General features: G+C 33.4%; 6 protein-coding genes across 6 annotated transcripts; 4 read left to right on the forward strand and 2 right to left on the reverse strand.

The window, feature by feature from the left end:
- Positions 1-2291: 2291 nt before the first annotated feature.
- LOC130943822 (double-strand break repair protein MRE11) lies at positions 2292-9650 on the forward strand. The gene is made up of 20 exons (XM_057871851.1): positions 2292-2668; positions 3213-3303; positions 4009-4128; positions 4237-4305; positions 4397-4488; positions 4963-5065; positions 5154-5261; positions 5362-5424; positions 5533-5604; positions 5916-5993; positions 6321-6383; positions 6479-6539; positions 6778-6860; positions 7325-7438; positions 7604-7681; positions 7953-8024; positions 8138-8358; positions 8506-8590; positions 8800-8991; positions 9279-9650. The coding sequence occupies exons 1-20, from the start codon at positions 2361-2363 to the stop codon at positions 9309-9311; spliced, it is 2106 nt and encodes a 701-aa protein (XP_057727834.1). The 5' UTR covers positions 2292-2360; the 3' UTR covers positions 9312-9650.
- A 1677-nt stretch (positions 9651-11327) lies between these two features.
- Positions 11328-13364, reverse strand: LOC130943602 (DNA-directed RNA polymerase V subunit 7-like). The gene is made up of 2 exons (XM_057871544.1): positions 13127-13364; positions 11328-12093 (listed from the first exon to the last, which is right to left on the reverse strand). The coding sequence occupies exon 2, from the start codon at positions 12087-12089 to the stop codon at positions 11547-11549; it is 543 nt and encodes a 180-aa protein (XP_057727527.1). The 5' UTR covers positions 12090-12093; positions 13127-13364; the 3' UTR covers positions 11328-11546.
- A 10116-nt stretch (positions 13365-23480) lies between these two features.
- LOC130944508 (chlorophyll a-b binding protein 13, chloroplastic) lies at positions 23481-24555 on the forward strand. The gene has a single exon (XM_057872850.1). The coding sequence runs from the start codon at positions 23567-23569 to the stop codon at positions 24356-24358; it is 792 nt and encodes a 263-aa protein (XP_057728833.1). The 5' UTR covers positions 23481-23566; the 3' UTR covers positions 24359-24555.
- Positions 24556-24754: 199 nt separating this feature from the next.
- On the reverse strand, positions 24755-32615 carry LOC130944505 (myosin-2). Its single transcript, XM_057872849.1, is given in 24 exon segments — positions 24755-25427; positions 25636-25851; positions 26146-26258; positions 26332-26680; positions 26788-26923; positions 26999-27204; positions 27328-27522; positions 27669-27827; positions 27960-28037; positions 28416-28547; positions 28635-28787; positions 29050-29168; positions 29334-29472; positions 29584-29687; positions 30270-30354; positions 30444-30457; positions 30587-30752; positions 30755-30953; positions 31053-31080; positions 31178-31328; positions 31408-31551; positions 31639-31740; positions 31874-31920; positions 32065-32615. Coding segments are annotated over 24 exon segments (3897 nt in total). The 5' UTR covers positions 32447-32615; the 3' UTR covers positions 24755-24947.
- A 13090-nt stretch (positions 32616-45705) lies between these two features.
- Positions 45706-47261, forward strand: LOC130946249 (uncharacterized). Its single transcript, XM_057874919.1, has 3 exons — positions 45706-45940; positions 46019-46094; positions 46840-47261. The coding sequence occupies exons 1-3, from the start codon at positions 45856-45858 to the stop codon at positions 47000-47002; spliced, it is 324 nt and encodes a 107-aa protein (XP_057730902.1). The 5' UTR covers positions 45706-45855; the 3' UTR covers positions 47003-47261.
- Positions 47262-68521: 21260 nt separating this feature from the next.
- Positions 68522-69262, forward strand: LOC130945972 (putative protein FAR1-RELATED SEQUENCE 10). The gene has a single exon (XM_057874656.1). The coding sequence runs from the start codon at positions 68522-68524 to the stop codon at positions 69260-69262; it is 741 nt and encodes a 246-aa protein (XP_057730639.1).
- Positions 69263-72089: the final 2827 nt, after the last annotated feature.

Raw genomic sequence — 72089 nt, forward strand, 5'->3', positions numbered from 1 at the left:
ATTTTAACAGACAAAATTCTTATTGTATTAATCAATTACATGAATAAAAGAATATTACAGAACTATGTGGGTCTATTTGTAGCAATACATAAGTAAATTATTTTTGGTAGCTCATCTTGCATTATTAACCAAGAACAACACTACCCTAAAACTAACATAATCAATTCATATTCCCTTTGTAGTTTTGTAGTCATACTAAATAGACCAATGAGAAAAACAATATTGGTATAGCTGTAAACGTTGCAATGCAGTTACATTTCGCTCACTGTTCGCCATCCCTAAGTATTTTGATGGTCTTATACTGGCCATAAGTCTCACTAATGATAGGCACTTCCAGCAAAAGGGTAGCGATGTGCAAAAACCTCTGCATAGCAAAAAGTTGAAAGAGCAGCTGCAAATCTAGCTACCAAGAAAGAAATCGCCGACGGACCAGAATGCTCGCGAGCAACGGTTCCAACAAGAACATATACACCAGCACCAGTTGTTGCACCAATACCTGAATCAAAGCCAAAACTAAATGAATTAACCATCAAAATAGCTTAGATCAAAATACCATTGAAGGGCATCCCTTAATCGCAGGACAAAAGTTGTAATGCAGGCAATCTAACCTACGAAGCAAGCATAAGTGGCTTACTTCACAATTTGTCACACAGATCCAACTCAACTGTTGTTAAAAGTCTACCTTTCTAGACCTAAATATAATACAAAACAAAAATTCAGCTAGAACAAAAAATCAATCTCAAACCAATTGCTTAAATCATAAGATATTCTAAAAAACATCCTATAATACAAATCAGGAATCATGGTTTTCTAATTATCAAAAAAGAAAACTAAATTACCAATTGCCATGAGTTGAGGCACAGTCAATGCCTTGGCAAGTTGACCTTTAGAGCTGTTGTCATTGGCGAAATCAACCTTCTTCCTTCTAGTGAAGAACATCCATGAACCCTGAGTTCCATTTTCACCCCGTCTTATGAATCAACCAAAATTTCCATCACAAAAGTAGCTTCTCCTTTTGTTTAGTTTGACAAAATAACAAATTCAGCAGATTCTCTTTTTCTTTTTTATACTAATCAAGCCAATATGGTAGAACAAATATTAAAAAGTTAGAGATTGCATGTTATTCTTTTAATTAAAAAATTGAGAGAATTTATTCTCCTAGACCATCATATAAGGGAGCCTAAATTGACATATTGTAATTATAGCCACGCTTTAAAAAAGCGATTATATTGTATAATAGTCACCAATAGCCACGTTTTAAAAGCGTAGCCATATTTTTTCATACGGCCACACTTGTATCTCTCTCTATTGGCACGCTTCAAAAGCGTGGCCATATCTCTCACATATGGCCACGTTTTTAAGCGTGATAATCTGTAAAAGCATGACAAAAAATAAAGCGTGATGATAGTGTAACCGGTACGTTTGCAGACGTGACCCTTTCAAAAACATGCCAATAGTTCAAAAAGTGTGGCGAAAAGTTGTTACTACACTTTTTTCAGCTTTTCGTCACGCTTTAAAAGCGTGGCAATAGAGGTGTTTTCTTGTAGTGTTTTTGGTGGCTAGGGCTTGGATTTTGTTACCTTTTCCTACATATTAAAGATCAAATTATTTTAATATAACCAATTTGGGTTAGTCGAGTGGTTAATTTACTGGCCAACGACAGACTTTTAAATGGAGTTCAGATCCATGAAGGATTAGTCTTTAGCATGTGGGATTGAGGAATACCACAGAAACAAAAAAAATCTTTTAAAACCAAAAAATTAGTAAAATAAAAAAATAGAATTCAATTATTATTAAACTAATATAATAAGATCTAAACATGATATAAAATACAAAATAAATAATAATTAAACTATTCTTTTGTTAATAATGAAGGTCTAAAGACTAATCCGTCGTGGATCTGAGCTCTATTTAAGAGTCTGCCGCTGGCCAATGGGATGCTGCATGCACAAGGCGGGATTCGAACTCTCGACACTTGCTTAAGCTAACGAGTGAGTTGACCACTCGACCAAGAGTGAGATTTGAGTACAAGTACAACTTACAAGAGACATATAGATATATCATCTATGCTAGGCCTCCGTTGGGTTAGATTTGGGCCTTGTGCCTGGAAAAGTGTTGACCAAAAATATGAAATGACAGAATAATCAGGCCCAAAAAACAAAAAATATGGAAGGTCGCGCCATTCTGTAAAACGGTAAAACCCTCTGACCAAAAAAAAAAGAAAAAAACCGGCAAAACCCCAACGTTAATACGACGTCGTTTTGTATCAGGGATCAAAATTGAGACTTAGCCCGCTCTGCAACTTCACTGTTTCTCCTTCTAGTCCTCCACCTCCTTCTTGCTGAGCTTCTTCTTCAACAATGGCGGAGGCAGAGTCGGAGTTATCGAACACGGTGCGCATACTTGTGGCGACGGACTGCCATCTCGGGTACATGGAGAAGGACGAGATACGGCGGCACGATTCCTTCAAAGCCTTCGAGGAGATTTGTTCAATCGCCGAACAAAAGCGCGTCGACTTCCTCCTCCTCGCCGGAGACCTCTTCCACGAGAACAAGCCTTCTCGCTCCACGCTCGTCAAGGCCATCGAGATCCTCCGCCGCCACTGCCTCAACGACAATCCCGTCCCCTTCCAAGTCGTCAGCGACCAGACCCTCAACTTCCAGAACTCGTCCGTGCTCTCTCTCTCTCTCTCTCTCGTTTCGTTTTGAAGTTTCGCTAATGAAAAAAAAAGTGCATGTTGAGGGTTGACTATGCGTTTTGCTGCTCTAAGAAATTTGATGCATTTTGTAAAGTGAGTATTGTTTGGCAAATGATGCATTTTGTTGTGCTTCTCAGATGAAATTAAAGGAAAAACAATTAGTTTATTAGCTTCTTTTAGAATCGGCTGAAGCAGACAGTGAACCGTTTCTATTTTTCTTTGCTACTGAGAAAGTACCGTTCCTTAACAATGGTGCTGCAGGTAAAATATATGTGATAATGTTTGCCCTTCATTGATTGTTCCTTTTGAAGTGCAAGTGCGTCCTATAATTTAGAAGTATTAGAAATATAACCATTCATCACCTTCAAGTGGTTTCATGACATGGTAGAGCTGAATTTGTGCTGTTCAATTTGAGATTTGGCTTTGGTTGCAAAGGGATATTTGTGTTTTTATTTGTAATATTCCTGAAGAAAAACATGAAATTTTATTGTTATTCATTATTATTTTGGGGCAGGTTTGGTCATGTGAATTATGAAGATCCTCACTTCAACGTTGGTTTGCCTGTATTCACCATTCATGGGAATCATGATGATCCTGCAGGCGTGGTATGAGTGAGCATTCTTATGTTTCAATGTTTATTTTGAAATTTTAAAATGGCATCAGATGAAGATGCCTTGCTACTTGATGTTGTTAATTACCAAGTTAGTTTTAGATTTTGATTGTTATTTATGGTGCATTATGGCATGATGGGTTTAGAATGGCATAGAGAAAGGTTTTGGCTAGTTGTCTTGGCAGCTGGCACTCAGAAACATTTGAACATTCTGTCTGAGCCACTACAGTGTAAAGTTCTTATTTGCGTTTTTCCTAGAAGCAATTCATATGTAATGCCCAAAGGGATGACAGTCTCTGCTTTTTCTTTTTGTTTGTATGGTTTATATTGACATGGTAAAAATGAAATCATCTACCTAGAAACTAAGGATGCTTTTGGTTTGTGTTTTCATTTTCTGTTTTCAGAATTTTAAGAAAAGGGAAAACAGGGAGTGAAAACAGAAAATAGGATTTTATGGTTTTTACTGTTTTCTCTTTTTCCTTCAAACAAATCTAGAAAACAGAAAATACTGAAATGAAAATGCAAATCAAATGCACCCTAATTTTTCTAAACCCCCTCCCCTCCCCACCCCTCCCCTCCCTCCTCCTTCTTAATTTAGCTACAATGTACTTAACCAGATTGATATTTTGTGAATGCAACTGTAATCTGCATACAGCCATTCTTAAATACCAGTGTGTTCCTCACTGAATGATTGTGACAGGACAACCTTTCTGCAGTTGATATTCTCTCAGCATGTAATCTAGTCAACTACTTTGGTAAAACAGTTCTTGGGGGTTCTGGTGTTGGTCAGATCACTCTCCACCCTATTCTTATCAAGAAGGTTTCTTGTTAATGCATAAGAAACTTATTTTTCATTTTTTTAATTGGAAAAAAGAAGAAAAATGGCATGTTTCATTCTGTTGTGAGCTATATTTTTCATGAATTGCAGGGTTCAACAGCTGTAGCTTTATATGGTCTGGGCAACATTAGAGATGAAAGACTTAATAGGATGTTTCAAGTACGCTGCCAATAAAACTTGCTTTGACTTGTTCATCTATTAATTTGAGTACACTCGTGTCACATGGTTCGTTATTCTTTATCTTGTTCAGACACCACATGCTGTGCAATGGATTCGACCTGAATCTCAGGAAGGATGCCAAGTCTCTGATTGGTTCAACATTCTGGTTCTTCATCAGAACAGGTTATGCTTCTTTCCTGCCTGCATTTTAAATAGATTGTGTTTAATATCACTTATCACATACTCACATGTCCCAAAATGTGTGATTGACATGAAATATACATTTGATTACTTGACTTTGAATAATGGAATTCTTCATCTTTTCCCTCCATTTTCTTATGGATAAAGAAGAAATATTATTAACAAGAAAAAAAGAATAGTGCACATAACACAGAGAAAGAGTTCGGTAAATCACATAGGAATAGACAGGAAAAAGAAGAAAAGAAAAAAGTAAATAAAAGCTTTTCAATTGCTCTGCATATCTCAGAGTCAGAGAAACTTCTTTAAAAAGATCATGCGCCCTTCCACCAAATAGATGCCTAATCCTATTCCATAAGACATGCTTTTTTTGTCGTGTTTATGGTCTATAACATATAATTTTAGATTTTAATCTACTTGATAATTGACCCTTTTTTGCCCCCAAATTATGGTATGCAGGGTGAAAACAAATCCAAAAAATGCAATAAATGAGCACTTTTTGCCTCGTTTCCTAGACTTCATTGTGTGGGGACATGAACATGAATGTTTGGTTGATCCGCAGGTTTATGCAAAATTTATATTTTGCGAGTAGGTCCAGATAGATATATGCTGTGTTCTGCAAACTTAATATGGATTTTAATTTTCCTTAGGAAGTTCCAGGGATGGGATTTCACATTTCACAACCTGGGTCATCAGTTGCCACATCACTTATTGATGGAGAATCTAAGCCAAAGCATGTACTTCTTCTAGAAATTAAGGTTGCATATATAATGACAATATAAACATCCCTTTCATGGAAGCAGCTACCATCTTTTTATATAGTTCTCACAAAGTGCTTGAATGAATTGTTCTTGATAGGGGAATCAGTATCGTCCAACTAAGATACCTTTGATGTCTGTGAGGCCTTTTGAGTATACAGAGGTGAGATTTCTCACTGCTTTTTGAAGAATACATTCAATTGCTACAGAACCCATCTTTTGAAACTATCTTATGGTTCTTCACTAATGATTCAAATCTTCATAATTTCAGGTAATACTAAAAGATGAAGCTGATATTGATCCCAATGATCAAAATTCAATTCTTGAACACTTGGACAAAGTGGTATGTGGGTTTATTAAATCTAGATGAAAATTTGTTTTCCTTGCCATTTATATTGCTGTGCCATTTTTGTTGCTCTCTCTCTACTCTGTCTCTCTGGAAGCTCGTATATTGGTTCCTTTTGATTACAGTTTTCCTATTTCGTTCCACTTGGTGGATACTTTATGATTAAATATATTAGTCTGTTGTGAACTTGTGATATAAATTGGCATATCTGAAAGGAATTTAGCTTTATATTCCCCAAATAATTTTTTTATTTTGGACCATTGATCATATGTATAGCAACAGTATTTTCATAGTAAAAGATTACGTAGGTGGTGAAGCTGATAGAGAAATCTAGGAAGAAGGCTGTCAACAGGGATGAACTCAAGCTTCCATTAATACGTATCAAGGTAACTTGTATATACTGTACAATGAATCTTCAATATCACTTCTGTATTTGAGTGCATTTCCTTCTGTTTTGCTTCTCACCTACCAGGATGATTGATCTGCAATTCAAAATGCCTCTAGAAATGTACTGTTTGGTCACACTTTTTTTCCCTAGGAAAAATAGTAATTTTCATTTTATTAAACATTTTTATTACATGGGAGTTGGATTCATGAATCTTTCAAAAGGTATAGAGTTCATTTAATTAAACTACATTCTTATTAAACTTTATCTAGCCCCATTAGATACTAAACAATGTTTCTTGGCATAACTTGTATAATGTAATATGCAGGTAGATTACTCTGGATTTATGACTATAAATCCTCAAAGATTTGGGCAGAAATATGTGGGGAAGGTATTTGATGTCTATCACTCTTCCTAAATTAGTGTGGTATTGCCCATTTTGCTCGATGGTTATTTTAGTGATGGAGACTATTATCCTTATATCAGGTTGCAAACCCACAAGATATTCTTATATTCTCAAAGGCTACAAGAAAGGCAAAGGGTGAAGGTAATTTTGAATAGTTTTTGTTTTCATAGTTCATGTGATGGCAAAGTATCCTCCAGTTACAATATTCAATGTAGGCATCCTTTTTTAGCTGTAAATGCATATTTCTTTTCTTAATCTAGTTAGTTCTTATTTTTCTTATTTTCTTTTCCTGCTTTAGAAAAGTGAAATATTTGACATTGATAATGCCATTTTTTAACCTTAAAAAGGCCTGGATAAAGTTTGTTACTTTCTTTTGTAGGTAAAATTGATGATTCGGAACGACTTCGTCCAGAAGAATTAAATCAACAGAACATAGAGGCTTTGGTTGCTGAAAATAATCTGGTATTTAGAAACTGAGTACTTTAATAATTTTGATCTTTCCTTATGTGGCTCTATGCATATTTGCTATTTCAATAATGTACGGCCAATTAGATAACTTTGGCTCACTCTCTAATATTATTTACTGTGTTTTTCTATTCTATTCCACAGTCTAACTTTTTTGAATTTTGCTATTAAAATTTAAAGGATTTGATGACCGAAAAAAAAAAGTCATAATTAGAAACAAGAAATCAGTGACATTCCTACCACATATCTCTTAATTTGATTGGGAGCCTGACTTAAGTTCCTATTATTTAGTTTAAGCTTGATTTGCTAGTTGTATAGTACCAGACAACTTTGGTTGTATCTGGATTCTCTTGAGTTTTAATTGAAGATAAGGAATATAAATATGAGCATGCAGCGGGTTCGATTTTTTTGTTTTATTATTTTTATTTTTTTAATACATCTTACGTTTAATGGTTTTGCAGAAAATGGAGATACTTCCTGTCAATGATTTGGATATTGCACTACACAATTTTGTGAACAAGGATGACAAAAATGCATTTTACGTGTGTGTACAAAGCAATATTAACGAAACAAGAGTGAGGATTCTATTTTGCTTTTAAATGCCATTTGGCTTTGTCTTTGATATTTGCTATGTTGTAGATCTGGTTCACATTGTAGTTCACCTTGCTCTTCTTCTTATCGATTTGTGTTCATGTGATACTCCTTCCTCTTCTCATTAATGATTTATTGTGCTTCTGCAGAACAAAATTGCTAAGGATTCAAATACCATGAAGTTCGATGAGGAAGATTTAATTGTTAAAGTTGGAGAGTGCTTGGAGGTTAGAAGCTTCATTTGTTTTAATGTTTAATGAACATGGCCTTGGGGTGAACGCCTTGATTTTACCGAGGCTTTCATGACATAGCATTCTAGCATATTATCTAGGAGTGTAATTGCTTGTGTCCTTCCAGGCTCTGTCCATCACAATTTTCTTTGCAGTATTGCAATTATTGGGACCTTAGTATGTGTTGGTATGGATCACTGTGATCTTTGATTGATGAAACATACATTTTCTCGTGTCATTAATTATTGTGTCGGTTCTCGTCTTCTAGGAACGTGTCAAACAAAGATCCACACAATCTAAGGAACCCACACAGTTCACTTATGCTGATCAGTCAATGGAGGTAAACCCAACATATCATATGGTACTATTGCAATAGTGATGGAAAAGCTAGGTTCTGGGTAGGCAATGTTATTCACAAACTTTATTCTTAGTAATTTTCTCTCCAACTCCTAGGATTTTCAAGGCAGAAGCACCTCTGGAATTGGACCTGCAGTTTCCTTTAGTGATGATGACGACACCATGCAAATATCCACCTCAAAGCCAAGCACCAGAGGTAGGAAAGGGTCCTCTGGTGCTTCTCAAAATCCAACAAGAGGGAGGGGCAGAGGCAGAGGCCGAGGTTCTAGCACGATGAAACAGACAACTCTTGATGGAGCATTTCGCTCATCTCAAAGGTTATGACTCAAACCTAGTAACCTAATCGTTTAAAAGAGAATGATGTTAATTTTTATATAATAGACTTTTGTTTTTTAATTGAATACTATGTGGTGTGCCTTGATCCTAGATTTTAATGATTGAAAGGTTTCATTGACATAATGCAGGTCTGCATCAGTTGCTGCTGCAACTGCACTCCAAAGTGCAGCTGATGATGGGGACAATTTGGACTCTGCTTCAAGCGACAGTTTGGTATGGTCCAACACCAATTCATGGTTTATTGAATTCATTAATTTGCAGTTCCTTAAATGTGAAGTGTTTTTGTGCTTCTTTAATAGTCCTTGCCAGTATGATATATGCATCCTGACAGTTTTAAGTTTGCATGGGATTGTAATTTGTAATCAAAACATACTGGACCTGTTCAATGATTATGTTGAATCCCTGTCTCTGATATTGCATAGGAAAATGAATCCAATCTACCCGGAAGAAAAAGGGCTGCTCCAAGGGGTAGAGGTAGAGGATCTACACAGTCATCTAAACGTGGAAGGAAATCAGATAATTCGAAAATCCATAGAATGCTCATGAACAATGATGATGATGATGATGACGACGACGATGATGCCAGAAAGAGATTAAATAAGTCTCAACCTCGGGTTTGTGCCCTCCCTGCTTCTCTTGATTTGTTTCTGATAGGATATATGTAATATGTTACTTTTCCTCTATTCCCATTCAAAATATGTGTGTATGAAGAGACGAGGACCCTTGTAATTTGCTAATCCATTTGATCGATTACGTGAGACTGAGTAAATATAGGAAAGATGGAAATGCAAATCTGGTTTATATTGAAAAAAATTGTTTCAAAGTTGTAGCTTCTAATTTTACATCCTCATTTTTGGAGTTTGTGATTTCTTGGAACTAAACCTTTTCATCATGATTGCAGGTGACTAAAAACTATGGAGCTCTAAGAAGGTGAACACACTGTTATATGCGATTTTGCCGATTTCCGCAGGCCTTATACATAGATACTGTTGTAATATCATATGAATCATTAGGTGCATTTCCTTGTACAGAAAATATATGTATTGACAAGTTTTGTGCACTGATAAGGTCTCCCTTTGGGTTTAAGGATAAACTAGTTAAGCAGAGTACAGGGATAGTTTCTTTCCGTTTGTTTATTTTTGTCTCTAGAATTCCTCCTAAGTTTTGGGTTAGATGTAGTATTAGCGTAAAATCTTATTTAGAGTTACCTTAATATCCAGACTCTTGAATCTTGATTGTAGATATTGTTTCTCGCTGCAGTTTATTTTCATTGTGCCGGTCACTTTAATTCTAGTATAAATTACTATTTCATTCTTTAACATTTGATTGAATTTTTAATTTCATCTTTACTGTTTAAAATGTTTAACACAGCAAAAGCTGATCAACAAAATAATGGATGAATATGTAAGTTATTGATATAATTATGAATTATTATACTTGATTAATTAACATTTGAAACTAAAATTGAACTTATAAACGGCAAAATCATATTTAAATAAAATGAAATTTAAATTTGACTGACTTTGAAAACTTAGTTCTTAATATTTGTTAGTGCCAATTCATTTTATTTTGACGTCAACATTTTATTTTAGTAGCGCTAATAATGATTTAAAATTTGTAGAGTATATACCTATTTTGGTCTTCAAAAAATTTCAAATTGGATACTTTAGTCCCCAACTAAAATTAATTATTTAATTGGTCTCTAACAATTAATTTTGTCAGTCATTTAGGTCATTTACTTCGTTAACTTTAACAGAGGACAAAATAGTCTCTGTCAACTCTAACAGGGGATAAAATGGTCCCTGATCTCCTCTGTTCGGAAATGACACTCTTGTCTCCCAATTTCCATCATATCTTGCATAATACTAGCAGTTTAACACTATAATTTCAAACTACACAATGCACACTTTATAAATTTAATGTTCACAATAAAAAATCCTTAACTTGTTCTCAACCAATTCATACTCAAGAAACTAATGCCTATGTCTCTCAACTAGTTATCATCTTCAATGGATCCCATGAATCTAGACAGCAAATCTGATTTGTTAAGACCTGTCATCGTCATTATCATCTCCCTCCTCCTCTGTCCTATCATCTCCAAGACCACATTGTCCACCACTCCGATCGCTTCTTTCAGCTTCTTCTCCGAACCAATGTTCAGTAATCGCTTCAGTTTCTATATGAGCGACAATGACGACATTGCTCGTTGTACTGATAGCTTGGATGCGAGGTCGAAGCTGTCTGCCAACTTGGACTCTGGAAAAGAAGGAATGAAGCACTCGTCTATTTCAAATGAGAATTTGCATATGATGTCGAAAAAAATCTTTTCATGATGTCCTAATGTCCAACAATCTATATTACTTGCCAGAGAGTGAAGAAAGGCATGCCCTTGGAATATTGTGGAACTTAGTCTTGAAGATGTCGTGGACGTGTCGGGGTTGGAGGTGATGTTATCGAAGACGTAGAAGTGGATGTTTTTGGTGGGTGAAATGCAGAGGAGGTGGATGTACCAGTCACAAAGATTTAGAAAATGTGTAGTTCATAACATGTTGAGGTAGGTGCGATAGCTTAATCTTGGAGCTAAAGAGGAGAAAGGAAAAGATGGAAAAGAAGACTGTGAAGGTGAAGAATGAGAGTATAAATGTTAGGGTTATACGAGATATGATAAAAATTGGGGAAGAACAGTATCATTTTCGAATAAAGAGATCAGTAATCATTTTGTCCCTTGGTAGAGTTGTCAGAAACCATTTTGTCCCCTGTTAGAGTTGTCACATTTATAAATTTTACTCCTCACACTTATAATAATATCTCCAAAAAAAAAGTTCCTTCTTCTCCAACACTTAAATTCTCTAGAAATTTTTAAAGTTTATTCTTGTCAAATTGACTACTCCCTCATTATAAAATACGATAAGAACACATTAACTACCCTGCATTTTTAATATTTGTTCTTCATGGATTAACATAACATCAACAATGATGAACATGCTTTCAAGAACCAAGTAACTAAACCATAGTATTATATTTAAGATGTTAGAAATTCCTTATGAACATGAGTTGATAAACCTAACTACACATCAACGGTAGAAACTGGTCCTAGGTAGTCGCTTTCCACAATATTATATTTAAGGTGTTAGAAAATCCACATGAACATGAGCTGATAAGCCTAACTCTACACATCAAGAGTCGAAACTGGTCCTAGGTAGTCGCCTTCCAGACTAACCAGTGCCTGAAACTCCCTCTCTGCTTCCAGCCACTTAGTACCAATCACCATAAAGCGAACCCTATCATCTTTGCTGATCTTGGACATTTTGGCATTCATGAAGCAGGGATTCTCACCAGGAACATAACGGTAATCCGGCATCTTCAAATTCGACAGATAGGCATTCTCAATAGGACCACATCTCATGAAGACACCATGCTTCAGAACCTTGTGGACCACACCTTCTAGAACCTCACCCTTGAAAATCTTGAAGGTAAGGGCATTGAAGACAACAGGGAAGAGTACATCCCCGGTGTGTTGTCTAACTTTTCCTTCGCCAATTCTCTCCAGTACTGTGACTGCAAGAAAGTATCCAAGATCTTTCGAAGCCTTCTTTGCAGCAAAGTCACTCAGAAGACGAATGATTATTGCCCTCTGAAGCATCAGGCTTTCTGGTTGCGCGTTTTCTGCAGCAATTATGACATTCCATGCAAGCTGCACTTTGAGAAACATTGTCCTGACCATACATGTATCAGAAAGTTATACAACAGCAATAATTCAAAACTAGAATAACATGCATACGACATACATATAAACATATCCTACAGTTGAATCAAGAAATAACAGCTGAATCATATGCTTCAGTTATTTTCTAATTGCTGAATGCATTAACCAAGTTGTAGCAACCTATAGTTTGGGATATCATTAACGAGAACTAAGTACCAACAAATCTAATTAACTAGCGTAAGAGAAACCTACTTGATTTTTTGCAAATTGGTATACAGGGATTTTCAAATCTTTTTGTATCTCATGTGTTTTGAGTACAATCTCATATCTATCCTACATCAGTGCTTACAAATTAACATTATAGGCAGCAGAAATAGCTCCCTTTCAAAATCAAAGTTAGAAACCAAAATATAAAAAATAAAAAATAGAAATCAGATGCAAATTTCAGCAGAACGGTGGAACTCTTTTTTTTCCCATGAAAGAAGGAATTGTTTCAGCGTTCCTGTCAAGTTAAATATAAGTAAGGTTCAAACATAACAATGGAGATAGTTCTTGGTGATGCAAAGGTTAGTATTTAGATTTTCTATTGATTGAAATAAATCATGCATGCATATGTATTTTTTACAATAACATTAACATGCTGACTTTAGTTTTGTAAAAAAATAGGGGACTAATTCATGATTCAACTCCTAGATCAGCGGTAGGTACTGCTTCTTGAATCCAAATAGTTATTTTTTTTACATTGCATCCACAATTTTCCTTTCCCCCTTCAGTTAGAGTAGAAAATATTTCCTTAAACCAGTTTTTAAATTCTGATGGTGTTATTAATCTAATAATTATTATATTCTCTTAACAACTGCAGTGTTCAAGGAAGAAGGAAAGAGAAGGGGAAATTGCAAGGACTCCTTCTCTACAGAAACCTAACTTTTGTTTTTTGTTTCTTCTTTTTCTCATATGCATGTTTCAGCACTCTCTGAAGAACTATTATCAAAGCTTACAAGGACAAAAAAAAAAGCAAAGAATATAGAAGCAGAAAATGGTACCACAAAGGAGAGAGCTAGAGAAGACGACGTCGAAACCACAGGAGCTTGAGGCGTTTTGAATGGTGGACGGTGTGTGAGAATACAAAAGTGATGAGTGACGAGAGTGGATAATGGAGGATGGAGGCGCTGTGGATGGTTGAATGGTGAATGAGAAGGTGATTTAGGGTTTGTGGGGGTGTCCCTCTGTGGGGAGCATCAACCAGATTGAAGCTGAAGCAATGTCTCCTTTGATCTTTTATTCATGGATTCTTTTTTTTTTTAAATCATAAATGGGTCATAGGCCCAAAAGAACAAAGGTTCCAGCCTAGACCCAGCCCCTCTGCCCTCTCACTTTTATAATGGTCAACATTATTATTTTCATTATCGTTGTTGTTGTCTTTATTGGTCAGTATTATTATCACCGTTATTTATTGTTGGCATACCCTAATATGAGTTTTTAATTTTTGGTCTCTCTATATAAAATTCCTGGATCCGCGTACGGCTTACGGTGTGTTTGGTAACTACGTTTGAAGAAAAAAAACATGTTAGAATTCTTTGAAAGCTTCACTTTTTTGTTTGGCTAATTTTCTTTTCTCTACAAACGCAGAAGTGATTTTGTTCATAAAATCACGTTTACAAGAAGCAATAATTTATAGCTTCTCCGTTGCACTAACGTGCTTCTAGCTAATGCCTTCAATATTTATTTTTCTTTTACCAACTTTATCCTTTATACATATTATTGCATTATTCATAGAATTCTTATCATTCCTCTTTATATTAACTCTTTTTTTATTATTTATATTTTTTATTAATTTTTTTATTTGATATTATATATTTTTATAGTTATCATTTTTTTGTATTGTATTTATTATTATCTTTTTATAATAGAATTTATTGATCCTATTAGGTAAAATAAATTAAATAAAAAAATTAATCATAAATAATAATAGTTAAAAATTATAATGTACTAAAAAAGAGTACTAAGAGTATTAAAAATATACTATATAAAAAATATATAAGAAAAAAGTATAAAAAAATTAAACATGTATAAAAAATAATATTATAATTTAATGTCATGTCCTTTTAAGTAATTATCTATCTAAAAGTGATTTTAACTAATATTATCCAAACAATATTTATTTTATCAAAATCAATTTTGGTAAAGAATTGTCAAACATAAATCATGTTGACACAAACTTACTTCTATCCAAAATCAATTCTATAAAATCACTTTTATTCAAACTCCAGTTTTGCCAACCATATTCCAAACACACACTTAGACGTTCAGGCATTACAAGAATAGTGTTCTTCAATATCTCTACCATAAAATGGTTACACCTTGTTTTCATTCTATGAGTTTCAGAGCTATTAGAATCGAATTAGACCGACTAATTCGATTAAAAAATCGATGAACCGAATCATCAACTGTTCTGGTCCAGTTTTAGAATCATTTAAAGATAAAAACTGATAAGAACTGATTAAACTTAGATGTCGCCACGTGTCACCTTTTCTGCTAATGTGGCTGGTGACATGGAATCTAATGTGGCAACTGACATGTTAGACAATAGAGTCCTCCCTAAGGTATTTTGGTGAGCTCTTTATGATTTTGCTGTCTGTTTTTTCGTTTTCGACTTTGAATTCGCAGTTTTCTCTCCTCTCTTTTATCTTTGTATCTACTATTATGAAAAACTTAGATGTTTTTGTTGTCACACATAGAAAGAGTCAATTCTGTCATAACTAAAACCGTTCTGAGAACCTCTTCTCAAACTGTCCTTCTGTTGAATGTTGCACATGCAAACAGAAAAGTAATATTAGTTACAATTGTCCACAACTATTCTACCATTACTACAAGATCTCGGGACATTTGATTACTACCTATCTTACGCGCCCACCACGTCCTAATCACTTCAAGTATCATTCTCATCCCAACTTCTCCAAGAATGTGTCTGCTTCTTCCGTTGCTACTACTACTGCATCTACCACCTCTACTCCTGTCTCTCTATCTGATATTGCGTCTCTTCTTAAGCATCTTCTCACCCTTTATGGTAATACTCTTGCTGCTTTTTCGACTCCTTCAGGTAATTCTAAATGGTATTTTGACTCCGGTTGCTTTAATCACATGCCTCCTTTGCGTCATCTTTTTTCGTCTTTGTCTACCACTACAAATGTACCTTCTGTCAATACTGCTAATGGTTCCCTCTTGCACGCGACCCACAAGGGTTCTATTTCCCAGTCAAATCTTAATATCCCTGATACTTATTATATTCCCAAATTGAACTTTAATCTTATTTCTGTTGGTCAACTTGTTGATCTCGGTTTTGATGTCAATTTTTCTATTTCTGGTTGTCGTGTACAGGATCGTCGAACGGGACAAATCATCGGGACTGGACGTAAGGTCGAAAGATTGTTTGAACTCGAGAATCTTCATATTCCTTCTGTACCAAATCTCTGTGGATCTACCCTTCACTTATGGCATCAATGTCTTACCCACATCTCCTTGGGTAAATTACGTCCTCTTATATCTCAGGTGTTTTGGGTCAGGTTCATAAAGAATCTTTTGATTGTATTTCTTGTCAAACTGCCAAACAACTGGCTTTATCGTTTCACAATAATTCCTCTCTTGTATGTTCTCCTTTTGATCTTATCCACTTCGATGTTTGGGCCCCGCTCCCACCGTTTCTATGGGAGGAGCTCGATACTTTGTCGTTTTTCACTACAATAATTCCGGCAGATAGCGACGGAAATTTTATAGCGGTTCTATAAAACTGCTGCAAAATGACAACCTGCGACACATATCGCGGCGGTTAGAGGTTGGGGCTGCAATCAGCCTGGCATTTAGCGGCGGTTTTACTAGAACCGCCGCTATATGTACCGTAGGGTCAGTTACCGTTTTAAATTTTTTTGTTCAATATAATTCTAAATGATTTCATATTGCCTTAAGGTTTGATCCATGACTAGAGGAGCTCAGATATCACGTGGGCAACCACGTGATAAAGCTCCACCATTTTTGTCTTCATCTAATAGAGCTCCAGCTTCCCGTATCAATGAACCGTTTCATGCACTGCGCAATGATAAAAGGCTTGCACCGTCAACTACAGCTGATGACCCTCAAAATCCCACAGAACGCACAGAGACGCGGCATTGCGATGAAGTGGCTAATCATGAATTAGAGGATGAGGATTACGACCCGGAGGCGGATGAAGTTCCGTCGTTTGAGGACCACATCGACGACTTGTTTGCTGCCCAAGAAGTCGAAGGCCCGAACAACGACGAGAAACGCAAAGATACAGATTACTGGAATGTTACTATTATCGGTATATTTTTTTCTTCTGTTTTTGTCAATAGTTATTTTGAAGTCATTTACTTCTATTTACCTTTTGTGCAATGATTAGATAGTAATTTTTTTCCATACACTTCTTAGAGGATGGCGTGAGAAAATAGGCTAGGCTGAGCATTAAGGAGGCTATAGCACTTCCTCCCACTACAAAGATAATACTCCCATTTAATAAATAGTTGCAACCAATTGGTTAGGCAGCTGGACTATTAAGTGGTTTCTTAGGGAGTTTGGGCGCTAATTATTCAAACTTTCGCATATGTGAAGAGAGTTGGAAGCACGTGAACAAAACCAAGAAGGAACATGCATATGACATCATTAAGGTACAGCTTTAACATATTAAGCAAATTTAGTATTCAATTTTTTTTTGTCTAAGAACTTTTGCATGGGTAAATGAAATTGCTGGTTAAGTTTCCATATTTCATTTTTCACATGTTTATGTCAGCATTTCTATATTATACGTAACTACGACTTCTTGTACTGGATTTGAGTGTTATACTTTTTTAGTTTAAAGTAGCCTGTAATGGTTGTGGATATTCTTCAAATTATAAGTCTTATGCTTGTTAGTTGGTGTTGGTTAATGACAATGGCAACTAATTACAGTGGATCTTTCACTATGAGGACGATGTTGGAGGAAAAATAAAGCGCAGAATTACGCAAAGGATAGGAAAGCTCTGGAAGGATACAAGACACAACTTGTATCATAAGTGTTACAAAGAAACAAGGACTTTTGAAAAAAATTTTGAGCATCGCCCGTCGGGAATAGAAGAAAATAAATGGAAAGGGTTTTTTGAATATCGCTAGAAGGAAGAAACAAAGGTAAGTCTTAGTATTTTTTATTATTTCCACAAAAACATATATGTGTATACATATTAAACCCCTTACATTCTATATTCAACATCCCTTTCTCATTTATATTTGTTCTGTAATTTGTTCAGGAAAAAAGTGTAAACAAAACGTTTTAAATCGAAGCAAACAACTTTACACACATATTGGGGGATCCAAAACATTGGCAAGAAAAAAAGACGAAGTGATAATAAGTAATTACTTGCATTGAGCTTTTGATTAATCTTCCTAAAAATGGTGTTGTTATTTGCAAAATTGTGTCGATATCAATGATATAGGAGAAAGAATAAGGAAGGCACGTTGGTAGAAGAGAGTTATTTACCATCACTCATAAGAAAAAAAATGGCTCGTATATCCATCCCGATGCGCATGTTGTCAGTGTAAGTAACGTCTGAAAATTTTAAACTTAGATTACTGTATATATCGTGCTAATGTTAAATAATGCCTTTCCAATTTCTTGTATATTTGTAGGAAGCAATTACGAATGTTGAGAGGTAGGATGAATCCTCTAATCACCTTTCACAAAATGATTCGCTAGCACAAATTCTTGGAAAGGAGCACCCAAGACGAGTTCGTGCCTTAGGTGCTGAACCATGTCCCACCCAAGTATTTGGTAACGTTGCTGGACAACCGTCGGGTTCTGGTGAGTAAAATGAAGAGTATGAGAGGAGGATTGCAAAATTAACTGCTAACATAGAAGAATAGTAGGCAAAGAGATAGTCGATGGGGAGGATTTTGGGATATATAATCCAACAGCAAGGAGAAATTTGCCAGCTGACATTGCTGCAGCACTGAATGATTTTGGCAGTATACCGACCTTATTGTGCGCAGCCATTTTCATCTGGCAACCATGACCCGCAAAAAAAAATGACTTTCAATCAATGTTATTAGAGACTATTAAATTTAAGTTGGTTTAGTGCTTTATGTATATTTTCTTTAAATTATCAAATTTTACTTTATATTGAATCTTTCACTTATGACAATCTCTTTATATAAGTTATGTTTGCATATATATAATTTGGTTTGTTATGTTATTTGCTTGTTTTATTTGGTTGAAAGTTCTTTAAATTAATCGGTAACTAATAAATTAAAGTTGAATAAACATACTATTTTAAAAAAGGCAAAATAATAAAAAAACTAGAATTTTAATGGAAATCCTGCATTCGGCGGCGGTTTCTAACCGCCGCAAAATTATCATATTGTATGTTTTCCAACATTTAGCGGCGGTTTTCAACCGTCGCAAAAAAAATGTCATTTTCAGCTCCTTGCCATTTAGCAGCGGTTTGTAACTGCCGGAATACCATTTTTATTACACGGCGGTTATTCCAATGATTAGCAAAAACCACCGCTAACTGTTTACCCGCGGCCTATCTTCCAGCGTTTGGTTTGACCGCCGCAAAATGGACCTAGAAAGTGTCATAAAATGCCAGAATTGTTGTAGTGTTTGTTGATGATTATTCACACTTAGGTTTATTTGATGACTAATTGCCATGAGTTACCTCAGATTTATATTAACTTTGCCACTATGATTAAAACTCACTTTTCCAAAGTCATTAAGGTTTTTCGACGCGATAATGCTATGGAATACCGTGATTCTAAACTTTTAGCCTTTCCTGCAGAACAGAGTACTTTGTTTGAGTTTTCTTGCCTTGGTACCTCTCAACAAAAAGGCCGAGCTGAACGCAAACACTGTCACATTATTGAGTCTATTCGTACAATACTTCTTTCTTCGTCGTGTCCTAAGCGTACTTGGGGTGAAGCTGTTCTTACTGCTGTTCATGTTATCAATAGACTTCCTTCTTCTGTTCTTGGTAATGATACTCCCTTTGAGCATCTTTATCATACCTCTCCATATTATAGTTCTCTTCGAGTTTTCGGTTGTGTCTGTTTCGTTCTTCTTCAACCTCATGAACATAGTAAACTTGAACCTCGAGCTCGCATGTGTTGTTTCCTTGGTTATGGCACTGAACACAAGGGTTATCATTGTTGGGATCCTCTCTCTAAAAGTATTCGTATGTCTCGTCATGTTGTCTTCTGGGAACATCAGATGTTTTCTCGATTTTGCTCCTTTGAGTCCATTCCTCCTACCCAGTCACCTTTCTTCACTAACCCTAATGTTGACCTTTTTCCTAGTGATGATTCTATAGGTTCTATCTCGGTCACTCTCTACAGCCTCCTGCTCTTCCGCCTTCTCCATCTCCCGATGATTCAAGACCAGACGACAATCTTGCTCCTACCGTCATGCCTCCTCCTTCAGTTCGTTCTTCTAGGGTAAGAAATCCACCTCCTCATCTTCTTAATTATCATTGTTTTATTCTTCATCAACATAAACCTAAGTCATTCAGATAAACCTCCACAAATCCAAATTGGCAACAAGCAATGTAGAAACAAATACATGCACTTGAAAAAATACACACTTGGGATTTGGTTGATCCTCCTTCTAATCAAGAAGTTGTGGGTAGTAGATGGGTATACAAGATTAAAACTCACTCTGATAGCTCTATTGACCATTATAAGGCACGCTTGGTTGCTTAAGGTTGTACACAAGAGTATGGTATTGACTATGAAGAGACTTTTGCTCCTGTTTCTCGTCTGACATCTGTTCGAGCTCTTCTTGCCATTGTTGCGGTAAAAAAAGGGTCTCTCAGTCAGATGGACGTGAAGAATGCATTTATTAATGGAGATTTGAAAAAGAAGGTCTATATGAAACCACCTCCAGGTTATCCTTGTCCTTCTAGCAAAGTCTATCTCCTTCGCAAGGCACTTTATGGTCTTAAGCAAGCTTCTCGTGAATGCTTTTAAAAGTTCAGCACACTATTTGCAATCTCGGTTTCACTTGCAGCCCTCATGAGAATGTGCTTTTTATTCGTTAAAGTAAACGTGGAGTTGTTCTTCTGCTTTTGTATATTGATGACATGATCATTAGTGGAGATGATGTTGATGGTATCTCTTATCTCAAAGCCTCCCTTCACCGTACCTTTGAAATGAAAGATCTTGGCTTTCTCAGTTATTTTCTTGGTCTCGAGGTCATATCCACAGATGATGGTCAGTTATTTTCTTGGTCTCGAGGTCATATCCACAGATGATGGCATCTATCTCTCTCAGGCTAAGTATGCTTCAGATCTTCTTGCTCGCACCGGGATTACAGATAGTCGCAATGAGTCTACTCTCCTTGAGCCTAATGTTCGATTTATCCCTATGGATGGCACTGCTTTGGATAATCCTACTATCTATCGACAGTTAGTTAGGGGTTTGTCTACTTGACTGTCACCCAACCAGACATCGTCTATCCAGTTCATGTACTTAGCCAGTTCTTGTCAGCTCCTCGTACTACTCACTATGCGGCAGTTCTTCGCTACATCAAAGGCACCCTATTTCATGGCCTTTATTTTTCTGCCCATTCATCTTTGTCCCTTCAGGCATACTCAGATGCTGATTGGGTTGGTAATCCCACTAATCGTCATTCTACTACTGGTTACTGTTTATTTATTGGCGACGCTCTCATTTCTTGGTGTGCTAAGAAGCAAACGTTCACTGCTCGATCAAGCACAAAAGCTGAATACCGTGCTCTCATTGACACCACTGCTAAGGTTGTCTCGATTCATTGGCTTCTCAAAGATTTGAGTGCTCATCAGTCGTCCCCTACTGATGTTTTTTGTAACAACCATAGTGCTATTCAGATTGCCCCATAATGACGTGTTTCATGAACGCACCAAACACATTGAGATTGATTGTGACTTTGTTTGGTAACATATCCTTATTGATGTTGTTCGTTTTATCGTTGTTGGAACACTGGATCAGACAGTTGATATCTTCACGAAAGGTCATCATCCGACTCGTTTTTCGACTCTGTTATCCAAACTCAAGATGGTATCCTTAGCTCCCACTTGAGTTTGAGGGGGGGATGTTAGAGAATCATTAGAATCAATTTAGATCAATTAGTATCATTTATATTTATATAGCATATCTGTATATTAATTGTAGGATTCTATGCTTTTATTATTTTGATTCTTCTAGCGGCTATATATACCCCTTGTACATTGTACTTATCAATACAACTCAATAATATACAAATTTCTTCTCCAATTTAGTCTCTTGTTTCTAACAATGTTAACTTTCTTCTGGTGAATTCACCGTATTTTTCATATTTTTCTTCCGTGCTATTTTTTTCTTCTCTTTTGTCAATACTTTGTGCTTTCTCAGCTAACCGATTAGCTCGTTCACTACTTACTTATTCTCATAGAGAAACCATATATTTTTCGTCACCTTCCAATAGTTTGCCATCTCTTTACACGTTGTCACTTTTTCAGCAGTTTTTCAGCAGTTCACCATCTTTTCAACAGTTTTCTGGCAGTTGGCCACTCTTCCGGCAGTTTTATCTGTGTTTTCTTGTGACAGTTCCGTCTGTGTTTCTTTGTGGCAGTTCTGTCTGCGCTTCCTTTCGACAGTTCCATCTGCGCTTCCTTCAGTAGCGGCAGTTTCGTCTGCACTTCTTTCCGGTAGTTTCATCTGCACCTGTTCTATCAGTTTATGCATTTTTTTTATTTCGTTGTTTTAAATAAATTTTAAACTAAAATTGTCACTTGAGTTTGAGGGAGGTGTCAGAATATATTAGGATCAATTAGCATTCATTAGAATTATTTAGCATCTCTGAATATTTATTATATAATATTACGTCTTTATTATTACGATTCTCTTAGCACATATAAATATCTTTTTATATGGTATCATTTCAGACAACTTGAATATACTCAATAATACACAAATTTTTTCTACAGTTTAGTCTCTTATTTCTAACAAGAATCAATAGGGCTGAATAATATGAGCTAACCCAATAATAAAACTTGCACACAATTATTAAAGAATATAGTTGTTCCTGATCTCTTATTCAACCGCCGAAAACTACACTAATTGAACTAACCCAACAACAACAATAATGAGAGGATAGTAAGCAAGAAACACCCACGAGATGAGGTATTCAATGATAAGAAAAGGAGAAAAAAAAGGGGAAAAAATAATGGGTCAAAACTCAAAAGGTCAATGGGAATATGGTAGGGGTAGGTCAACTCACGAGGGAAACCCTAATTAGGGACATGCATTACAAAAATTAAAACTTACGAAAAAGAAAGACATAAGGGATATTGCTTGGGAATGAGAGCGAGAGGAAAGTGAAAATAATTTTGTTAGGTAATTAATAAAAATACAGTCAATTGCTGTCAACTAGCAACAGATACATATCTATAATTTATTAGATAAGATAATATTTAATTCGGTGGTTTTACATGTTTTGAGATCTGATTGTCTATGTTATCACTTTATTAATATCTTTATACTAAAATTTGTCTCAAAAACTAATTTGATCGACGTTTGTAAAATTTGGAGATTGAAAAAAAGAAATTAAAATTTGAGAAACTAAATTAAAATTCGAATTCAGAGTGAACATTCATTTTAGTATATACTTTATAGCACTAAGTTAAGCTGCTTGATAAAAAGATTCTAAGCTTTTATCGAAAAGGTGGAATGGTTAAAATTTTCAATCTATTTGCAATGTATTTATTGAGGTAAAATTCAAAAATATACATTAACGATAATCTTAATCAAATTTTTGAAAGGTATATTGGGAATGCAATTTTGAATTGAAATAATAACACGTAAATTTTAAGAATTATGTTATGTGTACACTAAAATCAACTACTAATATAAAATACATATTAGAATATAAATACACATTAAAATTAAATTGAATTACACATATATTTTTGCTAAAATACATTAGTGACTGATTTTGGTGTACAAATAGTACTTTTAAAATTTTATATATTTATTTTAGCACTTGTTTCAAAAAAAAATTTATAGAACTTGATTGAAATTGAAATGTTTAGTGTATTGAAAACGAAATTTTTTTATGTTATTAAGAAAAATTTAAAGAATTAATAAAAAAGCGATGCGAATATATTGTTGAAAACAAAGGGAAAAAGAAAACGATGGATATTGATGGGTAGGTATAGAGACAAAATGAAATAAAAAAGAAGTGTGTAATAATACTATGTTATTGGATCAAAGATAAAATGTGGATAAAAAGATATGAGTTGGAGATACATAAAATCCTTTAAAGCCTTCTCATTGGTTGAACCAAAACCACACATCTTCCCCACCACTAACAACAGCAACACTCGTGTGTGTTGCCAACCACAAACACACACCTATATGATTCTCTCTCTCCCTACATATCATGTTACACACTACGCATTAAAGCAATTAAGAAATCATCATCGTCATTCATGGCATCAACATTGTCTAGCACTGTTGTGAAACCAACACCTTTCCTTGGACAAGGAAGGGGAACCAACAACAACACTCTGAGAGATGTTGTCTCCATGGGAACTGGGAAATACACGATGGGGAATGAATTGTGGTATGGGCCAGATAGAGTGAAATACTTGGGACCCTTTTCTGCTCAAACACCTTCATATTTGACTGGAGAGTTCCCTGGAGATTATGGTTGGGACACTGCTGGTTTATCTGCTGACCCTGAAGCTTTTGCCAGGAATAGGGCTCTTGAGGTGATCCATGGGCGTTGGGCTATGCTTGGAGCATTAGGTTGCATCACCCCAGAAGTTCTTGAGAAGTGGGTCAGAGTTGACTTCAAGGAGCCTGTTTGGTTCAAAGCGGGGGCCCAAATATTCTCAGAAGGTGGGCTTGACTACCTTGGCAACCCAAACCTTGTCCATGCACAAAGCATCCTTGCAGTCTTGGGCTTCCAAGTAGTCCTAATGGGCCTTGTCGAAGGGTTCCGCATTAATGGGCTTCCTGGCGTTGGAGAAGGTAACAACCTCTATCCTGGTGGGCAGTACTTTGACCCATTGGGCCTTGCCGACGACCCAGTTACTTTTGCTGAGCTCAAGGTCAAGGAGATCAAGAATGGAAGGCTTGCCATGTTTTCCATGTTCGGGTTCTTTGTTCAGGCTATTGTAACTGGTAAAGGCCCATTGGAGAACCTTTTGGACCACCTTGACAACCCTGTGGCTAACAATGCTTGGGTTTATGCCACCAAGTTTGTGCCTGGTTCTTAGAACAAGATAACACCTTTTCTTTTTCCTTCTTTTCTTTAAACCTCGCACTTTGCTTTTATTGTGAATAAAGAGACACGATGATTTATGTGTAGGTTGTTATCATTAAAGTTGTGGATTAGTAGTGTTAGTGCACTTATTGTTTTTACTTATTAAGGACTACTAAGGCTTTTGTCAATCAAGGGGATTTTCATGGTGAATCTACATTATTTCTACATATAATCATATAAATCAACTACCAAGTACCAACTTAGTCACTCATATAAAATATATATTAAAAATAAATTAAACAATACATAATACACATACATAATGATTGATTTCCTGTATATAGATGGCCTTTTTCCAAGCAGCATAAAACATTATTTATCATTGGTGAAATGAAGTTGCATAATCCAGCACAGCAATATGATGTACAGATATCAACAATGACTACTAATAGTTGGAGCTAAGTTTCACATATACATGAACAAACTAGACTATCCATTACTACTATGCAACCTACAAGTCTACAACTACAACTATGCACAACTTTCACTCTGTAACAAAATTGGTAGATATACAGTTACTCAACCACTCTTGCTATTTTTGCTCATTCCCTACCAAGACTATGTGCTTTTGAACTCAATTTCCCCCACCATTTTCGCCGCCCTCTATCCATTTCTGGATTCCTATGAACTTTTGCTTTTATCTCCTTCAATCTAATCTTGTATTCTTTCTTCCACCCCTCAAACCTACGTTTAAGTTTCTTATATTCAGCATAACATTTCATGTTACCGTTTTGACCCTCAAGCATAGCTTTGGCCTCTTCATCAAAGACGTGTCTCTGCTGCTCGAATTCCCTTGCCAGACTGCTCACAGAATTTGCGCAACTGTTAACTTCTCTTACTGCTCCGAGTTCAGAAAGACTACAAGAATACTTCAAGGGTGTACTCACTCCAGGTGTTCGAGGTGTTCTAGATTCCATGGAAGTGGTATCTTCAGAATCGGAGCCATATTGCGCCAGAGCATCATGTTTTGCATGTTGACCACTGGCAGAGGCAAGGCTCTTTCTAGCAGCAGCAAGACTCATCTGTGCATTGAAATTGCAATTACAGTCTTCAGTTGAATTTCAGGTTAAGCTTCAAAACATTCCTTATGGTGTGTAAAAATGAGCTAATCAAAGGTGTGGTTTTGAACAACATCACATTCATTACAATAACATCATCAAATCTTGAGGATGTCAAAAGTTGAATGTATAAGCGGGAAAGGTAGTTTAGATTACTAAGCTGAAAACTTACTTGCAGAGACACCATTTGTCTTTGCCACATCTCCTCCATTGATTTCATCTTATTCTCGTACTCGATCCACCTTCTCTCAAACTGTTTTAGTTGATCCCTCAATTGAGAATTTTCGACTTCTCTTTGCTCTATAGTTACTTCAGCCTTGACAACCCGCTTTTGGAGTTCTGCTAAAGCTGAAGGCAGGTTCTGAGCCAGCTCTCTGGACAACACATCCTGCTAAACATAAACCAGGAATGAAAAATAGTAATAAAAAGGACAAAAGAAAAGAGGCGATTAAGATCTAGAATGGTTGGGAATTTGTACAAAATCTTATATAAAGAATCATTCAATTGGTATGCAGACTTAACCAGAGCATATCCTAAGATTTTTGAAGAAATTTCAAAGGTCCGAATAAAGGGACTTAACTTCTGGTATTCTAAGCCATTCAAGGACCTAAAAATATCCCCATCATTACACGTAGGGCTGGTAATATAGTGGGTTTTTCTAACTAGAAAATGCAAAAATTACCTGTATTTCTGGAAACTTTGGACGTGATCTTCGTCTATGTCTCGGATTTTCATGATGTTTCTTCGGCCTATAAAGGCTACTAGCATGCCTCCGAACCAACCACCCACGAATTACTACATAAAAAGGAAATTTTTAAGAACCAAATCATATTTAATGTCCCTCTCAAATGTAACCCCACACACTAACCAGATTGTATTACTATGGCTGCCTCGATCTGCTGATCATGTTCAGAAGAAATGGTTATAGAGGACTCCATCATAACACCATATTTCTTTCTCGCAATTTCTCCACGAATAACTGTAATATAACCAAATAGAAACTAAGATTTAGATACAAACATCCCAAGCAAGATGCATATGGAGGCAATAATCAGCAGAGAACTTTAATTTGATAGGCCATCCTTACATGATTGTAAAGTTGTTGCACGATTCTTAAGTTCACGGAAAGTACTGCGGACTTGATAACCGCGAAAACTTCTCTGAACACTAAGTATTCCCCATAAAATATGTTTTCTCCTATCCTCCAGTACACCAACCTAAACAAGAAACAAAGCACTGGAATAATGAAGTGAAAGAAACCACTAGATGGATTAATATAAAATCAAGCCGAACCGTGATAACTTGAAAGAAATTAGCTACATACCTGTCCTGATCGAAGATACAGTTTGGTGTAGCCAACTTGGTACATTTCCGGAGGGATATTAAATTGTTGCAAAATAGCAATAGAGATACTCAGTGGATCTAAAGATGTGTGCGCCTCAGAAAGCAATAACCCATACCTAAAATATATGCAGAAACATAAATTAATCCACTATTCATGATAATTGAAAAACTATAAGAGATTTCTGAACTACCGTTTGGCAAACTCTTGATGCGTCATTCGAGTAGGATATCCAGCCCTCGAAATCCTTACAACCTCCAAAACTCCACAACATTTGAGCTGTTGCAGGACAAGGTCTTCATCATATATGCCAGGAACTTGCTTAGCATTGGGCTTTATACAGCGAATAAAGTGGGGTGTGGTGCTCTCCATCTGATGCATCAACTTAAACAGCTGACCCTGAAAGAAAGAAAGAAAGAAAGAAATTCAGTAACTTACTACTATCAGTATATACCTCAGATTGCTACTATGCTATTACATAGCATAGTTTCCATGAGCATTCATGCGATGATACAAGGTTACCTTGAACTTTGTGCCAACACTCTGCCTTTTTGACTCCATAGCACCTAAGTGTGAGGAATTTGTTTGTTGAGACGGGTCAAGAACTTGGGAGAATGACTGCAGCAGTTCGCAACTGCATGATGACAACAATTTAATGGAATCAGATGGCAGTGGATCTCTGTTCTTCTCCAGAAACCCATTTGTATCATATGTCACCTAATTGAGAGAAGCTGTTAGTATAATCACAAACACAATTAAAATTGACTTCTTTGGTACATATTCTAAACACACCTTAAGGCTCAGGAAATTTCAAGAGATACTTATACCCGAATAATCAATTTGAACTTAGAGTAGCTACTAACCTCCCCTGCATAATGCCGAACACTGAAAGCCTTGCCACTTTCTCCTTTAAAACAAGGATTGGAACTCAGGTGCTGCTTGAGTTTAGTAGCAAGTGTCAGATCAGTGGCCCTTGGGAAATTTGATTCCTCATCCAACAGAGAGAGCAGCCCCAGAGGCTTCTGCAAAATTTACAACAAACATCAATCAGAGAACTTTGTGAAAAACACCTAATATTAGGACCTATACACAATTTTTTTTATAAGAGCATAAGTCAAGAATAGAATGCAATAATCAAAATAAATAGTAAATACCTTCTCGAAGAGATCCAAACAAACTTGATTATCCTCAAACTCCACTTTTGTCCAATCTACACCATCTAATTCATAGTCCTGAAAAAAGAGAAGCAAATGGCAATAAATTTACAGAATAAGAACATAGTGTCAGACAACTTACAGGAATAAACAATACACTAATTAAGATCATTTGGAACTAAACTGTTTTATGAAATTGTACTTCATAGCTTTTAGTTATTTAATTACTCTTGTTCCAAATACATTAACTTGTATATATTGGCCAAAAATTTGGAACTCTTGATTGATTATGCTCTTCCCAAAAGATAGTACAAGTACCAAAGCTTTTCAAATGATGCATATAAATTAGATTCTTGGCTTGTATCGCATTCACACTATCCGAAATATACTTGGCTTCAAATTGTCCAGCAACCATAAAGTTGAATTCACAAATAAAATTTATGTAACTGTAGCAACATACTATTGCATTCAAATTAAAGATTTAACATAATTTCTGACCTCCTGCTCAAGTTTAAACAGATGCCGATTGAAATGTTGCTGAAGCCTTTCATTGGCATAATTTATACAAAACTGTTCAAAGCTGTTTTTCTAGAGAGGGAAAAAGAATATCAACCCATTAGAAGACATAAAATAGTGCATGAAACAATAGCAAACTCATCAATATAATTTGCTTACCTGGAATGACTCAAAACCGTAAATGTCAAGGATACTTATGGATCTCCCAGTACGTCGTTTACCCACTTCAAGCGCCTTGTTGACTTGTTCTACAAGCCAGTCAAACAAGTTTGCATACATAAATTTTGCTAATGCATCTCTTGTATCAATGGCCTAAAGAAAAAATGAAAAATTATGTAAATAAACAGAACGGATTAGTTAGGTGTGATTGATCATTTGTAACAGATTAGAGAGTAGGGGATCCCTAACTCTTCCTCAAATTAGTGTAATTCATTCAGGGTTCTTGGCCTATTTCAAAGAATTCCCAATTCAATAACACAATTCAAATTTTCAAACTTCATTTCCTTCTAGCAAAGACATTTAGGATTTGTACAATAATAGATTGCAAGAATTGTTTAGGTAATAATAGACAAACCTGTCGCAATGTCAATTTTTTGGTAATAGTATCCTTGCCAGCTTTAATTTTATGGGTAGACAATGTTACCATTAGCTCCTTCAAACTGCATTGCATCAGTGTGGCAGCAATGGTTGCAGCTGCCAAGAGAATTATATGCATAATGTCACTTTCAAGGTGTAACAAAAAATTTAATGTATTCATTCATGTGTTACTATTTTGGTCACCTTTAAGATAAACCATTATACAATCCTTTCCCGCACAATTTAAAACATTATATTTGCTTTTAAGAATCTTATTCTTACCTTCATCATCAACCACCTCAATGTGATTTTCATTGTCAGTTTCATGGAATGTAATATTTCCCAGCCATAATATTGCAGCTAGCAACTTGAAAACCCTTTCTTGATCCTGTTTGGACATTCGAATAACATCCAACGCTTTCTGGGGTAAAACGCAGATAACAAGGACAGGGAAACATTCCATGAGAACATAAAAGGCCATAAATTAGCTAAAAGAATATAGTGCTAACAAATGAACCGGCAGATGATATACCACTAGCCCTTGAAACTTTTTATCATCATTAACACCATCAATTGTCATGCAGTCACTCTGATTAAGATATCTATATTCACTGGCCATTCTAAGCTTCAGCCTATCTGCAACGGAGAAAAAGTAATGCCGTGTGAGTAAATACTTACAACTTCAATCGAGCTGATAAAGAAATCACATTGCAGAGGCAACTAAAAGGGAAGAGGATATGTTTACAAATGAATTTACATATAGTACTAAGTGGCAGCAATGGTTAGTGAGGATAAGATAACAGAAGCTCGGCTAAAGTGCTTTGGTCATATGAAAAGATCAACAAAAGAATCAGGCATTTTATGAAATGGAAGTTAGTTCAGTTAAATGGTGTAGTGGAAACCTGAACTTAGATAGGTGAAACAAAGTATGAATAATTTCAATGAGATTTGGATTTTGATAGGACATAGTGACATCAGTTGGTCCATATAACCAATACCACATAATATTAAAGCTTGTTTATTTTACTTGGTACTTTGTGATGCCTTAACCAAGTAAATTTAAGGCACCTAAAAATGTATCACATAGGATGCCGAAGCAACTGTAGTAATTCCAAATAAAGGCAGGCTATAAAACAAGCCATATACTACAAGCTGAAAACTTGTGACATAAATTACGTAAGTATGCAAGCAAATTTGATAAATAATTAGAAAATGCACCTCTAAGATCAGGTGAAGCACCAGCACAAAGCTGATAAAATATGTGGTATGACCTCTCCCCATTGGCTAGTTGAACGACTCTTGACTGCCAAAGGAGATGTGATTATTTCAGAAGTGAACATAGATATACATTTCAGTTACACACTTAAGTTTAGGTAGGGTATCACAAGTTACCTTTTCTAACAAAACTGCTCAAGTCAGTGAAATGGAATTGGCATGAGAAACACAAAGGCATGAGAACTTAAGTCAGTAAGTCAAGAAAAATCAATTGCACAAAAGAGTAAATTTTATGAACATATTTACTTGAAAATTCTTACATGTTTGAATTTTAGCCCCACAAATTTTCCCCAGTGCGCTGAAATGAATTTCAATCAACTTCCCCTGAGCCCAAATAAAGGTGTATATCAGTTCAACTTCTCAACCATTAAATGCAATCCACAAAGTGCTACATTGAAAGGAATCAGCTCCAGTATAATGAAAGGAAAAACAAAACTCACAAATCTGCTAGAGTTATCATTCCTAGAAGTTTTTGCGTTTCCAAAAGATTCTAGTACAAAATTTGTCTGAAGAACATCATTTTCTATCCCACAACTGCCACCACCTAGATCAGCTAAATACTGCATAGCAATTTTCGCTGTCTCCGTCTTCCCTGCTCCACTCTCACCACTATCAACAGATTTGTAAAAAGGTGATTATTAACAAGTACATATCTATTACTTCTTCAGCAATTCAATGCCGTAGAGTTCAGCAACATATATGAAGAGGAATGTATTGAGTGCTGACCTTATGATAATGGATTGATTTACTTCATCTGAAATGTGTAAAATTTGAACAGAAATCTTTCAGTGAATATATAGTAAAACTACAGCTTTAACAGAGATTCCAAAGAAAGAGAGAATCTCACTCACCTCTTATCATCTCGTTATAAGCTGCATCTGCCACAGCATAAACATGAGGATTATCATTACATCTCTGTTTATAAGCTTCTACGTATTCACTTCCATAAATCTGGACATCTTTGAAGGGATTGAGTGCAATTAAAACTGGCCCTGCCTTGCTCTGCATACAGAACAAATACCATATGAGGGAACATAGATGAACACCCAAGCAGAAGTACAACCCAGAAGAGCACACGTACGTAAATCAAATCTTGAGTGTAACGACTCTTAAGATTGTAAAGAACTGAGGGTTCATTTAAGTAACTAAGCTGTATAAGATCATCCACACCCTCTAAAATGTCGGGATTAGCCGGTAGGAGTGCTAATCTGGACACTTTCATAACCTGCAGTAACAACCACAAGCATGTTACCTTGAAAACTCAAAAACTGAAAACTTTATTCCGAAATGACAAAAATGCTTAGAATTTTACATTTCCATTTGAAAGCGAAACGCATGCTTCCTCTTCTGAAGTTGACTGTATCTTTCCTAGTTCCCAGTTTCCCTTTTGTTGCCTACACCAAACTTGAAGTTTCTGTAGCAACAACCAAAATTAGAAACGGAAGTTTAATGTACAAACACATGCTACTAACAAATTACCAACTCTCAATCTATGCCAAAGGTCAGTGCTAACAGATAACTTAAAAAGAGTTAATCAAAATACACACCTTTCTGATGAAATAAGCAATATTATCATCCTCCAAATCCACTTCTCCTGTTGGAGAAGAAACCATAGAAGGTACAGCAGAAGCAGCAGTAGAAGCAACAGCAGAAACATAAGTAGAAACTTCAGAAGAAACAGGAGCAGATGCATCAGAAGGAGCAGGAGCAGGAGCAGCAGGAGTATCAGTTTCAACACCAACAGCAGAGTTTGGAACCTGAACCTGTGATGATACAGGGGACGATGTTGTTGTTGGTGGTGGTGATTCTTCAGCACTCAAGTTCAAGTTGCTATCTTCTGATTTCACAATGTAAGGTGATTCCACAACCACCTTCACCTTCTTGACCCCAAAACTACCATTCCTCCTGTGGCGTCCACGAACACCACTATCCTCTTTCTCATCATCTCCATGGCAAAGGAACCTATTAGGCACTCTCACCGATGGCAGCCTCGCCCTCGAGGGCGGCCGCGATGGCAATGCCGGGGGCTTGTCCTTCGGCTTCTCCTCCTCATCCCTCCGCCGGAGAGACTCAAGCATCTCCTCCAGCGAGCTTCTCGCCTGAGATCTTGGGGTCATCATCTTTTTTTGCACCCCAAAGAACAACACAATCACAGCACAAAGGAATTCAAGTAAAGTTAAAAACTTTACATTCAATTTCTCATACCCAATGCAGAAATCTCATCACCCCTTTCCCTCTGAGAATGAACACGCAAAATGTTGAAAAGTTTTTATTCTGAACGATTATGGTTATGGGGCAATACGGGTTACGTTTTTATTTCTCTTTTATATATATGATGATATGTTTTACGTGCCACTTTTTAGAAACAGAATATCAAAAACCGAAGTCCAGATATGGATTTACCAAATCGAGGAAGGTGGCGGGTTCCCATTTTACTGAATGCGAAAGATAAGAGATTGAAGAAGTGGAGAGAGGAGGTTAAGGTTGTTAAAGTTGTTGCGAATAACTAACGAACCTCCTCTCAGAGGAAAAAAGAAAATAGGAACGGGAAGATAGAAGGGAATATTTGGGTTGCTAGTGTTAAAGAAACGCACAAGTGTTTAATGAATGTAATGTTAATGGCGTATAGAAGAATAGCCCAGAAACTTTGAAGATTGAAGGAGTTGGCATGGCATCCTAACAGCAACACTTTGATAGTTTGATTCATGTCTTCCTGCAGACCAAACATATTAACTGCATTCTTCTTCTCTTTTTTTTTTATTAATTTATCTTTTTATAAATTAAATGTATTAATTTTATATATATATATATATATATATATATAATGATTAATTTTTAATATCTATAGAATATTCCTTTTTTCCATACTAATTAAGTATTATTATTAATATATGTATAATGGAAAATTAATGTATAGTATAAAATGAAGGAATATATATTAATTATTTTTATTTTACGTGTAATATTAAAAGATATCATTAATTAGTCGTGTCTAATATGTTAGATAATATAAAAAATCTAAAAAGAAACATAAATAACTTGAGATGATAGAAGCAAAATATTTTATTTAAATTCTCGTATTTAACTAATATTTTTAACACTCTTTAGCTAAAGGAAAAATATGAGGAGCCATTGGAATACTTGTATAATGTATATAATGAAAATTTATGGAATATTAGAGATATAACTATTAGTATTATCTTTTTTTATCAGCTAAAATTTTTGGAATGAGTAGTATCATAACATGGTATTAGGATAAATCTCAAAATTAGTTTAATTTTTTGAGAAGATATACAAATAATTCATTGTCTCCCTAGTAGAATCCTTAACTAAATTGCATATAAAATATATTGTAAATACTAAATAACTAAGATCGCCTAAAATGTTTAAAGAAATAACCAATGATAACGAAACATGCATGCCAAACCAAAAACAGTTATGTTGGTCTCCTTTTCATAGCGTTCCATAGCCAACGACAAAGCAGAAAGAAACTGACAGACATTTTGACATGCTGTATTGCTGTTGGGTATATATGTATGTGGATGTGGTCCTCCAACAATTGAAGTGAGATTAAATAATCACATTTGCATGACCTTATCCCAAATAGTTAATAATTAGGTAATATAATCTATACTTTATGTCATATGAAGAACTTAAAGTGGATTAACAATTTTACAAAGGATGACTATATGCGCTTGGCGTCATAGTAAAGGACATGTGACCGATATTGGATATAGCTCTTGTCTACCATCACTTTTGAATTATTCTATTTAGATTTTTGAGGGCCACAACACTTTACATATACTCCCTCTATTTAATCTAGACATGCCTATCATTTTCTCCTCTCTCTTTTTTCTTTCTCCCTAATTCATTGGTTTCCTTCATTTTCTATAATTTTCTTTTGACAAAAGAGTCAAAGTTCAGCCACTATGATTACGTTGGCTAAATAATTTGGTTATAGGTTTAAATTTGGTATTTTAGTTGAAAATTGGTGCAGTGTATATTTATAAATTGGTGAGGTGTTAAAAGATGTAGTACGTTGGTGGATGTGAATAACACATGACGAAATCTGGTTGCACGAGACTGCAACACCTGGAGGATATGTTAAATTAGCACAGAAGAGAGACGTGTTTCATGTGTCGAAGGCTGATTGGTTAGTGATGCAACACGGAGGACGTGTTGAGTACTTCGTCTATACAAAGCAAAACTTGGTACTATTTTCATTCTGAGGAAGAGTGTTCTTTGAGTATTCTCTGAGTGTGTTGCTATTGTAATGAAGGATACTACAAACTTGGTAGTGTATTGTAAATTATATGGAATACTCATGAGGGAGTGAGGTTTGTGTGTGAATCCATTTTCGTTTGTGGTTCCATGCACCATGACGTTCATCGAGTTTCGGAACAGTCTCTGTCAAAGTATGGAGAACAATATATTGAGGAGAGTGAGGAGTAATTAATATTGTATCGCAATCCGATTATTGCGTGTTGCTAGGGCTGTGCCACCTGTCACTACAAGCCACCTCACCACGCCCCATGCATGTTTCCAACGCTTGCCACGCCTCTGACGCCTTGTCACCACACCCACGACATGTTGAAACCATGGTTCTGAAAACCGGACCGGACCGGACGGTCCGACAGGATTAACCAGAAACCAGTCTTATGGCCGGTCTGGTTAACACGCAAAACCGTCTTGCAAAAAATTGGTTTAAAAACTGGCCGAACCGGTGATTAACCGGTGAACCGGCTGAACCGGCCGGGTAAAAAGACCGGCTCTCTAAAAAAAAAAAAAACATAAAAATCTCACCCCCCAAAACACCCGACCCTCTCCCTTCTGTCTCACTCTCACATTCCAACCAAATCCCTAATTTGCCTAACCTTTGAGAGAAAACACCGCCGCCACCATCAGCTCCCAGCCACCGCCCCACTAGCCACCGTCAGTCCCCCCAGCCACCGTTAGCCCCCCAGCCGCCGCCACTCTTCTCTTCTTCACTGTCTCTGCTCGTCGCGAAGCCCCACCAGCCATCGTCACCCCCAGCCGCCGCCACTCTTGTGTTCACCATCTCTGTGCTCGTCGTAAAGCCCGCCTCTGTGATCGTTGTCGTTGGCAGTGACAGAGAGTGCCGTCGTTGTCCTCGTCGTCGATCCTCTTCTCCTCTATGTCACGCAAACGGTTACTCAATCCTCTTCAAGCGCATCTCTCCTTCGTGAATCTCTGCCCAGAGCCTCGCCGTGAAATCACTGCTCGGGGACTCGCCGTCGCAAAATGATCCTCTTTCGAGCTTACTCTGTCACCGCCGTTCCTCCTTCGCCCTGTCTCTAGTAATAATTAAGCCACTGCTTCTTCAATTTCAATTTCTAAGATTCTGGCTTCTAAATTGGGATTGTATTCTGAGTTGGATTGCTGCTCATGTGGTTTTGAATTTAGTTTGGAGGTTAAGTTTGGATTGTTTTGGTTAGGTTTTCTGTTTCTAAATTCTCTGGATTTGGATTTTGAATTTAGTCGTTTATTGAATGTCTGAGTTGTGAGTTGCTGAATGATTCTGTTCAATATTTTTTCCTGAGTTAATTTTGTTCATGATTTTTTTTTTGTTGTATGTTAAAGATGGAACAATCACAAAGTGATCAACAGCCACCAGATGATTATTGATAATTGATAACTTACACTTACATAATGCACTTAAGGTGTTTGAACCTTTGCTCATTTGAATGATACATATCTTTTGTGCACTTGATTATGCCATTGATTTTTGTTAGTGAAAAAAATATTTTCTCCTCCTAGTAGAAAAACACAGCCTGTTGCCCACCAGAATAAGAGGCCAGTTTTCCATTCTGTCGAAATCTAAGGAAGAATCAACTTGGTGGTGTCATATTTGGTTGCAAAAACAGTACATTGAAAGAATGCTAATCTAAACAATTCTTTGGTTAGCCTTTTTTGCAACTGTTTGATTTTTATTATATTCTTTGTAATAGATACTAATAACAATTAAGATGTGATATTTATACTTACTCTTGTATATTAATAATCTGTTGTTTGTGAACTTCTAATATTAAATTATGAATAATTTATCATCTAAAATTGTAAAATTTTTAATTTTATTAAATTAGAAATTATTGAATTTATATATTTAAAATTATATATAAGTTTTTTAATAATTTTAATTAATATTTAATTAAACCGGTTGAATCCCGATTGAACCTCGGTCAAATCTTTAAATCATTAAACCAGTGACCTTACTGGTTTATTGACCGGTCCAGTTCTCGCAACCTTAGTTGAAACTGACACACACAATGCAGTAAAACACCTTCCTTCCCAATATTGAACCAATACATCAATGTAGTTTCCATAAAAAAAATAATTTCTTTGTTTACATTCATATATTTGAGTGTAAATTTAATTTTAACTAGTCTTATTTTTTTTCTATGGTTACTATTACTCAACGGTTATAATTTATAATTTTAAAATTACATAAAAAATGTTAGTATTTTGATGATTTGTAAATAATCACTATTTACATTGTTGTGCATAATTCGTCTTTATACCAATAATTTGATCGTCATCATATCTATAATTCAGCTATTATAATTTAATCTGTCTCATATTATAGGCAGTAATTACCAATTAGAGTTCAAAGAACAACTTAAACAAATAGATATATTCAAATAAAATAAACAAATAACCTTTTCACACGTCATTTTTAATAGTTTAAAAAAAATAGTCAAAGAGACATTAGTACTTCAAACATAATTGTATTATAGCTCATGTACGTGTCCACTAATATTTGGACAACTGAAAAAGATATTTAAAAAAGTTCATTTCTCTATAAATAAATCTAACAAGATAAAAAGTATAATACATATAAAAATTTAATACTCACTTAAATTATTTTTATTTTTTTTTTAAATTATTACTAACTTAAAAATTGAAATATTTTTTACAGATATTCGCTCTATTTAATATTTTTTAGAATTCAGTGTATATTTTATTTATAAAAAAGACATGACAATGCCTCATCACCTTCTACAACAAATTATATCTTAGACGAATTTCTTAACGGCAAAAACATTTTTAATATACAAATAACAATCTATGCTATTTTAGATAGTGCAGTGTAAAAACTAATCTTTAGTGGCCACCATAAGAAATTTCCATGTTGTGCATTTGTTTAAGAGTTATATTCAATATATATTCACATGCTACATAGAATCTTATTGCAATATTTATTAGAAAAGAAACAAATTCAGAAAATATCGGAAAAGCTTTACATTCATATAAAAATTACATGGATGGTATTTAAGTACCTTCTACTCCATGCGTTTTTCTCCATCCACACACTCGTTTATTTTACACACGCCTCATATAACGTATAAATGTAATCTATATTTTGCGTGATCAACCTTTCTTAACATACTCCTTTCCATATAACGTAAATCGTTTTCTCGTTCTTCTTCTTCTTCTTCTTCTTCTTCTTCTTCTTCTTCTTCTTCTTCTTCTTCTTCTTCTTCTTCTTCAACCTAATAATTAAATTCGTTGTTCTCCTCTATTCGTATTTTTCTTCTCTGCATTATGGATTTGGATTGACTTCAATGTAATTAGCTTCGTCGTTCATCTTCTTCTTCGTTTTCTTCTTCGATCTGCACTTCTGAATTGAAACAATGAATGAATCAACTTTAAATCAGTTGAATGAGTGCGATTTGGATAATTCTTCCGAAATGCATCAATTTGATGAGGTTTGGATTATTGAATTTTGAATCAAATTCAATGGAATGAAATTGCTAATTTTATTTGAAGTGAATTGAATGGACTGAGGTGATCTGTATCTAAATTGAATTGAATTGAATTGATAATATGTAACGGTGAGTAACTTTTCGGTTTGGTAATTACTAAAGAGTTGATTCACCAAGTGCATGTGTTCGGTTCGGTATGCAGAAAGGAGTCTAAAAATAATTAGACGAATATAGTGTTTAGAGTTTAGGGTTCAAGGTTCAAGGTTCAGGGTTCAGGGTTTAGGGTTTAGGGTTTAGAGTTTAGGGTTTATGGTTTCAGGGTTCAGTGTTCAGGGTTCTGGGTTTAGTGTTTAGGGTTTAGAGTTTAGTGGTTCAGGTTCAAGGTTTAGAGTTTAGGGTTTAGGGTTCAGAGTTTAGGGGTTCAGTGTGTTTCCAACTTTCGGTTCACCTAGTGTATTAATTTCGGTTCACCGTGTTCAAGGTTTAGGGTTGAGGGTTTAGGGTATAGGGGTTCAGGGTTCAGGGTTTAGGATTTTAGGGGTTAGGGTTTTAGGGCTTTAGGGATTCAGGGTTTAGGGTTCAGGGTTCAGGATTTTAAGGGTTTAGGGTTTAGGATTTAGGGTTTTAAGGTTTTAGGATTTTAGGGGTTTAGGGGTTCAAGGTTCAGTGTTTAGGGTTCTGGTTTTAGTGTTTAGGATTTAGGGTTCAGGGTTTAGGGGTTCAGTGTGTTTCCAACTTTTGGTTCGCCCAGTGTATTAATTTCAGTTCATTGTGTTCTTTTGGAGTTCGTAATATATTGGTAAATACAGTGATTGCAATCACTGAGAACTTGGAATAAAACAGCAGCCAGACAATTCTAACAGATATATAAATTAAGATCTCAGATGAGTAATCCATCTTGAATCAAATATAAATATTAACATTAACAGTTAGATTAATATTCACATATATACATTTGAAGTAAGCATGTTTTGCTTTTTAAACAAGTTAAACAAAATATTGTTAATTACAAATAGCCAATCATAGTATATGCTATTTACTATTTAAATCCCGAAATGTGAATTTACAATAAGGACTGGAGAGGACAGTGAATTTACTATCATAGTATATTTTTCTTTGATGATTAAATGCTTATGATGTTTTATTCAGCACATGAATGATGTTCGGTTTAGTGGAGTTGGCATTTCGGTTCATTTCTGTTCTGCACAATTTAAAACTCTTCCTCCTCACCTTATACTGCTTCTTCACAAGGGAGAGAAAGAGGAAAAGAAAAAAATATAGCAGTAATAACAACAAAATAATGAAGATAAGGAGAAAACACGTGAAGAAGAAGGAACGCAAAAAAGAATGAGGAGAATGAGGAGGAGGAGGAGGAAAGCGAATCTCTGTTGCTGTTTTTGTTCGTTTCTGGTTGTTCCTTGCTAAATCTTCTCGCGATTCTTCTCCAGTAGTGGTTTTTGCAGAAAACGTGATTGAAGTTTGAGTTATTTTGAGAGAGATTCGAAGAGAATGAGCGGTTTCATATTGAGGAAGAAGTAACATTTTTTCATAATAAGCACGAAATAACGAAGGATTTTCGAGTACGTGTTTTCACTTGTCATTAATGCGCGTGATTCTATTTGGACTTAGACCAACTTGGTTACATGGTTATATGGATGTGTAGCGCGCCCGAAAAAATATATGAATTTTTTGTAATCTTTATATTCTTTTATTCTATACGAGAGTATCTTCCTTTGTTTATATTAAAGAAAAAAAGAATACATATATATTTTGAGAAAAATTGTCCATCTCATTAAATTATTTACAATATCGCATGTGATGTAGGTGATGATTCAAATCAAAGCTTTAATAATGATATTATTTAATTTGTCCCACAATATAGTGATCATTTGTAAAACAATATCCTAAAATAAATAAATAAATAATAATAATAAATAAACATCTAAAATGATTTAAACTTTTTTTTTTTTCCAAAAGAAACAGTATTAGTATTGTATTAGGGTTTTATCAAAAGAATCATGTTACATGATCAACAATTTTATGTCAACTTAATTACATAGAACGATATTGTATTAGGGTTTTAACAAAAGAATCATGTTACATGATCAACAATTTTATGTCAACTTAATTACATAGAACGATAAAGTAAGTATAAGTATATAATTATAAAATATTTTTTTTACATGTGAATGAAGTGAATAAATAATAAAGCAATAATGGAGGGAACCACACCCCATCATTAATCAATTCAGCTCAATTGAAACAAGTAAGAACACGACGATGCAAAGTAAGCAAGCTAAGCAATGGATCCTTTTACTCTTTTTCTTTGATTTGATTTAACAAGCAACCATGCATGCTCATGCATAATGACTCAGCTCTGGAGCGGATTTAATGCTTGTTATTTTCCTCTTAGTCTCCTACATTCATCTAAATTAGAGTTAGAGGTTTCATAATCCATGTATATACGATTTCATCAATCATAATGTTATATCAATAATTGATAAGATACGGTTAATTTTTTTTATATGAAAAAAATATTGGTGTTTTTGTTAAAAATATAATTATTTTGTCTAATTACAGATGGGTAGATTTTACAGATAAAAAGTTAACATACAGGATGCGTGTTGGATACATGTCAACATCCTGACAACACACAGAGTGTGTGTTGAACACGTGTCATCATCCTGGCAACACACAAGATGCGTGTTGAACACTTTTTTTATACATCCATAATACTGTAATACACTTTAAATATCAATTTTCAACTAAAACACTATCTTCATCTCCATATTAAAAATAATTTCTTATAAGATACACCTTTTTTTTTTCTTTTTTATCAATAAATGAGAATGACTACTTTTTTTTGGTTTGATAATGAACACATAAGCCATATAATAATTATGCGATTTAAATTTTAAAAAAACTTAATAAATACCCATATAATTCTGTATAAGCTACTTAACATATTTTTTCCTTCTACCAAAAGAACCAAAGAAAAAGAAAAAAATCATGATGTGGTGAGTTGGATTCATGATTGCATATCTATTATTCTTGGAGAGTGAATTTTGTGAATTGTCTGTGTTGTCAGTGAGATAATTCGTTTTCTTTAACTCTGTGTTGTGTTTGTCCTTGCATATATGTTGTGTCATGAATACAACAGTCAGAAGACTCTCAATAAGTACTCATTCCAAAGAGCCCTGACACTATAGCACTGAACATGTCTGCGTAAATTTGTATCTATTTATGAGCATTTTATATTCCAATTATAAATAATCTTAGTCTTGATGATGATGGAATTAACTTCTAAGTTAGGATCAATTATTGAAGTGAAATTGAGTAAATACTACAAAAAAAATCGTCGAACGACGGATTTATTAAAAAAATTCATCGGTAATATATTTATTATTGGAATAAATTAACGGTATAAAAATTTTATCGATAATAATTTATTAATAAATTATTTTATCTATCATTAATTATTATAAAAAAATTTCACTAATAATTTTTATCGTCAGATTTTTTTTTAGTAAAACTGATGGTAATATATTATTAGTTAATAATTATTGACGAATTTTATCGATAGTAAATTTGACGGTAAACTTAAATTTTAAATTTAAAAAAAATTATTTAAAAAATAATATATAATTTTTTAATATTTAAAATTTAATAATTTATAAACTAATAAATTAAAAAAATACAACACTAATTAATTTAAAAAATAATAAATTCGGATAATAATAAATTTAAAAAATTAACAACAATAAACAATAAGTCAATAATTAACTCAAAAAAATAAACAAGTTATTAATATTAATTAGGACGATTAACAACAATCAAGTAATTAATTTAGAAAATTAAACAATTAATTTAGATAATAATAAACTTAGAAAATTAACAACAATAAGTACTAAGTTAATAATTAACTCAAAAATTAAATAAGTTAAGATTAATTTTGACAATTAACAATAATCAACTAATTAACTCAAAAAATAAATAACTCATATAATAATAAACCTAGAAAATTAACAACACTAAACAATAAATCAATAATTAATTCAGAAAATAATGAACTTAAACAACACTAGAAAACTTCAGAATAATGCAGTTGGAGATCTTACACTTGTAAATTCAAACAACAATCAACTAATCAGAACAATACAAATTTCAAACACGGAATCATTAAAATAGAATAAAAAAAAATCCTAAATCAAAACAGAATAAAAAAAATCCTAAATCTAAACTAACATACGAACTAAATCTGAAAAATAGTTAAATCTCTAATACAAAAACCTTAATTGCAAATTTTTTAATACATAACAAATTAAAATTAGATAAATTAAGGTTTAGAATTTAATTACCCAAAACTAATTAGTGAGTTAACTACTTGGAGACAATGACGACACAGAGAACTTTTCTACCGTAGTGGCAGCATGAACAATAAAGTGGCGGCAGCAATGACCAACCGGCAGGGTTGTATTAGAATTGTTTTAAATAAATTGAAAAAAATAACAAGAAAAAGGAGGAGGACAACATACCTGGAGGGAGGAAGGAGGCAGGTCCGACGATATAAGGAGCAGCAATGGCAGCAGTGGCTGGAGCGATGAAAACAGCAACGATAGAGCGACCAATTCAACGCCACGCAATCTTTGAAGTTTGAACGCTGTTGGTGGTGATCAATACTAGTGGAGGGGTGTCAGAGGTGGTTTGTGGAGAGAGAGAGAGAGAGAGAGAGAGAGAGAGAGAGAGAGAGAGAGAGAGAGAGAGAGAGAGAGAGAGAGAGAGAGAGAGAGAGAGAGAGAGAGAGAGAGAGAGAGAGAGAGAGAGAGAGAGAGAGAGAGAGAGAGAGAGAGACGCATTTATCAACAGATTACCATCATATTTATCGACAGATAAATCCGATGGTAATGCTTTGCGAATGACCAAAACACAGCGTTGCACTAATTCATATTAAAATATGCCAATAAATCCGACGGTAATGATCGCACCAATTTTTTCCTCCAATTATTACCGAAAAAATTACCAAGTAGTTTTGATGGTCTTTTATTCCTAATTTGCATCGGAGAATGGTTTAGGTAGAAGAATAACTTAAAGAATCACAATTCTCAAATTGTCAATACTGTCTGCAATTATAGCCACTACAAGGGTTTACAATTATTTTTTAATGTTTAAATTTAAATTTTTTATTTATGATTTTGGATGTGTTTTAAAAATATTTTCTGTATAACTTAATAATTTTAAATGTGTTATAATTGAAAAAAAATTACGGCCACTGCAACGATTATAATAAACTCTAAAATTTTTTTATATATCACAAAGTTGAGGAATTAACGTCAAATATCTAATTGATTTTTGTATCTTTCACTGCAGAGGAATAACACTCTTCTATAGAAATTTTTGTGAAGAACGTGAGAGAGAAAGAAAGACAAGAACGTATAAGAGAAGGGAGAGAGAGGAACTTACAAAGAGAATGAAAAAATAATACAACAACAACAACAAAGTCTTGTCCCACTAGGTGGGGTTGGCAACATGAATCAAACAACATCATTGTGCTCTGTCATATATCATGTCTACAAAGAGACTATTTACATGTAGATCTCGTTTGACCACCTCATGGATGGTCTTCTTAGGTCTTCCTCTGCCTTTCGTCCCTTGTCCATCTTCCATTTCATCCACCCTCCTGACTGGGTGTTCTATTGGTTTTCTTTTCACATGTTCAAATCACCTAAGACGCGATTCAACCATCTTTTCCACAATGGGTGCTACTCCAACTCTATCCCTTATATCTTCGTTCCTTATTTTATCCAATCGCGTATGACCACTCATCCATCTCAACATCTTCGTCTCTACCACACTCAGCTTATGTTCGTGCTCCTCCTTTGACCGCCCAACAATTCGTACCATAAAGCATAGCTGGTCTTATAGCGGTTAGAATTTACTTTTAAGTTTTAAAGGCACATTTTTGTCGCATATAAAACCAGATGCACTCCTCCATTTTGACCAACCTGCTTGGATCCTATGATTTACATCCTATTCAATCTCTCTATTATCCTGTATGATGCACCCAAGATACTTATAACTTTTAACTTTTCATAGGATGTTTTCTCCAATCTTCACCTCTATATTAGGGTTTTCCCTTCTCATACTGAACTTACATTCCATATATTCCGTCTTACTACGACTTATGCGCAGACCATACACTTCTAGAGTTTCTCTCCATAAGTAAAACTTCTTATTTAGGTCTTCCCTTTACTTTCCCATAAAGACGATATCATCGGCAAAAAGCATGCACCATGACACAGGCTCTTGGATGTGCTATGTGAGTACTTCCAAGACTAATGTGAAAAGATACGGATTTAAGGATGATCCCTAGTGTAATCCCATACCAATAGAAAATTTCTCTGTCACACCATCTTGAGTCTTGACACTAGTTGTGATCTCATCATACATGTCTTTAATTGCACGAATATATGCGATCCTTACTCTCCTCTTTTCTAAAACCTTCCATAAGACCTCCATTGGCACCCTATCATATGCTTTTTTCAAATCAATAAACACCATATGTAGATCCATTTTATTACTACGATACATTTTCATCATCCTTCTTAATGGGTATATCGCTTCAGAGGTAGATCTGCCTGGCATAAATTCAAATTGGTTCTCTGTTACTTGTGTCTCTTTTCTCAACCTCCGTTCTATCACCCTTTTCCATAACTTCATGGTATGACTCATGAGTTTGATCCCTCTAGAATTTTCGCAACTTTGTATATCCCCCTTATTCTTGTAGATAGGTACCAAGGTGCTCTTTTTCCACTCATCAGGCATCTTCTTTGACCTTAAAATCTCATTAAAAAGCTTGGTTAACCAGTTGATACATTTTTCTCCAAGGCCCTTCCAAACCTCAATCGGGATATTAGCAGGTCCTACTGCCCTGCCATTTTTCATCTACTTTAAAGCCTCTTTTACCGCGAAGTCTCGAATCCTTCGATAGTAGTCAAAGTATTGATCTTCTTGTCTTGTGCATAACCGACCAAGGCTTGAAAGAGTCTTCTGTTCCTCATTAAATAACTCGTAGAAGTAGCTCTTCCACATTTCATTAATCATCTCCTCTTAAGCCAACACCTCTCCATACTTATCCTTTATGTACTTAACCTGATCCAAATCTCTCGTTCTTCTTTCACAGCTCTTTGCGATTCTATATATACATTTTTCTCCTTCTTTCGTGCCCAAAAACTGGTAGAGACCCTCATATACTCTTGTTCTTGCTTCACTTATAGCCACTATTGTCTCTTTCTTAGCCGTCTTATATTTTTTCCAGTTATTTGCGTTGCGGGATAAAGACGACTCTTTAAAATAATTATGTTACGAGGTGAGTAGGAAATTAAAAAAATTTTAATATTCGAAATTTAAATTAATTTTAATTACTAATATATTTAATTATAAACTAAAAATATATTTTAATTAAAATTTAATTAAATAATATTATTTAAATTAAAAAATTGATTAAAGACTAAAATTTAAAAGACACATATTTTCCATCATTTGTCCAAACTCCAAAGTCAAAAGAACCATGTTGAAACTTGAAACTTTTTTTTTTCCTTTTTTTTTGGTTTTGGTATTAAAGAAATGTTAATTACCGAACATATTGGGCTTTACTACCAAACTGATCCCAATCCAAGAAAGTTTAATTAGAGCGGTTCGGGTCAGGTGAATCGAGACCCAGCAAGAAATAAACCTTCTTTGTTGCCTTCTTCGGCGCCTCATGAAACCGTAGTGACTAGTGGAGTAGTGGCGGCAATCTGAATCCTATGGCGAAAAACAGGAACAAAAAGAAGCGAAACGGTGTCGTTTCCATGGACACTACGGAGACATCGGTTTCCGAAGCAGCTCAAGGTATGTATTACTCTATTCTCCTCCTAATTCCCAATTAATAACAAACTTAATTAATTAATTAATTAATTTTATATTTAGGGTTTATGGTTGGTGTTGCACCAATGGATACATCAGAATCAGGAGATCAAAGCACCTTTTCTGCTGCTACCAACATGTAAGTCGTAATTTAGATTAATTTTCAGTCATCTGCAGTTTTATGTATGGCTTTCGAGTAATCATTGTGAAATTGCTAATTACTTTTGCCTATGTTGCAACACGTTCATTATTAGTGAATACTAATTAGAATATGATTACATAATGTTTTCAACAAAGTAGCAAACTACTGATAATGATGGACCAATATTTTCTTTTTGTAACTGCTGATCAGAAGTTTATGTTGAATGTGGTTTTCCCTATTATTAAAAGTTATAGCCTGGGGCTGCAACTTCACTGTATGCTTTGACAGTTAACAATTTTCCATGGGCTGTGCTTGCGAATTAGGGTTTTGGAGGGAAATGGAATGAATATATGGAAGGGTTTCGAAAGTAAAAGCCTTTAAGAAAAGAGTCTTCACTTAACACATTTCGAAACTTCACTTACATGCAGAAGTATTCATGCGAAGTTGATAGTTGAGAACTATTAGCTGAAAATTTAGTCAAATATGGCAAATTATCCAACGGATATTAACTGTCAACTTTACATAAAGACAACTAATCACAACTAATCACGATTCATATGCATTTATGATTTATATCTCATATCATGCAGGGCATGTTATTTGCAAAGCTAATGCTCAAGTCTCCTTCATTGTCATTAATTAACCTAAAAATGATGCATAAATTACTTACTTTCTCTGATAGTTAAGATTTAAGGCTGCTTTTTGTATTCGCTCTTAAGTTATGCGACCTATCATGAAACAGGAACATGAAGCAGAAGGGAAGGCCTATGAAGAGATCCAAAAATGTCCGGAAGATGAAGGCAAGAGCAAAAGCCATATCCGCTAACGAGAAATGTGCTGTGAAGATTGCGAAAAATGAAGACAAAAAAGTGAGAGTTCTGTCTGCAAAAACACTCTATGAATGATTTGTTGGACGCCTCCTATCATTAGTTTTGAAAATTTTCACTTATTGATCTTGCTAGCATTTAGTATATAGTTTTGTTGTTCATGTATTATTAATTAAAGTGCGTTCTGTTTTCGATCTCCCGTTATATATAAGATAGAGATAGTCTTTCTTTTTGCTGCTACCTTAGACACATATGGAATAACTTTTTTTTTTAATAAACTAATATATCAATCTTGAATTTGGAATAATGCATTCCATTTTTAAATTTATTGATCCAAGGAGAAATCCTCTTATATTATTCTGTGAAGATGAATCCTCATTTGAAGGGATAATTGCTTCAATGTAAATTATGGATTATGTGAATTTTTTTTATTTTATATTTCAATATTTTGGTGGTGTTTTTTAATGATCGTGTTTTGCATAATTCAGAACATATTTTGTCATACTTTAGTGGTCAAAGTCAAAAGAAAAATACAAAGTGAAAGATAATTTGTTTATCCAATGTGACAAAGCGATGAAATATTCCGTCTTAAGGTGTATTTTACTGGGCAATAAAAACGAGTTGGAATTTTTTGTGACGAAATTATGTGTTTTTATACAAGGAGTTCCTTTATACAATTTTCTGGCCCAACATACTTTTCAACCATATGCTTGGATGGGCTGAAATTGTACATAGATGAGTTTGATAGAATTATATTTACAATTTATTCATGTAAAGTTTTCCCCTATTTTTATCCCTTAATAAAATATTGAGAAGGTTAAATGGTGTAGAAATTTTTATAGGTAAATATATTATAGTGTATAAAATTATTAGTAGATTTCATTAAATGCTTGGTTAAGGGATATAGATGTTAGATATGGAAAACACTAGGCCTATGTCTGTGATTAGCTAGTCAAATAGGTTTCAATTTCAACTTAGTATTGTCACATTAGTCATTTACAATATTAGTTTCCAAAGTTTATTGAAATAATCCTACTACGATTACAAAAAAATTAGTCATTAATATTCTATAGTATAGATTATATGTTGAAAAATAAAATATACAATAAAATATATAAAATAACATATAAATATGTATAAATAAAGTTGTCGAAATTAAATATAAGCACTAAATCAAAACAATGAGATTCGATTTCTATATGCATGTAAATCAAACCAATTCAGTTCAATTTATAATGATACGTGGCCATTTAGGTAAATTGAATCCAATGGGGTCGATTTAGCACGTATTACACTATGTGAGTAAATCGAATGCACTTAATTCGATTTATACATTACCGACGTCTATAAATACGAGCTCAATGTGAAATTTTCACAATAGTGAGATTCACAATGGCTAGTGATGAGAGTTTTGTAGTTCTTGTGCACTATAGAGGGTCCATTAAGAAAAAAATGCGATCAAGTATTAAGTTTACTAATAAGGACCCGTTGAGTGTTTTTCTCAAACCTTCGACGAGTTTTGCTGAGTTTAAGGATACTATACTCTAGAAACTAGGTCTGCTTGGCGTCAAACGGGTGGAGAAGTCGTTCTATAGAATCCTCATATACGTGTTATGCGATGATATGAAGTATGATTCAATTGTTATTGGCAGTGACGAAAACTTGCAAGTTCTGCACCATTGTTGCTGTCAGTTTCCCGAGGTGAGGACTCCGGAACTGTTGGCTAAGCTTGTAGATGTAGTATCTAGTTCTGGAGGTTCAAATCAGAATCCTCAATCCTCAAGACATCTAGCCTGCTCTAGTTCCATGCCTGTTGGTGCCTCGTCGGTTGCGCCGGTCATTGCACCTGAGGTAGATTTAGTTGCTTCTCCTTCCTTTGCATTCAGTCTAAACCGTAGTGATGATGCTGGAGTTGGTGAGACTGGACCATTGGGGGAGGTAGCATTTGTGACGCTCGGTTCTCCTGCAATGGTCCCGGTCTTCGGAGAGGTTGGAGTACCCGATGGGATTGAGGATGCATTGCATAATGATGATAATGATGATGATGATGTGGAGTCCGCCACAGTAGCGAATGATAGTGACGATGACACACCACGACCGACTCCAGCTGTGGGTAGGGGAGCATCTAGTTTGGGTACTAATCAGTTCTCCCCGTACTTGTTAGCTTTGGACTTGGATGCCATGGCACCTTAAGGGGAACCGGGAGTACCTGTTGGGTTCGGAGCTAGAGAGACACAGAATACATGAGATGTATCTGAATTTCAAGTTGGTCAATAATTTCAGGATAAAGAAAATTCGTGTTAAGTGTGAAGACTTATAGCATTTGCCGTGGGGTTGAGTACAATGTATTGGAATCCGATAATTGTAAGTACTATGGCAAGTACAAGGAGTTTAGCAGCGGGTGCGCATGGCTCATTTGGGTTAGCCTCCGCTAGTGCAGAGTTATTTGGATGGTAAAACGATACAATGGTCCTCACACTTGTCTAGCCACATCGATATCTAGTCATCACATGAAGCTTGATTATCATGTCATATCGGCCTTCATACTGCCCATGATTAGAGTTGATGCTGCCGTTTTGATCAAGGTACTGCAGAATGCCATGAAGGCACACTTCGGGTTTAGACTGACTTACAGGAGAGTTTGGATGGCTAAACAGAAAGTCGTTGCCCAGTTTTACGGAGATTAGGAGGAGTCATACAATGACTTGCCACGATGGGTATTGGGTGTTCAGATCACGATGCTAGGTAGTGTTGCAATGTTAAAGACGAGTCCTGTGCGGGATGGTGGGCAGGTGGATGACTCTACAGCTTATTTTCATCGGCTTTTTTGGACATTCCAACGGTGTATTGAGGCGTTTTGACATTGCAAGCCGTTGGTTAGTATGGACGGTACCCACTTGTATGGAAAATACGGCAGTACACTGTTGGTCGTGATTGCACAAGACGTAAACTCCAACATCATTCCTATTGCATTTGCACTTGTGGAGAGGGAGAATGCAGAGTCGTGGTCATTCTTTCTATCTCACCTGCGACAACATGTAACCCCTCAGCTGAGTATACTTGTCATATTAGATAGACACAATGGGATAAAGGCTGCATTGAAAGCTCCTGACGGTGGCTGGCTTCCGCCCACTGCATATAGGGCTTTTTGCATTTTAACACGTGGCTGCGAATTTCGCACTGAATTTCAAGGGCAAGGATGCACAGAGGTGGTTAGTGAATGTTATTTATGCTAAGATCGAGGTCGATTTCCACTACTGGTTTGACATTCTTTGTGCCGAAGATCCTGTTATGTGCGACTGTGCTAATCGGATTGACTATGCACATTGGACTCAACATCGGGACGAATTCGGAGATTTGGGCACATGACTACGAATATATCTGAGTGTGTGAACTCGATACTAAAGGATGTGAGGAACCATCGAGTCCATGCGTTAGTGAAGGCCATTTACAGGAGATTGGCCGAGCTATTTGTCTAGAAAGACAGAGAGGTCGAGGCACAGTTATAAACAGGGAAGCAGTTTAGTTAGCATCTGATTAAGGCAATTGAGGCAAATCTGAAGGCCTCAAGGTGTTTCACGGTGACTTTGTATGACAGAGACAACTCAGAGTTTACTGTGGTAGAGACCACTCCGACAGGTAGTTTTTCACTGGGCACATATAGAGCATAGTTGTCAGAACTAAACCGGTGATCAAATCGGTCAGATCACTGGGTCACTGAGTTACTGGTTCAACTGGCGGATCACTGATTGAACCGGTTAACCCGGTCCCACATAAGTAAAACATATAAAATAGCTAAAAACTTAAAAATTAACAGTTAAAAAACATATCTCCAACAACATTTTAATAAGCATTAAGTCTCAAATCCTAAAAATAAGTAATACGAAAATAAACATAAAATTTGTTAGTACTGTTACATAAACAACTCAGTTCAACACAATGAAAATAACAATTCATGGATTATATCCAAGGAGTAATTTCAAAGTCTGGATATCTTTCTTCATTTGACAAATCTGGAGCTACATCCAGATTGGTTTCATTCTGATTTGCATTTTTTACAGAATTATTATTAGCTTCATCATCATCTCGATCATCTTCCAGATTCAATTGATCTAGCATTTCAATAATGTTTCACAAATCATAATCAATAATAAGGCAAAACATTTGGTTAAAGCATTACAAAATCATCCCTAACAAAAACATACCCAAATCATCTAAAGTTGATTGAAGAGACATATTTGCAAGATCATTCCGTAAAGCATTAACTTCTTTAGGGGTTAAAAATGGTGGTGAATCTTTCGTTATCCATTTTGAATGATCCTCAAATGCATCAAGACAAATTGGATCGTAAATTTTCTCATTCGGTTCCTATATTATCAATTAACTTGATTATTCTTATTATGACCAAAAATTTAAAATAATGCCTTCAAGAAAGAATAATAAAAAGTACCTTTGTTGTAGTCTTAAGTTGTAATGAACATAAACAAGATCATTAAGCTTTTGATGCTCTAACCGATTCCTTTTCTTTGAGTGAATGTGTTAAAAAATACTCCAGTTACGCTCACAACCTGAAGAACTACAACTTTGACTCAAAACACAAATCACTAACTTTTGCAAGTTTGATGCTCCACATCAATAAGATTCCCACTATTGATCTTAACATAAAAAGAAAATAATATATCACAATCATAAAATCAAATCATAAACATATCACAATCATAAAAGACCAATTTTAATAAAAAATTTACCAGGCATCACTGTGCTTCGCTCACGTATTGCAGACTGTCTTCCAAAGTCTCCTTCAGCATTCTTAAAGATTCTTGTCTCACTTGTCAATTTAGAAATTAAATCTGCATCACCGTAAGTATATCTCTCAATGACATCTAGTAGGCCAGAAGTTGTTTGCTTGTGCTTTTCAAATTCTGCAGCATTAAATCGAAAAGCTGGATTTAACCAATAACCAATAGCATGAAGGTTTCTTTTAAGTTGTGAATCTCAACGTGAATCTAAAATATTCAAATATGGATCAACAACCCTCTTTCTTTTTTGAAACCTCTTCACCATCTCTTCCCTAACCTTATAAATAGCTTGATAAAGAAAACCCATTGCAGCTCTATCTTCACTATCCACAATACGCAATACACGAACAAGTGGCTCAATAAGCTTAACAATATCAGTGCATTGATTCCAAAATTTAGAATCTAAGACTTGATTCACAAACTTTTTTGCTTTGACTTCTTTAAAGTAAGCTGAGCTTGTCCATTCTCTAGATGTCACCATAGCTCTCAATGCATCCTTTTGAGCCAAAATACTTTGCAAAGCAATGAAATTAGTGGCGAATCGAGTTGGAGCTAGACGAAGTATTTCTTGTCTGCCTGTGAACTTTCTCATCAAGTACAAAGGATGACAGTGATTATAGATATACTTCATAATCATTGAAGCTTGTGACATAATTTCACTCACTTCCACTAACTTCCCAATATCACGCAACATCAGATTAACACAATGTGCCGCACAAGGAGACCAATATAATCTAGGAAACTCCGATTCCAACAACCTTCCAGTAGCAACGTAATTTGCAGCATTATCCGTCACTACATATACAACATTCTCAAGACCCACAAATAACACAACATCCCTAAGCAACTTAAACAAAGCCTCAGTAGTTTTCGATATACGAGAAGCATCAACTGACTTTAGAAAAACAGTTCCTTTAGGCCAATAAACCAAGAAATTAATTAAAGTATGCCTACAATGATCAGTCCATCCATCAGCCATGATAGTACATCCAGTTTGTTTCCAAATCACGTGATAATCTTCAATAATCTTCTTTACATCTTCAACCAATTTACTCAACAAATATCCACGAACTCTTTCATAATTTGGCCCTTTATACCCTGCACCCATGTTTGCAATAGCATCGATCATCGGCTGATAATAAGCTGAATTAACCGCATTGAATGGCACAGAGGCATCCATCATCCATCTTGCAATAGCAATATCACACTTTTCCACAATTTCTTTGCTTTAGAGAACACTTTTGATAGTTGGTTGAGCTCCAGGTGTTGCTACCGGTGGAAAAAGGATTGTAATCCCTTGCGTTGTTTTCCAACTCCCTTTCTAGAGCTAGGTACTGGAATTCTTGATGCTTGTTGTTGTCGCATCTCATTACGTTCAATCTCATCAAATTCCCTTTCAACTTCATCACAAGTATTATAACTTTCTGCATATTCTTCTTGAGTTTTTCTTTTCTTGGTTCGAATTTCTTCAATGTTTTGATTGAATTGATGTCTCACCACAGCTGGCACCTTTCGACATGCCTCAATATCTCCGCCTTTTCCAGCCAAATTATGCTTAATTCCTCCACCCCTAATAAGCTTATCGCAATAAATACATAACAGAACAGTTTTTCCTTTATCCACAACTTGTTTACAATGGCCCCATGCAGGATCAGTTTTTTCTCTATTACTATTTTTTGGGTTCCAATTGTTGGATCAGGAGTTGATCCTTGTTCCTAAGAAGTTGGTGTTTCTGATGGTGTATTTGATGAAGCCATCCTAAATTTCTAATCAACCAGGACTAAATGACTAATCAACAATCTAACAACAATGGATAATCAACAATCAAGAGATCAAAATCAAACAGAATAATCAACAATCTAAATTCTAACAGAAATCAAACAAAAATTAACATACATAATCAATCATTAATCAATTAATTCTAACTAAAACTAAAGTACTAAATTATTGAAAATTTAAAATCTTGAATAACTAAAAAAATAAAAACTTAAAAATACATACCTGGAGGTACGAGCAGAGAAGATGGATTGAGGGAGACCGGAGGTGACGACTGACGAGCAGGAGGCGACGAGCAGAGAAGAGGGACTGAGGGAGACCAGAGGTGGCGACTGACGAGCAGGAGGCGACGAGCAGAGAAGAGGGACTGAGGGAGATCGAAGGTGATGACTGACGAGCAGTAGGCAACGAGCAGTAGGTGACAAACAATATCAGTAGCAGGAGGCGACTTGAATCTTCGATGGAGGTGCTTCTAGGCTGTTGTGGGTGGCACACTGTGATGGTTGCCTCCTGCGACGACGGTGAGTCGGGTGAGGTGGCTGAACGGGTCTCTCTCACATTCTTTGTCTCAAACTCTGAGCTCTCAGGTGGTCTCTCATGGAGTCATGGCCAAAAGGTTTGGAAAGGGAAACAGGGAAAGGGGATGGAGGCAGGAGGCTCGAGCTAGAGTTTTCAGTTTTAGCAGCTCAGTTTACTTTACTGAGTTTTTTTTTTTTTTAATTTTAATTGAAACGACATCGTTTCAAGGGAATAAAAAAAAGTTCGAATCGGTCCAGGTTAAATGAAACCCGCCGGTTCACCGATTTTGGCCAAACCCGACCGGTTCAAATCGGGTCATATCGGTTCGCTTTTTTGTTCAGTCAAAAAGCTCACCCGGACCGGTTATGTCATCGGTTCACCGGGTTTTCGGTTTGACCGGGCAGTTCGGTCCGGTTCTGATAACACTGATATAGAGTATCCCTCACCGACCAGACATGTGATTGTGGCTATTTCCAAGCACTTCATTGTTCATGTCGTCATGCCTTGGCTTGATGTGCATATGCACGCCTGACCTGGTCCTCCTATGTACACGAGGTGTATCACCTTAACTCCGTGTTTGATGTTTATCGCCTGGGGTTCACACCTCCAATTCCAACGAATGTGGAGGCAGGTACCTGACTTATCCCCGAATAGTTGTGTGAATAGGAGCATCATGATATACGCACTGGCATACCTCCTAACCGTCCATCGTCTACCCCCTGCGGCAGCTCACTAAATGTCTCCTGAAACCATGTACACTTCACCGTAAATTTGTCGATGCAGTTTGCAGAAACATAACACCCAACAGCTCCTCAAACCATATCCACGCTAGCCGACCCCCCTCAACAATATGTCGCTCAAAGTCCGTAAGGCATCCATTGACATACTGACCGTCGATCGGGAGTCCTAACTGGTATATCACATCCTGGAGTGTGATAGTGCACTCTCTGAACGGCATGTGAAAAGTGTGCATCTCAGGCCGCTATCTCTCCACCAATGGCTCGTCTAGTCGAAACCATGTCTCGTTTAGTCTTGCAAGATAGTATAAACCGGCCATCTGCAAGTATAAAACAATTCTATCATCCAATGGCATACCGTGTTGGCGTCTCATGCTGTTGATGCAGTGATGGGGCTGCACAACGATAGAAAATTCTTTATCACAACCGTCACAATACAAATTTCAATGCATGAAAATCTAAAAACGATAAACATGGCGCGGCATGCTCTAACTTTAAAAACTTATTTACAATATCGCCCAAGTTTTAGTAATTGAAACAGACACAAAATCCTAAATAATTCATGACCAAATTCCAAAAAAAAAATCCCAAAGCATTTAGTCCCACACGTTTACACATAGAATACAAAAATGATTAAAAAACTAAAAAAATCTAACATATCCTAACATTTCTAATTATAACTATCTAAATAAAAAAATCACAATTACAAAAAAAATTATATTACTTTTTTCAAAAAACTCAAGAAATTTATAGCTATCACTATTCATAAACCAAGTCTTGTTGCATATAAAACTAATAATTTCAAAAATCAAACATAACCTACATTTCAAAACAACTTTCTTAGATACCATTTTAACTTATCAAAATCTAACCATCTAACAACTTACTGCTTCTAACATACACTTATATTAACAATTTTTTCCCCTAATCTCCAATTAAAGACTCTAACCAAATGCCACACGATTTATGTTAACATTACTAGAATGCTAATCTATATTTAAAAAATGAAAATTTCTCCACTAACCTCGAGGTGGATGGCGCTAGCAATATGCGTGACTCCATCTAGCCGATATAGACGATTCAAGTCTTCTTCCATGTGTCCAGCTTCGATTTTTCCTGGGCGGCTTTTCGATAATTTCGGATCTGGGTGGTGGGGTTGGGTGTGGGGTTTGTATGTTTCGTAGTTCGAATGAATGAAATTCATTTTGTGTATATAGCAACATTGAGCATAAATCGAAGTCATTAGATTCGAATTACTTGAGGGAGATGTTGCTTGTAAATCGAATCTATAACCATTAAATCGAAACCGTTGACTTCAATTTACCATGGGCCAGGGCTACTGTTTACGATTCTAAATCGAACTGAATTGGTTCGATTTACATGCATATAGAAATCGTATCTCATTGTTTTGATTTAGTACTTATATTTAATTCGAAACCATTAGCTTCGATTTATAGACGATTTCTATTTGCATTCAATTCGAATCTAATGGATTCGATTTAGTACGTATTTGCATAAATCGAATTTAATCAATTCGATTTATATAGAAATGCAACTTGAGACATTCAAGTAGTCGGATCTTTTTTGTTTTAGAGAATTTGGGTAATTTTAGATTGAACTTGATCTATTAAAATAATTTATCCATTTTTTAAAAATGTTCTTTATTATTCAACACACATAAAATAAAACACTTTAATTATTTGTTACTATCTTAGCTAATTTCAAAATTATACACTAGTAATATATAATCATTTTACCCTGTAAAATTCACATAGCCATTACCGTAGTAACGAATACGAAAATTTGAGCGAGGCATAAGTGTCTTATGTTTTATTCATGCTGCTATGTGTAAATTAAATATTAATTATTAAATTAATTATTTATATAAAATATATAATAAAAATAAATTAAAAAAACACATATTTATATAATACATAGTAATTAATTTAATAATTAATTTTTAATATATGCATAATGATTTTGTTTTATATATACTTTATGAATAACCAACCATATTACATGTTGTACCAAATCATCAACTATTATTATATAATATATATTAAAATATAGAATATATGTTAAAAATGAGTTTTATATATATATACAGACGTATTACACATAATAGGGGCACTTGCCCCCATTTTCATTTAAATTTTTTTTAAAAAAATATATATAATATTTCTCTATTTTAAATTTTAAATAACTCTATTATAAATAAATTAAATTCAATTATTTAAAACTTTAAATTTTTTTATTTTTTATCATTTTGACTATTAGTTAATTTTATTAAATTTAGTCTTTTTTTATTTTTAAATCTCAGCCAGTCACCACTCCTTTATTTTTTTAAATCCTCTTCTTAATTTTATATTTTCAATTATTTATTTATTTTTTAGTAGTTATTTTCTCTTCATCAAAAGATAAATTTTAAATATTTTTTTTATATAACTCTATTATCTTTTTCAATTTTATTATTTTTCTTTTTGATATTTTCAATTACAAATTTTAATTCAAAGAATTATAATTTAGATATTAATCTAATTTTTTATTCTCTTTATAAATTTATATATTTTATTTTATTTTTAATTTAGTGATTCTTATTATTTATTTGTTTATCTTTTATTCTATTTTATTATTTTAATTATGTTGCATATAAATTTCTAAAGTTAATTGATCAATTTACTAATTTAGAATATATATTTTTTATTTTTAAAAATAGTAATAGATAAATATTTTAAAAAATAGCTTTCGTCTTATTTTATTATATGTAATTTTTAGTTTTTTTATTCGAATAATTAATGTGCATTTTTATTTTTTTAAATTTAGATTAAAATATCTTTTGATAGTAATGTATATTATTGTCGTCCTCTAACATAAATTTTTTGGGTCCACATCACTGATATATAATAATTAATTGGGTAATTAATTTTTTATGTGTGCTTAGTATTTCTATGAACAAAATAGAATAATGCTTAAAATTTCATAAATCATCTCGAATATTTAATCAGATGTTAATTTTGATATATTGATAATAAAATATTTTATATGATCGTCTAATTACATCTGTTTTTTTTTATAATCATTCACACAATTAATATAAAAAATAGTTATTTTAACTCATATGATATTACATAATTAGATTTATGTGCAAATCTGCTTTACGCCAATAATGCATCAAAATTAATTTCAAATTAATCATTATTATTATTATTGTTATTATTAATATTATTCTTCGAAATTATTATTGCTTCGTTATAGGCACCAATGGTTTATGGAATATATTTATTAGGTTGAAGAAAAAAGGAAAAAATTTAACAATAAGAAGATTTGCAATGGAAGATAAATTATATTTTATTTATTACATTAATACGTGTTTTTATTTTATTTTATTTATATAGCACTAATAAGTAGTGACCTGTGAACAAATATACGACAATAGAAGTGCGTGTGGCTTTCTGTTGCTGAGCTTCTCCAATGGCTGCTTTAGATTTAAATGGAGATTTCAACAACACCCTCATCTGCTGCTTTTACTGCAAGTCGGTGTCCACACCCTTCAGATATGGCTGGCCCCTTGGCGATGGCACTTTGGCACAACTCTGTCGTCAATGCGGGTATTTTAATTATTATTATTATAAAAATATTATGTATCCACTAAAATTAGTTATTAAAATTATTTAATTAACATAAATTTTGTTAGAGATGTTTTGATGATTTGTTATTTTCTTAATTAAGTATTTTTATTTTTTTTGGAACGGCGCATTCAACTTTATTTAGTTCTTCCTTTGCATGGTTTATAGGAAGGACACACATATATATTGGGTAAAAAAACATGTTTTTTATATACTAAAAATGAGTTATTATATACTTATATAACAATAATAAATTTGTTATAGAAGAATATTTAAATCTGTAATAAAAGAATAATTAAAATTGTTTAAAATATTATAATAAAGCTTTTTTTATAATATGCTGAATAGATAATTTTATATAAAATATTTTATTTGTGATTGATTTTTGTATGCATATCTAATATAATATAATTATTGTGGATGTTTATGTAAGTATAGTAACGCCTAGTGGTACGGTCATGCTGGTTTTTTTGTTTTAATTATTTTTATTTTGTTTCGGTGCTTCGAGAGTCAAACTTAATATCCGATCTTATCGGTTATCTGGATTATTAAGGTGGAAACTTAGGTGCAGTCGACTTTACATAAAGTTGATACTTAAAAACGGTTAGATAATTTGATTGATTTAACTAAATTTTTATTTAACGACTCTCAGATATAAACGTAAAGTCGACTTCACCTGAATTTTTAGCCTTGATTAATCTTACATACATTGATTATCAAAATGAATTTTGTTGTTGTTATGAAATCACGCCGCAAGAGCTTAAACTTACACGAAGGATATATACATATCGAAGAGTCGTATTTTGGGAATTTTATACCGTGTTTTTTTTTTTATTTGTCTTACACTAATTTTTTTGTCAACAAAGACTAAATTTTAGATTCTTTTATCATAAAAATTCATACCAAGTTAGCAAATTATTATTACAAAAATTTAAACTTATAAAAAAACATATAAATAGATATAACCAACAAATTTATCAGAACCAAATTTTTTTGTTGTACAATTATATAACTGAATCATTCGCCTTTGACAAAATATAGGCATCTCTACGATAGTGGAGCATTTTGTACCACATTTCACGCTGGACTTGCCGGGTGGAAAGCATGTTTAATCTGCAAAAAGGTAAAACATTGTCACTATTTGTTGTTTTGGGTAAAATATTAAATTAGTTTCTTATGTTGGGCATAATTTTATTTTGATATTTAAGATTTAAAATATTTTATTTGAATGTAAAAAAGTTTCATTTAGTTTTAATATAGTTATATTGTAAGAACAAAGTTAAATAATTAATAAAATGTATTTTTTATAAAATTAAAGAAAATGTTAAATAAATATATTGATACATCCACAGTTGATTTTGTACTTTTGGAGCTTATACTTGTTTTTCAGGTTATCGATATTGTTCTTGTACTGCTGTCAGGACATTCTGTTAATTATTTAACTTTGACTTCATGATGGGATTATATATTAAAGCTAAATGAAACTTTTTTGGATTCAAATAGGATACTTTAAATCTTCTTAAGAACCAAAATAGAATTAAATCCAAACGTAAAGACTAATTTAATATTTTACTCTTATTGTTTTTAAACTAAAAACAATTAAAAAAGAGATAAAAAATTGAATGCTATGAATTATGTGGGATGCATACTTGAAAAAGAACATTTTATTAAAAAAGAATCTTATAAGATTTTGAACTTTAATTTTTCAGGTAATATCTAGTTCTTGTGGTAATAATTTTTTCAATGTCTTACTTTTATATTGAGAGTTAGCCGCAAACTTTTTTGGTTCTTAACGTGAATCAAAATCTTAATCGTTCTGGACTTAAAAAAAAAGGTTAAATACTTACCCAACGTATACCCATTCTCATCCTTGTAATCGGCCTGCACACATTTATTTATTTAATTATGTTGTGTGCACTTTAATTTGATAAATAAGTATCATGATACATAGTGTTTGATTTAACTTGGTATTTCAGTATCTGCATTGTGGATGCATTGTGTCTGAGAAGGATATTTTCGTGATGAATTTTGGTGGAGGTGTTTGTTGCTTAGTTTGTGCAAAGAAATATCTTCTTCCCGCTGTAAGAACTCTACATCTCTGCTTTAATTTCCAATATATCTACCTATCTCTATGCTACATTCGTATATAATTATATTATTATATATGCTACTTCTCTGTACAAATTGATATATAGGGTTTTCAAATTTGTGATTTTATGTAGAAATAAGGAGAATGATAAATAAATGTATTGATATATTCACAGTTGATTTTATATCTTTAGAGTTTGAATTTATTCTCCAAATTATCGACTTTATTCTTGTACTGCCGTCATATAGCACATTTCATTAATTATTTAACTTTGGCTCCACACTGGAACTATATTAAAGTTAAATAAATTTTTTTATATTTAAATAGAATACTTTAAATATTAAGAAATAAAACAGGATTACGTCCAAATATAAAAGACTAATTTAGTACTTTACTTTTTTTAATATATATACTAATAAGTAATAACCATCAACCATGCTATTTTTTTAGTGAGATACAATAATAAAAATCATAATTCACCTAAAAGGCCTAAAATATCTGACTTCCATAATTGAATTCTTCTCAAATCTCAAATTAACTATATATATAGTCAAAAGAAGAATATATTTCGATGTCATCACGTATTTAATTGTTTTTTAGTTCCGCTATAGTTTTAGAGGAGCAAAATATATATCTAAGGAACATACACTGATACACTAGACTAGTTAATTAAGTTGCTACAGTTGTTTATATTTTGCATTCCGGGTGTTCTAGCTTCAATTATAGCATCTACTATATGAATGACAGTGCTAATAATAATAGTTTATTATTCCTTGACTTTAAAATTGATCGAAAATTTTAAAAATATTTTTAAATTTTATTTTATTTTAGTTTTATTCAAAAAAATTATTTGCATCAAATATATTTTTAACAATTAATTTTTTAAACAAATTAAAATGATTTAGCAATAATTTTATAAAAATAAATTTTAACACAAATAAATTAAACATAATTGTTATCATGTATATTTATTAGATTAATCTTAAACTTTTAAAAATTTAGTTGTCAATAATATATTTGATACAAATAAAAAATATTAAAAATAAAATTTAAACAAAATAAAATTTAAAAAATATTTTAAATTTTTTTGTCAATTTTCAAAAATAAAAAATATATTTTTTTCCTGAATTTTTAGAATGAAGTTCCAATGTTTTAACTTCAGTTTTTGTCTTAGGAGGATGAAATTGATGAACACAAGCCCGTGAATGATTGTCCTCCAGTATTAACGTGGAACAATTCCAGTGCTAATCAATCCATGGACCGTCCTTCCAATGGTGAGTTATTTTTATCTAATATTGGCTTTGAAGAACAATATAATAATGAACGCTTATATATACTTGATTTCTTTAGAGTTGATTTATGAAAAATAGACTGCGCTAGAGATATAAATTATTTATGTGTTTTTTTTATTAATTTAAATTTTTGAAAGAAGTAATTTTCTGACATAGTATTAGAATTTTTATAAAAAAGTTTAGAGTTCGATCTTGTTAGATTCTAAAAGAAGAAAAAATTTAACTAAGAAATATTAAAAAAGAAAAAAATTATGCAAAAAATTCAAATAAATTTAAAAAAAAAAATTATTTAAAGAGGTGTGTTAGGGATATAATAATTTATGTATTTTTTTTAACTTCATTTTTTAGAAATAGTGATTTCATGACATAGATATAATTTGTTGGTTGATTTTATGAAAATAAAAATCATTTAATTTTATAGGCATAATTTTCTGCTTGAATTTTTATCAAATTAAAATGCAATAAATTAAATATTTATATTCTAACTCTCATTGGTCTTTGTATATGTTTTTATTTTAAACAAGTTCTAACAATCATTTAACTATATATGTAAATGTTATACAATTGATCAGTTACCTTTTTATCAAGGTAATTTTTTTAAAGAATAAAGTGAATTGTTATATTAAAGGTTAACAGTTTACACATTCGATATATAGAAACTTAATTCAAAGTAAAAACCTAATAAACTATCCTTATAATTAAATAAACCCTATATATATTGAGTGACTAGCTATATATATATATATATAACATGAGGCAGAAAACAAAACTGGAGATGGTTGTTTCTCACGGAGAAATTCAACCATGGCTGCTGCTCCAAATGAATCAACTCATCAAATGGTTATATCTGGAGCAAAATGCAAACAGAAACATGCAGTATCAGGAGGTGGTTCATCATCAACAGCCATGATTAATGCATCATTATCATTGAGTGAAAACAATGGCACACAACCTAATAATTCTGGGTGTTGCTTATATGTTTCACCTCAAACTGGTTTGATCCGTTTCCTCAATTTTGGTCAGATGAAAGAGCAGCAATATTTGAAAGATTTGGGATTGTATCCACCAACTTTCATTTAATTTGCTCACTCCTTTTATATCTACAATTATTGTCACAAATATTCTAATAAGAAATTCTAAAACATCAAAACAGAGAAGAAAAAGAGATAGAGTGTGAAAGGGACCAAAACCAACACAAATAATTTATAGTTAGGAGCTAAAATAAAAATGACATATATTATTGAAAAAATGGTTTATCAATATGAATTATAGACCAAGTAACTTGTCTTTTGAGTTTAGGTAGTTATTAGCTTATCAAATCTAAAGTTTACCAATTGAAATGTTTTTTATGAAAAACATGTAAAATTTAAGTTGTTATGAAATTATAAAAAAGATTACTAATAATAACATGAATATTAAAATTATATATTAGCTAAACCCTTAAATTTAAGTATATATCTATTTTGTATTATAGTTGTGTTATTAATGCATGCACTAAAAATATATCTTGGTTTAGAGAGTATGAAAAAAGAAAAAGAAAAATCTTAGCTTGTGACTATCTCTTAATATTTTTCATAAAAAATTATCTGTATTCACTGGAAGTTGTCCTTAATTCCATTATTTAAGTCCCAATTCTACAATGACTCCTATGTTCAAGAAAATTCTAAGTGCAACTGATACTAAAGTCAAGAGTGGACGTCTTGTGATTCCAACCAAAGGCGCAAGGGTGAGTTCCTAACTCCATATATTTATTAATAATTTGTGATTATATTTCATTTAAAAACACAAAAGTGTTTAGTATTGTGTAGGGTTATATTGATATTGTTGATTATTATTGATGTCTTTGTTGTTGTTGGTTTTTTTAAATGCTATTTCTTGAAGTTCAAAATTCTTATTAATTTTTTTGAACGTCTTATGATACTATTACTTCTTTAAAAAATTTGAATTAATAAAAAAATAATATAAATAATTATATTTTTAATATTTTTAAGTGATTATATTTCTAACAGAAATAATGAGCAGTGTTGCTAGATATCAATATAGTTATTAGTAAATATATATAGACCAAAACTTAAAGCAAAATATAGTAACTTATTTGCTGCAGGGTTATTTGCATGCATGGAAAATTAATGCATGATTATTATATGAGGATGTTATAAAATCTATGTAACAGATAATTGAATATATTATAAGTATGAATTAATAGTAGCACTGTATCTTCAACATGACTGCATGCATGGAACAGGCTTATCTTCCAGAACTTGAGGATAAGCAACGATGCATTCTCCTTGAAATTCTTGACACCAAAGGGAATATTTGGAAGTTAAGCTACCGTTTTTGGGAGAACAACAGAGGGAGGATCTATGTTCTTGGAGGCCTTAAAGCTTATATTACTATTTGGAAATGGCAAGTTGGTGACCAAGGTATTACTATGTTGTTGTATTTTAGGTTTTTATTTCTGAAATAAATAAATAAATAAACATTATTTTCAAAAATACGTATTTTAACTTTAATTTTTGGAATGCGCTTTTTTTTGTTTAGGATGAGTTCGTCCAACCTTCCGCCAAACTTCTATAATTTTATAGAGTTTATCACGCTCTGGACGAACTTCACCCAAATTCTCTAGGACTCAGGCAAATTCTATTAAAATAGTAGAGTTTGCCAGGATACGACAAACTTGCCCTAAATTAAAAAAAAAATACGTATCTAAAAATTTAAAGTTGAAATAATAGATTTGTAAAATTTTTTTTATAATTTATTTTAGAAAAAAAACCTTGTATTTTACTATAATCATCTCTATTACTATATTCATATGCTTGTGCTTTATTTAATTTGTTTTAAAGTTTATTTTTATCAAAATATGTGAATAATATATATAGCGTATACAAATATGATAAACATACATCTTGAGTTGGACAAATTTGTCCTAAATCCCAAAAAATAAAAATACGTATCTAAAAATTGTATGAAAATAATTTTTTTATAATTTATTTAAAAAAAAAACCTTGTATTTTACTATAATCATCTCTATTACTATATTCATATGCTTGTGCTTTATTTAATTTGTTTTAATGTTCATTTTTATCAAAATATGTGAAATAGTATATAGCGTATACAAATATGATAAACATTTTGGGTTAGTTAAATAGTTACTTAAGTGAGTATAGAGAGTTTAAATTTTATTTTATACCTGTAATAATTTATTATTGGTCAGCAAATAAACGAGTGGAATATGATTTAATCTATTAATTTTTTTGGTCTGAGTGGCATATGTTTTCTAATTGAGGTATCATTTGTGGTTTCAGTCACATTTTATCGAATTGAACCAGAAAATAAATATCTTATTGTAACTGAAAAAGAGCTTCCAGTATCTGAAAAGAAACTTCCAGCATCGTCGTCTTAATTAGTTCTCTTAATCTCAGGTATATAACAATTATTTTAGATTTGTTATTCGTAAAATAAGTTATTTTGTTAAAAAAAAAAAAGAAAAAAAAAAGAGAAGACTCATATGAAACTATTGTGATTTTAATTATTTATAATAATGATTAATATATTAGTGGGTTTTTGAATTTGTTTCTAGAAGACATTTTGTACCGATCGAGTATATTATATTTTCCTTGTATCAAATACTAACTTTTGATTATATGATATATATGTGCAAATTAAAGTTTGGAATTCATTTATCAATTGCTTCATTTTGCTTTGATTTTTGGATTACTTTTGCGTTTGATATTTGTATTAATTTATATATGGAATTTTTTCATAATATGTAACATAATTTATTATATAAAAGAGGATTTATGCACATTCGTCTTTGTATTTTGACAGGGCACATCACCAAAATGGCCATGTTTAAACATGTGAGTCATGAAATTAATAATTATTATTGATCAAATTATTACCAGCAAGGGAGTTGTTAAGACTTGTAAACTTGGCTTTATTTTTGTGACCTTTCTAAGATTTGGTTTTGTTTCCGTTTATCATTTCAATTATTACTTTTGTGAACCTTTTGCTTATTTTCTTTTTGTTGTTCTTCCTTTTGCCTATTAACAGTTTCTTGTGAATATTTATAAAAATCATAAGATTCAGCGGTTATGAACAAACATATTTTTCCATCAATGTCTTCCTTTTCTTTTATTGGCGAATAAAAGTAATTGATTGTCTTTGAAAAAAACAAAGTATATGTGTGTAAAATTATAATTTTTATTATAAATTAAAAATATAAAATACATAACATATATTAATATGAAGGGTAAAGTATTATTTTAGTTTTTAACGTTTAAGTTAAATCATAATTTGGTCTCTAATATTTTAAAGATCTTATTTTTATTTTAAAAAATTTTAAACGAGTTTAATATTGTCTAATCATTAAATTTGACATGAATAATTAAAAAAACGACTCATGTTAACAACATTATTGTTAAGTCATATCTTTTTTTTGTATATTATTAGAGAAACATAACCAAAATCTTTTTATAACACTTTTTCTTGTCGTTCTTCTTCTTGTAAAAAAATTTCAAACCCTATCAATCAATCATCAACGTTCTAGAATCAAAGAAAAAATTTTTATATTAGTGATTGTTGATGGATCGATTTTATTTATGTACTAAAATCAAATGTTATTATCTCTTTAATATGTTAATTATTCATGTCAAATTTAATTGTGGGACAATATTAAATATGTTTAAAATTTTTTGAGATTGAAATGAAAAATTTAAAATCTTTTAAGACTTAAATAGGACGTTTAAAATATTAGATACCATATTATAACTTAACTTAAACGTTGAAATTAAAATAATATTTTATTTTAATATGTTATTTGTGAGACGAATTGTGTGGAAGCATTTAATCTTATTATTAATCATCAATATGGTTTTGGGTTTATTGATTCATTGGTGCTCAAAATAAGAGATATCATACATTAAAATTGGTATGTTGACTTTCGTTTGATTATGAGAAATGCAAACACAGTGGCAGATACTATGATAAGATGGCAATGAAATTACAAATTTCTCATGGAGAATTTCCTTCACCTTGGCAGAAGTTTAAGAGTAATTTTAAAAAGGATTGTCCCTCTGTTTAAGCAGATTCTTTGTTTTATTTTTTATTCTTTTTAATTTATTTCAGTTACCAAAAAAAATCAACTCGTTCAAATTCAAATTCAATTCATTTAATATATGAGTTGAAATTCAAGTTTAAATTCATTTCACAATCTTATACATTCAACTTATCCGTGCCGTTAACAAGTCGAGTTTGAGTTCGAGCTAGATTGATTCGCTCTCAGCCTTGGTAACAAGTAACAACCAAGCATATATTTTGGATCATCATTTCATTGCTCAACTTCTTCTTTCTTCCATATTGATGTCTTAGCTACGCTCGCATATATAGTTATATTACTATATACATCAGCGTTGAAAACCGTCATGTTACATGTAAAAAGAAAGTCTTGTGCTCCTATTAGAATAAATAATTTTATAATTTAGATTATTTATATTAAACCATTAAAAATATATATCATGATGTAAAAATATATTTATATTTATAAAAATAATAAAAAAAATTGTCTCAATCTTCTTTAATATAAACCTTTCATATTTCTAGTAGAATTGAATTGTAAACTCTTTGATAAAAAAAGAGTTACATATAAAAACGATTTTAGTGTGTTGGAGACCGAAATTTTGAAGTCATTATTTATATTTGAACAAGACATCCATTAGACTCTAAAGTTCAAATACAATAATATATATGATTTTATTCTCATTTAATTTCAAATCAAATGTAACCGTGACTTATTCAATTTAGTATTTTTTATAATAAATGAGATCACCGTTATATAAGTCATTTATTATGAAGTAGTTTAATTTGCGATTATAATTGATATATGTATTGCCCATATATAGGTTAAGAAACTAATAATTTCCTAACAATCTCCCACTTGAGCTATACATATATACTTTACTGAGATAATTGCATCTTATAAACTTTATGCGCGCATTTAAATGCTATTTTATTCCCTGGTGGCATTTACGTTGGTCCGTCATAATCTTTGTCTAACACAATTGAATTTTTTTTTGCAAAAACACTCTTAGCCTATTATTGCAACATCAGTTCTATATCTCTTCTTTATTACAAGAATAACTCAATATTAATCATTTACCATTATATTCCTACTTCTTTATTGTGTCATTTAAAACTATATTAATGACTAATTTAATTATTAAATAAAATAATTAGTCTTCTAAATAACAAAACAAAAGAAACTTCAAACCTTTTAGGGTTCATATGGAGCATGCAAATTTTACTGGAGGCAGCAACGACAGTTCAGATGGTAGCACAAGAGAAGTGTGACCACCGGTAAGTCCTCTCTAATGTATGAATATTGTATTTTATCACATAGTTTCTTCTTCCTTCCACATTAATGGTTCTTTGTTAATCTTTTCATAGATCTAAATCTGTTTCTTGCACATAGTTGTGGATATTTCTTGCTTGGAGGTTAATGTTTCTTCTTCCATTTGTTTTTCTAATCGATATTAGGTTTGATAGTATAAGAGAGATTGTTTTCTACAGTTTCAATGCTTTCTTCTATTTTACTAATTTTAGAATTTAATAAATTTAAAAAAATATATATATAGAACCAGAACAGTGCTATTATTTTCATGTTAGTGGTCTCTACACTTTAATTTATTAGAATACTATTTGTTTTATGTTTTTTCGGTTACAAATAAAATTGTTGAGTAGGATCTTGAAGTGGATGATAAAATGGAAGAAAGAGTATTTTTTGATGAGATGATAGAAGAGTCAGATGATACAGAGGAATTTCAAAAAATGTATCAAGATGAAATTGAGCAGGAAGCTGTGAATTCTGATGATTTAGGGGAGCAAGAATTTCAAGCAATGTTTGATGAGAACGATTTTTCACATCAGGTGGATGAAGTATATCGAATAGATGATATTGAAAATATTGCCATGGTTGATTTTCTGAACATGGGTGCTCATGAGATGGAATGTTTTCATTTTTTTAATCTTCAGATAGCATTTGATTTCTATAACCATTATGTAAAATCTGTTGGTTTTGGTGCTAGAAAAAGTAAGACTTGGAAAAATAGCAAAGGAGAATATGTGAAGCGATCGTTTGTGTGCTCTCGTGAGGGATTTAGACCAGAGAAATATTATAATATGAAAAACAGAAAAAGGGAGCTAAAATCTGAGACTCGTTGTGGTTGCCTGACTAGGTTTGTAGTTTGTTTTGTGGCTTACACTGGAAGATGGCATATGGTTTTGCTTGTTGAATTGCACAATCATGATTGCCTTGATCTTAGGTTAGTAATTGGTTTTCTTCCTACACATAGAAAAATGGCAGAAGCTGATGCTAATCAAATGAACAACATGAAAGATGTAGGCATTAGCACACTCCATATATATATGTTAGCTAATCAAGCAGATGGTTATGAGAATGTTAATTATACCTTAAGGAATATGTATAATGAGATTGCTAGGTGAAGGCGTCATGTCCTAGGCGATGCTAGAGCAGCATTGCGATACCTCAAAAACCAGAAAGCTGAAGATCCTTGCCTCTATTATGAGCACATAGTTGATGCTAAAGGGGTATTGCGAGCTCTATTTTGGTGTGATGGAAGAAGCCAATTAGATTATGAAATATTTGGAGATGTGCTTGCTTTTGATGTGACATGCAAGAAGAACAAATACTTGTTCCGGTAGTAGTGTTTTTCAGTGTGAATCATCACAACCAAATAGTGGTATTTGGAAGTGCTCTAGTTACTGATGAGAGTAAGGAGGTCAATGTGTGGTTATTACAACAACTATTGGCAGCCATGAAGGGAAAAACACCTATATCTGTGATTACAGATGGTGCTTCATCAATGAAGTTTGCAATTGAGGCAGTATTCCTAAATACTCATCATAGATTATGTGCTTGGCACCTCATTCGAAACACCACAAGTAATGTTGGAAACCCAAAATTTACATCTATGTTTAAGAAGTGTATACTAGGAGATTATGAGATTAGTGTGTTTGAGCAGAATTAGTTTGGAATGGTTGAGGAGTTTGGTGTAGCTGAAAAGAATTGGATTATTGACATGTACGAGAAAAGGTATATGTGGGCCACTGCACATATTTGAGGCAAGTTTTTTGCAGGATTTAGGACAACTTCTTGATGCGAAGGTTTGCACTCTATTATTGCAAAATATGTTAAATCTCAATATAATTTGGTTGATTTCATAAAGCATTTTAAGCGGTGTCTTACCTACCTACGATATAAGGAGGTTGAAGCTAACTATGTTTCCATATCTGGTATGCTGGTACTTAAAACAGCATTGGAACCTTTGGAAAGGTCAGCATCAAATGTCTATACACGAGAGATATTTTTTATATTTCTACCAATGCTTGTTAAGGCTACAAGAATGAAGGTTGTGCAAGATGTGGCATTTGAGTCATTTGTAATTTATACAATATCTAAATATGGAAGCCTAAATAGTTCATGGGAGGTGTTTGTGGATAACAAAATGACGAAATTCAATTGTTCATGCTTAAGGATAGATTCTTTTGGAATTCCGTGTGAGCATATAGTTTGTGTGCTGGTGTTTCTTAACATTCTTGAGTTGCCAAAGTCTCTTGTGTTGACAAGGTGGTCGAAGAATGCCAAGACAAGCACTTTCAATTCAAGTTGCGTTACTTGGGAGTCTATAATATTGAGTCAATATGGATGCTTGATGGATTGGTGTCGACAACTGTCCTATGTCGCTAGTAGAAGGTAGGAGAGATTCCACGTTGTTCGAGACACTGTTATGAGCCTAATCAAAGATTTCAAGATTGAAGATGAACAAGAAAAGCAAGTTGGTGCTAAAGCTGATGATTCAGATGGTATTTTTCCTAAGAATCCACAAAATTGTAGATCTAAGGGTCGTCCAGGTGAGAAGGTAAAACGAAAACCACAACGATGTGGTATTTGTCGCATGGAATGACACAATAAAAAATCTTGTCTATTGGCAAAGGACATTTAGCAGACCAGCGCGAGTTGTGCAACTTCTCATGGAATAAATGAAAACCCTTTTAAGAAAGGTTTGGATGCAGATGCAAAAATGGTAATATTTGGTTTAATGATTTGCGTACCACAACATGTTAATTATGTAATTTTTATTAATAAGAGTGGAAATTGATCAATATTTTGTTTGCAGGGATTTTAGGCATCTGATATTGAAGAAGATTATGAAGAACAAGAGTTTTGGGCAGGAGATTTTGATGCAAGTACTGACATGGAACTTAGTGAAGAGTTCTCATTGTAATATAATATGAATTTTTATTATGTGCTGATTGAATAAAATTTAGGTAATAAAACTTTGTGTATGAATTTTCATATGAATTTGGTAATTCAATAGAACTTGGTGAATGGATCTCTGAATTTATTTTGGTGAATAAAATTTGGTGAATGGATTTCTGAGTATCATGCAGTAGAATTTGGCTTGCTATCTAATGATTTGCTTTCTTAGAGGAATACGTGCATGATGCATGAAATGTGTGTATTTCATTTTGGATTTCAACATGAAAATTTTTTGATGTATTTCAAAGTTTCGTTCACAAATAAAGCGTGTGTATTTCATACCAATATAAATGGGAACAGAGGAATATGTGAATGATGCATGAAAGGCTTCCTAGCTATGGCATGAGGGTATTATGACGGTGTGGTTATGTGTTTGTTGAGACACAAGTGTTTGAATGCTAGAATGGCAAAGAAACATGTGTGAATCTTTAACTAATCATTTTCAACTTGAAATGGCAAAGAACACATGATGAATATATTCCTAGATATCTAAATACTATGATGATAATATTAATCCTTGGCACAGACTATTTAGATGATAATAGGTGAGCATAAAGTTACAATTATTTACTCACACCAATAACCAAATTAATACACAAACATAATATACCATGACATCTATTACCAATATAAAAATTATTTACTCACAGATGTTCCATCGATAAAAATAAAGATAGCAAAATGTTATTGATCTCTGTATTTATTACCAATATAAAAATATACTAAAGTTTTCAGATCAGACAAACTTTCTCCTTTAAAATTATAATTCAACAAATAAATTATAAATGTCACTAATGGTTAACATACTTCAATTGCACGAAATAATTCATCTATAGAAACATTCTGTAGTTGCGGTGACGTCGGGTCTTGCGCAGGGGTTGCACTCGTTGCAACAAATTTCACACCATTTATACGTATAAAAGGGCCAGCTTCAAACCTGCAACCAAATATTAGCAACATTAACTAGAAATATACGTAAAATGAATATTG

Source organism: Arachis stenosperma, chromosome 8 (genome assembly GCF_014773155.1).
Source record: "Arachis stenosperma cultivar V10309 chromosome 8, arast.V10309.gnm1.PFL2, whole genome shotgun sequence".
Taxonomy (NCBI): Eukaryota; Viridiplantae; Streptophyta; class Magnoliopsida; order Fabales; family Fabaceae; genus Arachis; species Arachis stenosperma.

What these genes read in the sequence shown, in the direction of transcription:
- LOC130943602 (XM_057871544.1), bottom strand. Translation starts at nt 12,089, where the DNA reads ATGTTTCTCAAAGTGCAGCTTGCATGGAATGTCATAATTGCTGCAGAA.
- LOC130946249 (XM_057874919.1), top strand. Translation starts at nt 45,856, where the DNA reads ATGGCGAAAAACAGGAACAAAAAGAAGCGAAACGGTGTCGTTTCCATG. An exon ending in GGTTTCCGAAGCAGCTCAAG is followed by an intron (nt 45,941 to 46,018) that starts GTATGTATTACT and finishes TTTTATATTTAG; the next exon opens with GGTTTATGGTTGGTGTTGCA. An exon ending in TTTTCTGCTGCTACCAACAT is followed by an intron (nt 46,095 to 46,839) that starts GTAAGTCGTAAT and finishes ATCATGAAACAG; the next exon opens with GAACATGAAGCAGAAGGGAA.
- LOC130944508 (XM_057872850.1), top strand. Translation starts at nt 23,567, where the DNA reads ATGGCATCAACATTGTCTAGCACTGTTGTGAAACCAACACCTTTCCTT.
- LOC130945972 (XM_057874656.1), top strand. Translation starts at nt 68,522, where the DNA reads ATGGAAGAAAGAGTATTTTTTGATGAGATGATAGAAGAGTCAGATGAT.
- LOC130943822 (XM_057871851.1), top strand. Translation starts at nt 2,361, where the DNA reads ATGGCGGAGGCAGAGTCGGAGTTATCGAACACGGTGCGCATACTTGTG. An exon ending in GACTTAATAGGATGTTTCAA is followed by an intron (nt 4,306 to 4,396) that starts GTACGCTGCCAA and finishes TATCTTGTTCAG; the next exon opens with ACACCACATGCTGTGCAATG. An exon ending in GCATTTCGCTCATCTCAAAG is followed by an intron (nt 8,359 to 8,505) that starts GTTATGACTCAA and finishes GACATAATGCAG; the next exon opens with GTCTGCATCAGTTGCTGCTG.